Source organism: Salvelinus namaycush, chromosome 12 (genome assembly GCF_016432855.1).
Source record: "Salvelinus namaycush isolate Seneca chromosome 12, SaNama_1.0, whole genome shotgun sequence".
Lineage (NCBI taxonomy): Eukaryota > Metazoa > Chordata > Actinopteri > Salmoniformes > Salmonidae > Salvelinus > Salvelinus namaycush.
Window position 1 is genome coordinate 30,437,505 of NC_052318.1, and position 60,948 is coordinate 30,498,452.

A 60,948-nucleotide genomic window follows, 5' to 3' on the forward strand; every position below is an offset into this window, starting at 1 on the left:
CATAATGTCAAACATGGATTTTAAAAATGCATTATATAGATTTTTCTTTTTTACTATTAAAAAATGAAAAGTTGAAATGTCTTGAGTCACTAAGTATTCAACCCCTTTGTTATGGCAAGCCTAAGTAAGTTCAGAAGTAAACATTTACTTAAGTCACATAATACGATGCATGGCCTCATCCAGTGTTCAATAATAGTGGTTAACATGATTTCTGAACGACTACCAGGTTCAACCACAAAGACCAGGGAGGTTTTCCAATGCCCCCATTGGTTGATGGGTAAAACAAAAATGAAAAAGACATTGAATATACCTTTGAGCATGGTGAAGTTATTAATTACACTTTGGATGGTGTATCAATATACCCAGTCACTAAAGATAAAGGTGTCCTTCCTAAATCCGTTCCCGGGGAGGAAGGAAACCGCTCAGGGATTTCACTATGAAGCCAATGGTGACTTTAATACAGTTACAGAGTTCGTCTGTGATAGAAAACGGAGGATGGATCAACAACATTGTAGTTACCCCACAATACTAACCCAATTGACAAAGTGAAAAGAAGAATGCCTGAACAGAATACAAATATTCCAAAAACATGCATCCTGTTTGCAACAAGGCACTTGTAATGAAAAATGTGACAAATGAAATGAAAAATGTGGCAAAGAAATTAACTGTCCTGAATTCAAAGTGTTATAGTTGGGGTAAATCCAATTAAACACATTACTGAGTACCACTCTCCATATTTTGAAGCATAGTGGTGGCTGCATCATGTTATGCGTATACTTGTAATCGCTAAGGATTGGGGAGTATTTCAGAATAAAAACGAAACCGAATTATGCTAAACACAGGCAAAATCCTAGAGGAAAACCTGGTTCAGTGTGCTTTCCAACAGGCACTGGGAGATTAATTCACTTTTCAGCAGGACAATAACCTAAAACACAAGGTCAAATCTACACAAGTTGCTTACCAAGAATACAATGAATGTTCATGAGTGGCCGAGTTAGTTTTGACTTAAATCGGCTTGAAAATATATGTCAAGAACAGAAAATTGTTGTCTAGCAATGATCTTGCAGAATTTTGAAAAGAATAATGTGCAAATACTGTACAATCCAGGTGTGCAAAGCTCTTAGAGACTTACCCAGAAAGACTCAACTGTAATCGCTGCCAAAGGTGATTGTAACATGTATTGACTCAGGGCTGTGAATACATGTCTATTTCATTTTCAATACATTTGCATAAATTTATAAAAACATGTTTCCACTTTGTCATTATGGGGTATTGTGGGTAGATGGGTGAGAAAAAAATATATATTTAAATCAATTTTGAATTCTGGCTGTAACAAAATGTGGAATAAGTCAAGGGGTATGAATACTTTCTGAAGGCACTGTAATTTTGGTATAATGGAGGCTTTAGCGGTTTAATGCCTTAACATGTTCAACATCATAAAAAACTTGTTTCCCCAACTCCTAAAAAAAAAGAAAATACTATAGTAAGCACCTATTAAGTAACAGGTTTCATCTTAAAATCACCCATAAATCCCTTTTGAGATGGGGAATGGAAGCGTTTTGTGTGCAACAGTGAGTTGCAATTGAAAGCATGCTTCACAATTTTTTTTTTTTTTTTTTTTACATTTCTAGTCTGACTATCTATGGGTAAAACTAACAGGGTTAGTTATCCACCACAAAACCTCAAATTGCCAAAAAAGAGTAGAACTCACCTACTTTTATGCTATGATTTGACAATTAGATGTTCAATGTTTCTTTTGAAAAATATATTTTAAAAGGAATAGTTTCAACATATTAAAACGAGAGTTCCATTCACATAACAGGGTTGACCTTAAATTGAGGGACAGACGTAAATGCATCACTAATCACAATAGATAAATAATCATCTTGAGAAATGACTGTCAAATCAACAAAATAACTACGGCTTTACAATGATGGATAAATGCTGGGGTTAAGTGGGTTAAAATCGAAGTCATAGAGGGTGCACGGAGGGACAAAAAAAGAGAAGGTTTTACAGATAATTTCCTGCAATCCTACACATTTTGCCATAGGGTGGAGAGAAACGTTTGCAGTTTTCAATATTATATCTGAGTGAGACTAACAAAATCAAATGGGGGCACCCCGGCCGGTATGTCGACCATGATTACAAAGTCCCGGTAGCTGGCTGCTAGACTAATTTACCAATCTCAAAAATGTTAGCTGACATGGTCTAATTGAGTGACCATCAGTGAACGTAACAAGAATAAAACAGATGACGTACAACCAAATTTCAAAATTGCACCTTGTGTATACTAATATTCTAACTTCCTACTATTCTAAGTTGAGACCCCGACTGAATTGTTGAAAAACGAATAGAAAAAAATGACAACCTTGGCCCCACGAACTTCTGTAATATTCCATTTCTAATCACTATTTTCGGGGGACTTATATTCATGAACCTCACACTCATGGACTTCAAATGCATTGTCTCAACATCAGCATATTTGGACCATAATCAACATGGGGAGGTTGTTATTACCTGCTAGCTACATCAAAGCCAGATAGTCTGCTAGCCAATTGTGTTATTTACACAACTGCAAGAGGAAGTTGTCAGATTAAAGATAGTTTTCATAACTTTGTGGGCTCAGAGACTACCATCTCACTAAAACAGATTTTTCATGGATCCTTAGATAAATAATACTGCATCCGATTCCTCAACCAGAATGTAGCCTTTTAGCAAGCTAATTGGCTAGTACCATCTTTGACATTAACTATTACCATCAACGCTAGCACAAGCTAGGTTAGCTAGCTAGCTGACTCCGTACTGTTTCAATGCTAATGAGGAATACAAAGATAACTTTAAAAGTAGCTAGAGTAATAAGGGATTGAAATCTATTTAACATAACTTACCCCTCCGGGTCCAAAGGGAATCTGAAAAAGGGGACATCTGATTTATCTGTGTAGATATTACAATTTGGTGCGGCACAGCGCTTGGGCATTTTGGGATCCATGCACTCACTGGTCGTTCAGAAGTCGTGCATCGTGAAATTAATCAGAAATCCACCCGTTTTGAATCTTTAGCTCAATATAAGCACAAAGTCTTGAAATTAACTTTGTAGCTAAGTTCATTATTTAATTCCGGGAAAAGTTGATTTGTTGCGTGGTGTAGTAAGTTGCCTGTGTGTTCATAAATCAGGAAGAACATCAGTCTTGTCAGCCACACTAGAAAAGTACTTCCGGGTCACGGAATTTCGAAAACGTTCCAAATCAAAGTTCCCTACGTAGTAGCAGAACATTTTCATTAAAATGTATTTATTAAGTTGAATGAAAAATAATAATCTTAACATTAATGATTCTTATTTGTTCATATTTAAGTGACATTTGCATTAAATGTGTGTTTTAAAACATGTTCCAAGGTCAAATATAGCCCCCAAAGCAAATTGTGCATACATTACATATTGGCTATTAGAGAAGAAAAAAGATATTTGTGCCTATGTAAAAGTGGGTTGGGGAATACTCAGTGGGGACTGTAAAATCTATATATGGGGATCTGAATAATATGGAGTGTTGCTGGATATGTACCACACAGTGCCCAAGAATACGAAGGTAACCTGCCTAAATGACTACTGCCCCGTAGCACTCTCGTCAGTAGCCATGAAGTGCTTTGAAAGGCTGGTCATGGCTTACAACACACCATCATCCCGGAAACCCTAGACCCACTCCAATTCGCATACCGCCCAAACAGATCCACAGATGACACAATATCAATCGCACTCCACACTGCCCTTTCCCACCTGGACAAAACGAACACCTATGTGAGAATGCTGTTCATTGACTACAGCTCAGCGTTCAACACCATAGTACCCACAAAGCTCATCACTAAGCTAGGGACCCTGGGACTAAATACCTCCCTCTGCAACTGGATCCTGGACTTCCTGAAGGTCCACCCTCAGCTGGTAAGGGTAGGAAACTCGCTGATCCTCAACACCCTTAGTGGTGCATGCTTAGTCCCCTCCTGTAGTCCCTGTTCACCCACGACTGCGTAGCCAAGCACGACTCCAACACCATCATTAAGTTCGCTGACGAAAACGGTGGTAGGCCTGATCAACGATGAGACACCCTAAAGGGAGAAGGCCTGAGAACTGACAGTGTGGTGCCAGGACAACAACCTCTCCCTCAATGTGAGCAAGACAAAGGAGATGATCGTGGACTACAGTAAAAGGAGGGCCGAACAGGCCCCCATTAACATCGACGGAGCTGTAGTGGAGCAGGTCGAGAGTTTCAAGTTCCTTGGTGTCCACATCCCCAACAAACTATCATGATCCAAACACACCAAGACAATCGTGAAGAGGGCACGACAACACCTTTTCCCCCCTCAGGAGACTGAAAAGATTTGGCATGGGTCACCAGATCCTCAAAACGTTCTACAGCTGCACCATCGAGAGCACCCTGACCGGTTGCATCACCGACTGGTATGGCAACTGCTCGGCATCCGATCGTAAGGCGCTACAGTATAATCCAAGATGGCGCAGCAGTAAGACGTGTTTATTTTCATCCCATGTAAATATTGTATTTTTCGGGGTTTTTGTAAACTCTTTTTTCCATTTTCAAAATAAATATACATTCCTGCAACCCGCCTCACCCAATGTGATAGATCAGCTAATTTTTTTTAGACCTTATAACTGGAACCTCCATCAGGAAGCTGGCCAGCTAATTAGCTACTAGCTATTTAGTCATTGTGACCCTCTGCTAGCGGTCTTTACCTTTAGCTCGGACTCCTGCCGCTTTAGCCTGGATAGCCCGGATAATACCTGCCAGTCTGTACAGCGCGATACCAGCCATGAGTATATCGGACTGCTCTTTTCCACTACATCACCGGATTCCTGCTGCAAGCTCTGAACCATTACACCGGATCTTCATAGCTAGCTAGTTGCTACTGAGGAGCTGTTGTGGCTAACGCCCTTGTCCAGAAGCATGCACCAGTTAGCCCCGAGCTAGGCCCATCTCCCGGCTAGCAAACGAAGTACACCAACTACAACACTTCTCTTGCCTATTGGCCTGGACCCTTTGTCGACACGGAGCCCTGCCGATCCATCACGACTGGTCTGCTGACGTAACTCGGCCAATGTGCTCTCAACCGGCCTCTGCGTTGTGGATGTTTGGTGATGATCCATTTGCTAGCCCCGGCCTGCTAGCTCCCTGAAGGCCCTGTCTCCCGCTCGCTCAACGTAGTAAACGACTACCGAACTGATCCCCGTTTCATCTAGAGCTGCTAGTGATCATTGGACCCGATGATCACTCGACTACACAGCCGATGCCTGCTGGACTGTTAATTAACACGAACTGGAACCCCCAACAGAAGCTAGCCAACTAGCTAGAAGTCAGTTAGCCACTGCTAGCGGTCATCAGCTAACCTTAGCCCGGTCAACTCCTGCCAGTCTGCACAGCGCGATTCAACCCAGAGCATAGGGGACTGCTATTTCTTCCCTAAATATCCATATCTCCAGATTCCTACCTCAAGCTCTGAACCTTTTCACCTGGATCATCGCAGCTAGCCAGCTGCTATCCGAGTGGCTACTCCTGGCTAATGTCTCTGTCCCGAAGCAAGTACCAGTTAGCCTGGAACTAGCCTCGTGCTAGGCCCATCTCCCGGCTAGCTGAAGAGGTCCATCAGCCACCCCTTGGGCTACAATACCTATTTTGCCAATTGGCCTGGACCCCTTTTACTGCCGACACGGAGCCCCGCCGATCCATCACGACTGGTCTACCCCGAAGTAATCCACCGAGGGGGTTTCAACAGGCTCCTCCGTCGCAGCGTCCCCTGAAAGCCCATCCCCAAGCCTGCTAGCCGCAGTCCGCTAGCTGTCGATAGCATATCAGACTGTTAGCTGAAGAGGTCCATCAGCCAATTTCTTGGGCTACAATACCTATTTTGCCAATTGGCCTGGACCCTTTACTGCCTACACAGAGCCCTGCCGATCCATCACGACTGGTCTGCCGATGTAACTGTCCGAGGGGGCTACAACAGACTAACGTCGCGACGTCACCCTAAGGCCTTTCTGCTATCCCCGGCCTGCTAGCTGTCTGAATCGCCGTCTCTCCAGCTCGCCTAGCTATTCACTGGTCTCTATGATCACTTGGCTACGCAGGCCTCTCCCTAATGTCAATATGCCTTGTCTATTGCTGTTTTGGTTATTGATTAGTGTCTTATTTCACTGTAGAGCCTCCAGCCCTGCTCAATATGCCCTAGCTACCCCTTTTTTTCCCACCTCCCGCACATGCGGTGACCGCACCTGGCTTAAATGGTGCCTCTAGAGACAAAACCTCTCTCATCGTCACTCAATGCCTAGGTTTACCTCCACTGTATTCACATCCTACCATTCCCTTGTTTGTACATTATGCCTTGAATCCATTCTTCCGCGCCCAGAAACCTGCTCCTTTTACTCTCTGTTCCGAACGCACTAGACAGCCCGTTCTTATAGCCTTTAGCCGTACCCTTATCCTACTCCTCCTCTGCTCCTCTGGTGATGTAGAGGTTAATCCAGGCCCTGCAGCTCCACTCCCATTCACCAGGCGCTCTCATTTGCTGACTTCTGTAACCGTAAAAGCCTTGGTTTCATGCATGTTAACATTAGAAGCCTCCTCCCTAAGTTGGTTTTATTCACTGCTTTAGCACACTCTGCCAACACGGATGTCCTAGCCGTGTCTGAATCCTGGCTTAGGAAGGCCACCAAAAATCCTGAAATTTCCATCCCCAACTATAACATTTTCCGACAAGACAGAACTGCCAAAGGGGGCGGAGTTGCAATCTACTGCAGAGATAGCCTGCAGTGTTCTGTCATACTATCCAGGTCTGTGCCCAAACAATTCGAACTTCTACTTCTAAAAATCCAACTTTCCAGAAACAAGTCTCTCACCGTTGTCACTTGTTATAGCTACCCCTACACAAATGGCGCCGGAAGAACTGGCAGCAGTTTTACGTGCGCCAAACCAATTGTGCTATTATGTGGGTTTTTTTTGCGTTATTTGTAACTTATTTTATACATAATGTTTCTGCAACCGTATCTTATGGCAAAAACGAGTTTATGGATATCAGGACAGCGATCACTCACCTCGGATTAGACAAAGATGTTTTTCTACAGCAAGGAGGACATTCTCCAAACACCCGACAGGGCCGACATCCCCGTTATTTGCAAGAGGAAGCGACGCAGGTACAGAGGACAAAGAGCCGGATGCCTCGTCAGGACACAGAGAAGGCGAGTGAGAAAGCTGCCGTTACCGTCAATACTACTCGCCAACGTGCAATCGTTGGACAATAAATTAGACGAGGTACGATCACGAATATCCTACCAACAGGACATCCAAAAACTGTAATATCCTATGTTTCACGGAATCGTGGCTGAATGACGACATGGATAGTCAGCTAGCGGGATATACGCTGTACCGGCAAGATAGACAACAGCTGGTGCACAAAATCTAAGGAAATCTCTAGATTTGCTCGCCTGAAGTAAAGTATATTGTGATAAATTGCAGGCCACACTACTTGCCTAGAGAGTTTTCAGCTATACTTTTTGTAGCTGTTTATTTACCACCACAGACAGATGCTGGCACTAAGACCGCACTCAGTCAGCTGTATAAGGAAATAAGCAAACAAGCCTTTCTAATCGACCTGGCCCGGGTATCCTGGAAGGATATTGACCTCATTCCGTCAGTAGAGGATGCCTGGTTATTATTTAAAAGTGCTTTCTTCACCATCTTTAATAAGCATGCCCCATTCAAAAAATTAAGAACCAGGAACAGATATAGCCCTTGGTTCACTCCAGACCTGATTGCCCTTGACCAGCACAAAAACATCCTTTGGAGTACCGCATTAGCATCGAATAACCCCCGCGATATGCAACATTTCAGAGAAGTTAGGAACCAATATACACAGGCAGTTAGGTAAGCAAAGGCTAGCTTTTTCAAACAGAAATTTGCATCCTGTAGCACAAACTTCAAAAAGTTAATGGAGAAGTCCATGGAGAATAATAGCACCTCCTCCCTGCTGCCCACTGCACTGAGGCTAGGAAACACTGTCACCACCGATAAATCCACGATAACTGAGAATTTCAATAAGCATTTTTCTAGGGCTGGCCATGCTTTCCACCTGGCTACCCCTACCCCGGTCAACAGCCCTGCACCCCCGACAGCAACTTGCCCAAGCCTCCCCCATTTCTCTTTTACCCAAATCCAGACAGCTGATGTTTTGAAAGAGTTGCAAAATCTGGACCCCTACAAATCAGCTGGGCTAGACAATTTGGACCCTCTCTTTTTAAAATTATCCACCGCATGTTGCAACCCCTATTACTAGCCTGTTCAACCTCTCTATTGTATCGTCTGAGATCCCCAAAGACTGGCGCGGTCATCCCCCTCTTCAAAGGGGGAGACACTCTAGACCCAAACTGTTACAGACCTACATCTATCCTACCCTGCCTTTCTGGGATCTTCGAAAGCCAAGTTAAATAACTGACCATTTTGAATCCCACCGTACCTTCTCCGCTATGCAATCTGGTTTCCGAGTTGGTCATGGGTGCACCTCAGCCACGCACAAACTCCGAAACAATATTATAACCGCCATCAATAAAAGACAATACTGTGCAGCCGTCTTCATCGACCTGGCCAAGGCTTTCGACTCTGTCAATCACCGCATTCTTAAAATCGGCAGACTCAACAGCCTTGGCTTCTCAAATGACTGCCTCACCTGGTCCAACTACTTCTCAGAGTTTAGTGTGTCAAATATGAGGGCCTGTTGTCTGGACCTCTGGCAGTCTATGGGGGTGCCACAGGGTTCAATTCTCGGGCCGACTCTCTTCTCTGTATACATCAATGATGTCGCTCTTGCTGCTGGTGATTCTCTGATCCACCTCTACGCAGACGACACCATTCTGTATACTTCTGGCCCTTCTTTGGACACTGTTAACTAACCTCCAGAAAAGCTTCAATGCCATACAACTCTCCTGCCGTGGCCTCCAACTGCTCTTAAATGCAAGAAAAGCTAAATGCATGCTCTTCAACCGATTGCTGCCCGCACCTGCCCGCCCGTCCAGCATCACTACTCTGGATGGTTGTGACTTAGGTATTTGTAGTCGTCCACATATTCTAGGTGTCTGGTTAGACTGTAAACTCTCCTTCCAGACTCACATTAAGCATCTCCAATCCAAAATTAAATCTAGAATTGGCTTCCTATTTCGCAACAAAGCATCCTTCACTCATGCTGCCAAACATACCCTCGTAAAACTGACTATCCTACCGATCCTTGACTTCGGCGATGTCATTTACAAAATAGCTTCCAACACTCTACTCAGCAAATTGGATGCAGTCTATCACAGTGCCATCCGCTTTGTCACCAAAGCCTCATATACTACCCACCACTGCGACCTGTATGCTCTCGTTGGTTGGCTCTCGCTTCATATTCGTCGCCAAACCCACTGGCTCCAGGTCATCTATAACTCTTTGCTAGGTAAAGCCCCGCTTTATCTCAGCTCACTGGTCACCATAGCAGCACCCACCCGTAGCATGCGCTCCAGCAGGTATATTTCACTGGTCACCCCTAAAGCCAATTCCTACTTTGGCCACCTTTCCTTCCAGTTCTCTGCTGCCAATGACTGGAACGAGTTGCAAAATTCACTGAAGCTGGGGACTCATATTTCCCTCACTAACCTTAAACATCAGCTGTCAGAGCAGCTCACAGATCATTGCACCTCTCTAAATAGCCCATCCAACTACCTTATCCCCATATTATTATAATTTTTTTGTTGTTGCTCCTTTGCACCCCAGTATCTCTACTTGCACATTCATCTTCTGCACATCTATCACTCCAGTGTATAATTGCTCAATTGTAATTACTTTGCCACTACGGCCTATTTATTGCCTTACCTCCCTAATCTTACCTCATTTGCACACACTGTATATAGATTTTTTCTATTGTGTTATTGACTGTACGTTTGTTTATTCCGTGTGTAACTCTGTTGTTGTCCGTGTCGTACTGCTTTGCTATATCTTGGCCAGGTCGCAGTTGTAAATGAGAACTTGTTCTCAACTGGCCTACCTGGTTAAATAAAGGTTAAATAAAAAAATACAGAGGGTAGTGCGTATGGCCCAATACATCACTGGGGCCATGCTTCCTGCCATCCAGGAACCTATTTACTAGGCGGTGTCAGAGGAAGGCCCAGAAAATTGTCAAAGACTCCAGTCACCCAAGTCTAAGACTCTTCTCTCTGCTACCTTACGGCAAGCTGTACCGGAGCACGAAGTCTAGTTCCAAAAGGCTCCTTAACAGCTTCTACCCCCAAGCCATAAGACTGCTGAACAATTAATCAAAATGCCCACCCGGACTATTTACATTTACCTTTGTTTTTACACTGCTACTACTCGCTGTTTATTATCCATGCATAGTCACTTTATCCCTACCTACATGTACAAATTACCTCGACTAACCTGTACCCCCACACATTGACTCGGTACCGGTACTCCCTGTACATAGCCTCGTTATTGTTATGTAATTGTGTGTTAATTTATACATTTTTTAAAAATTGAATAGTTTATTTAGCAAATATTTTCTTAACTTTATTTCTTGAACTGCAATATTGGTTAAGGGCTTGTAAGTAAGCATTTCACGGTAAGGTCTACACCTGTTGTATTGGCGCATGTGACAATGAACAAGCATGAATGTTCATTCAAGAAAGCCCCTTTTTAATGGGGGGAGGGGTGCTGTGTGATTATTAAATATACTCTAAAGAGGTAGGGTTTTGGATGTTTTCAGAAAGATGGGTAGGGACTCTGCTGTCCTAACTTCAGGGGGAAGCTGGTTCCACCAATGGGGTGCCAAGACAGAGAAGAGCTTTGACCGAACTGAGCGAGAGCAGCCCTCCCGTAGGGGTGGGAGGGCCAAATAAGATGACATTTTATTGGTCCATACACATATTTAGCAGATGTTATTGCAGGTGTCGCGAAATGCTTGTGTAACGGATGTGAAATGGCTAGCTAGTTAGCGGGTACGCGCTAGTAGCGTTTCAATCAGTTACGTCACTTGCTCTGAAACCTATTAGTAGTGTTGCCCCTTGCTCTGCAAGGGCCGTGGCCTTTGTGGAGCGATGGGTAACGATGCTTTGTGGGCGACCGTTGCTGATGTGTGCAGAGGGTCCCTGGTTCGTGCCCGTGTCGGGGCGAGGGGACGGTTTAAAGTTATACTGTTACATTGATGCTGTTGACCCGGATCACTGGTTGCTGCGGAAAAGGAGGAGGTTGAAAGGGGGGTGAGTGTAACGGATGTGAAATGGCTAGCTAGTTAGCGGGTACGCGCTAGTAGCGTTTCAATCAGTTACATAACTTGCTCTGAAACCTATTAGTAGTGTTGCCCCTTGCTCTGCAAGGGCCGCGGCCTTTGTGGAGCGATGGGTAACGATGCTTTGTGGGCGACCGTTGTTGATGTGTGCAGAGGGTCCCTGGTTCGCGCCCGTGTCGGTGCGAGGGGACGGTTTAAAGTTATACTGTTACACTTGCTCCAACAGTGCAGTAGTATCTAACAATACACACAAATCTAAAAGTAAAATAATGGAATTAAGAATCTAAATATGACAATGTCAGAGTATATATATATATATATATATATTATATATATATATATATATACTGCTCAAAAAAATAAAGGGAACACTTAAACAACACAATGTAACTCCAAGTCAATCACACTTCTGTGAAATCAAACTGTCCACTTAGGAAGCAACACTGATTGACAATAAATTTCACATGCTGTTGTGCAAATGGAATAGACAAAAGGTGGAAATTATAGGCAATTAGCAAGACACCCCCAAAAAAGGAGTGATTCTGCAGGTGGTGATCAAAGACCACTTCTCAGTTCCTATGCTTCCTGGCTGATGTTTTGGTCACTTTTGAATGCTGGCGGTGCTCTCACTCTAGTGGTAGCATGAGACAGAGTCTACAACCCACACAAGTGGCTCAGGTAGTGCAGTTCATCCAGGATGGCACATCAATGCGAGCTGTGGCAAAAAGGTTTGCTGTGTCTGTCAGCGTAGTGTCCAGAGCATGGAGGCGCTACCAGGAGACAGGCCAGTACATCAGGAGACGTGGAGGAGGCCGTAGGAGGGCAACAACCCAGCAGCAGGACCGCTACCTCCGCCTTTGTGCAAGGAGGTGCACTGCCAGCGCCCTGCAAAATGACCTCCAGCAGGCCACAAATGTGCATGTGTCTGCTCAAACGGTCAGAAACAGACTCCATGAGGGTGGTATGAGGGCCCGACGTCCACAGGTGGGGGTTGTGCTTACAGCCCAACACCGTGCAGGACGTTTGGCATTTGCCAGAGAACGCCAAGATTGGCAAATTCGCCACTGGCGCCCTGTGCTCTTCACAGATGAAAGCAGGTTCACACTGAGCACATGAGCACATGTGACAGACGTGACAGAGTTTGGAGACGCCGTGGAGAACGTTCTGCTGCCTGCAACATCCTCCAGCATGACCGGTTTGGCGATGGGTCAGTCATGGTGTGGGGTGGCATGTCTTTGTGGGGCCGCACAGCCCTCCATGTGCTCGCCAGAGGTAGCCTGACTGCCAATAGGTACCGAGATGAGATCCTCAGACCCCTTGTGAGACCATATGCTGACACATGCACATTTGTGGCCTGCTGGAGGTCATTTTGCAGGGCGCTGGCAGTGCACCTCCTTGCACAAAGGCGGAGGTAGCGGTCCTGCTGCTGGGTTGTTGCCCTCCTACGGCCTCCTCCACGTCTCCTGATGTACTGGCCTGTCTCCTGGTAGCGCCTCCATGCTCTGGACACTACGCTGACAGACACAGCAAACCTTTTTGCCACAGCTCGCATTGATGTGCCATCCTGGATGAACTGCACTATCTGAGCCACTTGTGTGGGTTGTAGACTCCGTCTCATGCTACCACTAGAGTGAGAGCACCGCCAGCATTCAAAAGTGACCAAAACATCAGCCAGGAAGCATAGGAACTGAGAAGTGGTCTGTGGTCACCACCTGCAGAATCACTCCTTTATTGGGGGTGTCTTGCTAATTGCCTATAATTTCCACCTTTTGTCTATTCCATTTGCACAACAGCATGTGAAATTTATTGTCAATCAGTGTTGCTTCCTAAGTGGACAGTTTGATTTCACAGAAGTGTGATTGACTTGGAGTTACATTGTGTTGTTTAAGTGTTCCCTTTATTTTTTTGAGCAGTGTATCTATATATATATGATGGGATGCCAAGAGACCAGAGGCGTCAGAATTACTACTTTCTTATATAAACAGTAGTACTTTTTAGTTTTGATTTGTCCCCCCTAATTAGTTTACATCATTTTAACGTCATGTACTATGCAAAAAATGTAATATCATACGCATAGCATTTTACGTAGACTTTTATTTTGAAGGCAAATTCCGAAAACCGGAAGTCAAGCTACTCTAATTAGGATGAAGACATTTGCAAAGCGAAAATCAACACACCGCTAGGCTTGAATGGCGCATTGAGGGTTCTGACCGTTATTATACCTCAATGGTTCTGACTAATAGGAGTACAACTACGAGCGGAAGTGACTTTATCGTAGCGATTAGGATAATTCACGTGGCAGGTTAGAAGACTTAGGTTACGGTTAGCTAAAATGCTCTCCTAACCTGCTACGAAAAGTCACTTCCGGGCGTAGCCTTACTCTCTCTAGTCACAATCTTCATTGATCTCTGAATCTTGTAATACGTGGATATCTGCGTATTTTCTCTCTATGTATGCAGTAGAGTACTGTAATATCAGATGTATTTTGATATCCTGAATTTTCAAAAATACAGTTATGACAACCGAGTAGGTGATATCGGAATACCACAAGGCTCATGAAATGTACTGCGTACTTCTCACGTGACTACATGACTAGAGGAGTTAATGGTTGTACCAAAGAGCCTATGGAAAAGGTTTGAAAACTCTGTGGTTGAAAAAATACATCTGGTTCTAATTAGAAAGTGTTTATATTATATCCATTTATTTCAGAGATAATGCTATCACCCAAACTAACAGGTAACCCAAATAAAATAGTGTAATTAACAAATGAATGACAATAATTGCAATTCTCATTAGATTGAATCAAAAACTATTTTATCTTAATTTCGAACGATCATTTTTACAAAATGAATACAATTTACATCAACTGTATTTCATTCAAATTGGTCTTACAAGAGGGAGCACTTCAACCCAGATTGCACAAACTGTACATCTAAACATAAGCCTGATGCATACATGATACATCAAGATGTAGTATGGAGAGTTTGCTAATTGGCAAGACATCTTGCAGGTTTATTTATAAATGTCTACATTTTAAATTGTTTATGTCTGACAAGCATCAACATGCTATTCTGATGTCTTGCAATGTGTAAACACTCGCCAAACTACATATTCCCTACGCATTTTGATAAGTCGGTCAAAGGTGTTAGTGTTTACTGGGAACAAGACAAGTTTACATATTACATTTCCAGTTGCATAAACATAAATTACCTATACATAAATTCAGTGGCAAGGTCCTCTACTCCGCCAATTAATCCACACATAAAACGGTCAAATGAATCGTTTCTAGCCTTCTCCACCTTCCAGGCTTTTTCTTCTCTTGACTTTATATTGTGATTGGCAACTATCATAAATTAGGTGCAATACCGTCACTGACTTCGTTCGTCTTTCAGTCACCCACGTGGGTATAACCAATGAGGAGATGGCACGTGGGTACCTGCTTCTATAAACCAATGAGGAGATGGGAGAGGCAGGACTTGCAACGCGATCTGCGTCAGGAATAGAACCAACTTCTATTTTAGCCCTTACAAATGCAGACGCTCGTTGGCGCACGCGAGCAGTGTAGGTGCAATAATTGAATAACAGATTTCTAAATTTATTTTGCGACGCGAGCGGTGTAGTCAGCCTGTTAGTTGTCACTGTATTACACTGAGCAGAGGTGATTTGATGTTGAAATGGTGCTGAAATAGTGGAGGCAGCTACTGTTTTCTTTGCTACAACTCTGTGGCTCTAAATCAGTAGTTCAGTGGTCCGAAAATGTCGGAAACATGAACTTGCTTAACCATGCTGTAGATCACGTAACTGTGTTACATGCAATATGCGTCATCTACTTCACCTCCCACAAGCAGCCGATTTACCGCAAGTTGCACAGAAAACTGGATTTTACCCACACACCACTACTGCAGAAATTCAAGACAAAAAAAAAAACAGTCGAGTTTAAACTGTACATAGTGCCTTCAGAAAATAAATCACACCCCTTTTTCCAAATTGTGTTCCAGCCCGAATTTAAAATTGATTACATTTTTAAAAAATGTATTAATTCACTGGCCTACACACACACACACACACACAAATGTCAAAATGGAATTCTGTTTCTTTAATTGACATATTAATTCAAAATGAAAAGCTGAAATGTCTTGACACAGTAAGTATTCAACCCCTTTGTAATGGCAAGCCTAAATAAATTCAGGAGTAAAAATTTGCTTAACATGTCACAAAGGGCCTCCCGGGTGGCGCAGTGGTCTAGGGCACTGCATCGCAGTGCTAGCTGCGCCACCAGAGTCTCTGGGTTCGCGCCAGGCTCTGTCGCAGCCGGCCGCGACCTGGAGGTCCGTGGGGCGACGCACAATTGGCATAGCGTCGTCCGGGTTAGGGAGGGTTTGGCCGGTAAGGATATCCTTGTCTCATCGCGCTCCAGCGACTCCTGTGGCGGGCCGGGCGCAGTTCGTCTCTCCCGAGCCCGTACGGGAGTTGTAGCGATGAAACAAGATAGTAATTACTAGCGATTGGATACCACGAAAATTGGGGAGAAAATGGGATAAAAATTAAAAAATAAATAAAAAATAAACATGTTGCATGGACTGTGTGCAACAATAGTGTTCAACATGATTTTTGAATGACTACCTCATCTCAGTTCCCCACACATAGATAACTGTAAAGGTCCCTCAGTCAATGAGTGAATTTCAAACAGATTCAACCAAAGACCAGGGAGGTTTCCCAATGGCTCGATAAGAAGGGCACCTATTGGTAGATGGGTAAAAATAAAAAAAAGCAGAGATTGAATATCCCTTTCAGCATGGTGAAGTTATTAATTACATTGGATGGTGTATCAATACACCCAGTCACAACAAAGATACCTGCATCCTTCCTAAATCAGTTGCTGTAGAGGAAGGAAAGCTCTCAGGGATTTCACCATGAAGCCAATGGTGACTGTAATAAAGTTAAGAGTTTATTGGTTGTGATAGGAGAAAATTGAAGATGGATCAACATTGTAGTTCCTCCACAATACTAACCCAATTCAATGAGTGAAAAGTTAGACTGTACAGAAAAAAATATTCCAAAACATGCATCCTGCTTGCAACAAGGCACCAAGTAATTCTGAAAAAAAATGCAGCAAAGCAATGAACACTTTTCAGGACAAAAAGTTGTTTGGGGCAAATCCAATACAAAAAAAATACTGAGTATCACTCTCCATATTTTTAAGCATAGTGATGGCTGCATCATGTTATGGGTATGCTTGTAATCGTTAAGGACTGGGGAGTTTTGCAGGATAAAGAAAAGAACCGGAATGGAGCTTAGCACAGACAAAATCCCAGAGCAAAAACAGAATATCCCTTTTTTTTTTTTTTTTTACACCTTTATTTAACTAGGCAAGTCAGGTAAGAACAAATTCTTATTTTCAATGACGGCCTAGGAAGTAGGTTAGCTGCCTTGTTCAGCGGCAGAACGACAGATTTTTACCTTGTCAGCTCGGGGATTCGATCTTGCAACCTTTCGGTTACTAGTCCAACGCTCTAACCAATAGGCTCCCTAGTGGCGCAGCGGTCTAAGGCACTGCATCTCAGTGCAAGAGGCGTCCCTGGTTCGAATCCAGGCTGTATCACATCCGGCCGTGATTGGGAGTCCCATAGGGCAGCGCACAATTGGCCCAGCGTCATCCGGGTTTGGCCGTCATTGTAAATAAAAATGTGTTCTTTACGGACTTGCCTAGTTAAATAAATTTACACTGGAGTTGCTTACCAAGAAGACGGAGTTACAGTTGGTTGTCTAGCAATGATCAACAACCAATTTGAAGGTGCTTGAAGATGTTGCCAAATAATCAAAATGGGAAAATGTTGCACAGTCCAGGTGTGGAAAGCTCTTAAGTCATGTTCACATTGGCAGTTTAAAGTGACTTACATCCTATTTATTTGCATATCCGGCCAAAAAGCACATGGAATCTGATATTCCAAGCTACATTTCAAACCAACTTCATAGGTGGTTTGGAGTCAGATATAAATCTGATTCCTGGCCATGTGACTTGTGTCTGAACGCTCAAATCTGATTTTCCCTTAAGTGGTTTTTAGACTGTTATTCGGCATATCTCCTTGCTTGCTAGCTAGCTAACTTACTCTGTTGACAGTTTGACAAGGACTTGTGGTAGCCAACTAGCTTGTTAATTGTTTACAAACAAAATTATTGAATGAGCTACAAACCAAAACAGCTACCTAGCTAGGACTCGTTTTTAAAGTTGGATCATCTTATCCTTTGAGGCTTTAGAAAACTGTTCTTACACTATGATTTTGAACATTCAAGGCAACTGGGAAATGACCATGGCAGGCATTGTTGTGATAGGGAACACCACCAATCAGCCTACACCACTGCACACACCCGTCATATTATGACAACTAGCATAGCAGTGTCAGCAAATGACTGCTGTCTTAACACACACAAATAAATCAGATTTGGTCGCTTGTTACGTGCTGTCTGTAGTCCAGATTTGAAAAACAAAACTGATTTGAGCATTACGGCCTGCAGTGTGAACAAGGCTTTAGAGACTTACCCAGAAAGACGCACAGCTGTAATCGCTGCCAAAAGGTGCTTCTACAAAGTATTGACTCAGGGGTGTGAGTGAATTAGCGATGCACCGATATGACATTTTTGGCCGATTACAATATTTTCCTTGCCAAAAAACCCGATACCGATATTTACAATTTTAGCGGCCTTTTAAGCATTCTAGTAGTTATTTAACACACACACACAGCGGTCTAAAGCACTGCATCTCAGTGCAAGAGGCATCACTACAGTTCCTGTTTCGAATCCAGGCTGTATCACATCCGGCTGTGATTGAGAGTCCCATAGTGCGGCGCAGAATTTACCCGTCGTCGTCCGTACCGTCATTGTAAATAAGAATTTGTTCTTAACTGACTTAAATAAAAGGTTACACACACGCACACCAAAAAGTTATTTTGTTGGCATTTACGCATGTCCCCATTACCAGTAAAACATAATCAAAACCTATTTACTTCACTTACTTGCTGTGCTGTTTCGTTGTTCAAATCGTTCCATTCTCAAACAGGATTTCTATGGAACACCATTTGTCTTTGCGTGTCAAAAAAAGATGTCAATTAACACAACATCCGTTTCAGTAGCTATAGTTAGCTAGCTAACTATATAGTAGGTGTCATCTAAAATAACCCTAATTATAAGACAGTTTTTATTTGATTCATGGTGGTCAGACCCATCTATGCAAAGCTAGCCACAATAGTAGACTTTGTGGTTAGCGTTCAAAATAAAAAATATGGCATAATTCTATTTGTATTAATTTGCATTACTGTCAATGTCAAACTTTTATTTTGAAGGCAAACTGCAAATTCCACTAGTGTGCCTAATCCTTATTGTGGCTAGCTTCACAACACAACCCTTTACGGTCGAGCCTCACTAGCCAGATGAAGCTAGCTGGCTGCTTATAACGTTAGCTTTGGGCAACAGGGTTATGTTGCTGACTAGCTATTTATTTTTATGAACTGAAGTTCAATTTCAATAGCTGAACAAAAAGTGCCAACCTAGCTAATACTTACTCACAAGGATTCCTAAATCATTGCTAAGAATAATATAAATGATTGCAGGTTCTATTGGTCATTGTTTTCAGGCTGGTTGTATTGGTGTTAGCTAGGTGCCAAGCTAGCTACCCCAGAAGTTGCGGTTGAACAAATTATGCTTTATTACCAACGCGGTATTGTAAACACGTCGTTCGTGGCCTGTGTTTGCAGATTCTTTTGAACAGCTTTGACAGTGCTACTGTATCTTTTTTGACACGCAAAGACCCAAACGGCGTTCCATAGTATGCATGTCATGAAGCTAATAGCAGTGACGCCATTACTGTGCAACATCTGAAAAATAGCGCATTTGGTGGGGCTCGACCAGTCGCGAAAGCCAACATCACCCACGACAGAGAACGATTGATTGTCAAGGGCAAAGGATTCCATTAAATTGGCTTTAATGGATTTCGCCTTTGAGTTGTCTCGCTGACATTTTTTTTACTCTTTCAAATGACTGCTCGATCCACAGCAGACATTGTGAGATAGTTTAGGAATGCTGTGTTGCACGTATAGCACAAAATTTTACGTGGCATCATGTACCTACATTATATAGGTATGCACGTCAGCTTTAACATCGGGGCGTTAAACTAGACATTTTTAGCTAATATCAGCCGATTCCAATATGTTCACCGATATATCGTGCATCCCTAGTGTGAATACTTATGCAAATTAGATATTAATGCATTTCATTTTCAATAAATGTGCTAACATATCTAAAAACATGTTTACACTGTCATTATGGGGTATTGTAGAAGGAATAAATGTGTATTTTTCACCAATTTTTTTATTCAAAATGTGGAACAAGTCAAAGGGTATGAATACTTTCTGAAGGTGCTGTACACACAAGTATGTGGACACCCCTTCAAATGAGTGGATTGTCTATTGTCTATTTATGCAACACCCGTTGCTGACAGGTGTATAAAATCCGAGCACACGGCCATGCAACCTCAATAGACAAACATTGGCAGTAGAATTGCCTTACTGAAGAACTCAGTGACTTTCAATGTGGCAAAGTCATAGGATGCCACCTTTTCAACAAGCCAGTTTGTCAAATTTCTGCCCTGCTAGAGTTGCCCCGGTCAACTGTTAGTGCTGTTATTGTGAAGTGGAAACATCTAGGAGCAACAACAGCTCAGCCACGAAGTGGTAGTCCACACAAGCTCACAGAACGGAACCGCCGAGTGCTGAAGCGTGTAAAGATCGTCTGTTCTCAGTTGCAACACTCACTACCGAGTTCCAAACTGCCTCAAGAAGCAATGTCAGCACAATAACTTTTCGTAATGAGCTTAATGAAATGGGTTTCCATGGCCGAGCAGCCTAACAAGTCTAAGATCACCATGCGCAATGCTAAGCGTCGGCTGGAGAGGTAAAGCTCACCGCCATTGGACTCTGGGGCAGTGGAAGCGCGTTCTCTGGAGTGATGAATTACGCTTCACCATCCATATTAATGCCCATGATTTTGGAATGAGATGTTCGACAAGCAGGTGTCCACATACTTTTTGCAGTTTAAAACTAACGATTGATTTTCCCCAACAACAAAAAATGCATATATTTGCATTGGTCATTGGTAAACATATAGAGCCAAAATAAGTGGTTTCAACATATCAAACATCCAATAGGTGATAGATAAGCTCAGGTCACAAATGCTAAGGACAGACTACTACTAACATAAAAGAACAAGTAATTTAGTCAACAGGCTGGCATACTTGCTCATGACTTTCATTTTCAGGGTACATCTTAATGTAACTATCAACCATGACATCCAGGTCATGTCTGGCATTATAATGTATGTTCAGAAACGCCAGACTCTTGGACCTGTGTTTGTCAGGTGTGTTCTCCAAGTACATCTGAAAGCGTTTACGTGAAGCATCGCCATCGACATCAAGGCTCAGGACTGGCAGGTTGCAGAGCACCCTCAAGAAGGCAAGTACGTTGGGGAAGAACTTCACTTCAGCCAGCTGCAGCGTCTCATGGACGGTGGAGGGCAGTGTCACCTTGCCCCTGTGCTTCCACTTCACCCTCCAGCAGTGCAGCTCAGTGGGGAGAGTGTCTGCATTGGGAAGGTCGTTCCTGTACATCTCCACGTTGTTCTCCTCAGAAGTGTTGAACTTCAGCTGCCCCATGACAGCAGGGACGAGCGTCAGACATCTCAGGGCGTTGAGGTGGTTTTCAGAGAAGAGGTCGTTCAGTTCATTGATGACGTGGCTCACCACCGGGGCGGTCAGGTGTTCTTTAAAGTAGCTCTCAGGCTGGATCTCTGTTCCAGATTCTGCGTGGTGCTTTCTCAAGTAGAGCCTGGGAACCTTGACCGGGATCTCCAGTGCAGCGGCTAGGTTAACAGCCTCTTCAAACCAGAACTCATGGTATACATCAATGTTATCCGAGACCTCGTTCAGCGAGTGCAACACAGCGGTCAAGCTGTTGGCAGCAAAGTAGACATCCATCGTTGGCCCTTGCAAGTTCTTGCCAAAGGCTCTTGTGAATGACAGGGTGTTTTTCAGCACAACCAACGTTGCAACAAACTCAAAATCAGCCAGAGCCTCTGATATCTCCAAGGCATCATTTGTGACTTGGTCACTCCACCTCAGATCTTCATTGTCGTGAACACTATCCATGCAGAGCAGAAGAGATTCCAGGACATCGACTGCCACCTCGAATGCATCATGTCTCACTGTCCAGTTGGTACGGCAGGCCTCTTTCAGATCATTGGCCTTCTCTTCATTACCCTGGTAGAAAATGGAGATGGCATTCTCCAACTCCAATTGCAGTGAAGAAGCCTCATTGAAAAAAGACTCAATCTTCTTGAAAGTAGACATGACAATCTGAACGCCTGTCAAGGCCACTCCACTTGCCAGTGAGGCATTTAAGGCACAGGTGGATCTTGGTGTGTATACTGCTGTGGGGTACATCTCTGTGAGTTTGGTTGCAATGGCTTTCATTTTGCTAGAATGCACACCGGAGCTGAAGTGGGCCTGCCCTCTACAGTAGTCCATATTTAAACCCCACTTCTTTGTCACCTCAGTCAGCAGCCTCTCCATCAGGGTCTCATCTTCTCCCTCAAATGGAAGGAATCCCACAAACTCCTCCCGCAAGCAGTTGGCCTGGTCCAAAAAACGCAAGAACATGGGGAGGTGGCTCTCGCCAGAGATCTCAACCACATCGTCGGTGACCAATGAGAAGAAGCGAACCTCTCTGACTTCCTGTAAGAGCTCCTCACGGATGCAACTCTCACAGACCTCCATCATCTGCATCTGCTGGGTGAAGGTACAGCACTCTTTGTTCATAGCACTCATCTCAAACCTTTTCCTAAGAGCTTCGTCACCACCAGCATTCATTCGGTACTCCAACAACGCCTTGAAGTTGCTCGGAGTAAGGCACTTGCTCTCCGGCACCTCCTTGGTATGTCTATTCAGAGGTATGTTTTGTTTGCCCAACACTACAATAACTTCAAATAGTGATTTGAGGTATTCTCTATGCTCCTTCTCCTTAGAGGTCAGCTGGGTGGTGTCGTTTGTCTCAGGGTCAACTTGACCTTCCGCATAATTTTTGTTCGTCTTTGACTGGTCCACCGAGTCCTCTATAGACAAACAAATCAATATTGGGAAAAGAGGATTAACGTAACTTTTTGCTTGTGGGTCCTGTGATCGTGCATTGTCTTATGATGAAGAGAGAAAGACGTCCCTCATTACTGGTCATTAAATTTAAACCTTGATTATTATCATATTACATTGTAAAACAGCCTCAACAAAAACTGTTGTTCAACGTAAATCGGATGCACAACTTACTTTTCCTCTCTTTCATTTGTCTTGCTTCTGCATTACTCTACAATAGAAAGAGATAAACAGTCAATACCAAACTGTTAGAAGAAGCCTTTAAAAATTTTAAAAAATACACTGAGTATTTGACTTGTGATTTGGTAAATGCAGAAGAAACCCATACCAGCTCTTTAATCCTCTTGCGTTGCCTACATTGTGGATTATTGAGGTGGCTTGTTAAGTCAAAGATGGTTGGTGTGGCATTATCCTTCAGCTTTGTCCTGTAAGGACTCTGAAAATATGAAAGATGATAAGAGATTAACCTAACCTATTTGATGGGTATGTAGCACTGAGGTGCACATCTCTGTTCAACTACATCCATTTCAAATGTTAAAGCTACATATTTAACTTTTCGGGTGACGACCAAATTCACATAGAAATGTTAGTCATCATTCTCATTGAACACAAGTCTAAGAAGTAGGTCAGTTCTATGTGATATATTTATATGCTTCCTGTTCTTAAGTTTCATTTTTGCATCTTATTTTCGGTTTTGTACACCAGCTTCAAACTGAAAATACAATATTTTGGTTATTGAAAATATATTTCACAGCGGTTTAGATGGTACAATGATCCTCTACACTTTCATTGCTTGTTTTGTCACAAACTGAAATTATACTATTAGAATTTTAGCCACCAGAAAATGGCAGAGCAATTTCTCCATGTTGTACCTTTATATGCTTCAGTTAGGCCAAAAAAACATTAAGCTCGAGCATCAACATCACTTACTGCTTTACATATCATGGATGGTTCAAAGTGGTTAACACAAAGTCTGTAGTGTCTGTTTAGCTGGTCAGGTGTTTTATCTTCAAGATCCTTGCAATGGCAGTTGTCCACCCACTGCTTGCATCTGTGCAAGACAGACAAAACAAAATTCAAATGTATACAATTAACTATCACTGAACATAGTGTAACGACCCTGGGTTTATAAGCGCGGAAATCGACTTTGCTGCTTGAGCATGCTTTTGCTGCACAGTCGATAGCGCGCCGGACCTCGGGCTCGAGACCTGCTCCCTACTGTTTCATTACAATAGATATGATTCAGTGGAGACTAGTGAGGGGAGGACGGCTCATAATAAAGGCTGGAACGAAGCAAATGGAATGGCATCAAATGTATGTATTTGATACCATTACACCCATTCCGCTCCAGTCATTACCACGAGCCCGTGCTCCCCAATTAAGGTGCCACCAACCTCCTGTGATGACTACCATAGACGACAATGGTATAATCACGTGTGCCACGTTGACAAGAACATGCAAACTAAAACATTGTGTCATTCCGAAAGCCATCTCTAGTAAGCTAGCTTTCTGGTATTAAAAATAAGACCTACTGATTTACAAAACCCAAAAGGCTAGCTATGCAATTATCTCTGCAAGCATGCAGCAAAACTAACTAGTAGGCTAGATACTACTCGAAGCACATCTATGGCTGACAGCTAACAGCTAACGTTAGGCTACCTTACCGTGCTATTAAGTCAGTAACGTACGTAATGTCAAGCAAAGAACAACAACTTAGTCAGATTGGTACTATACCTTTCAGTGTCCCTTGGAAACCTGAAGAATGGCGATGCTGACTCATTGCTTCTTATGGTGCAATTCGGAGCAGCGCAAAAGTTGGACATTGTTAGTTTTGCTAATATGCTACTTTTCAAAAGTAATTTTGAATATTCACTTTACCCTGAAATTACTAAAGAATAGACGAGCGCGCTGCGGTGCTAAATGTGGCCTTGAATCCTGGTGGAAACAACGGGACGCGCGAATAAACCATCTTCCCACAATGCTTTGCTAACGTCACATCCCAGTGCGCATGTCTGTCACAATAATCAATGCTATTTGGGATCGTTGGGATGCCTTAACCGTTTAAAATGTCAACTTCAATTGGGTAGGGAGTCCACTCAACAACAGAGAAAAACGACCCTTGTTTCAACTATACCTTATGTCATGCCTTATTGGAATGGTTTTATTGATAATGTCTTTTGGAAAAAAGTTTGGATGTTGCCACACACATAGGTACTTATTAACAAAATGAAGGAACTTTCTTTAAAAATTATTCATAAATATTATCCTGCCAACCAAAATATGAAGAAGTTAAAAAAAACACACATTAAAATTTTACCTTTTGTAATGACCACCCAGAAACAGTGTTGCATCTTTTTTAGCATTGTATTAATGTAAGGAATCTGTGGCAAGACATCAGGAGATTTATAATTTAACACATTTATGAAGATTTTACACTATTACAGGGAAATGTGCTGCTTGGATTCTTTACTTATGGTAGAAATAAGTTGAAACAATTTTATGTAATTCATTTCATTATTATTTTGGCCAAATTGTATATTCACAAATGTAAATTGACAAGCAAAACACCACATTTTATTACCTTGCAAAAATAAATGGAACTATATTTTAAGACAATAAAAAACTCTGGCAACAAAAAAGATGTTAGAATTATAAATGTGTTCCCCCATGTACTTTTTGTATTGATTAGTTATGAATAAAATAAAAAAGACAGCCAGTGTCAGCCAAAAAACGAAAATGTAAAACCTTTCAGAATTAAACGTGTTAGCGCCATCTACTGCATGGAGGAAGCATGTTAGACTACATAACATTTCTAGATGTGCGTGGTGGCATTTTTTTTATTTCACCTTTATTTAACCAGGTAGGCCAGCTGAGAAAAAGTTCTCATTTACGACTGCGACCTGGCCAAGATAAAGCAAAGCAGTGCGACAAAAACAACACAGAGTTACACATAAACAAACGTACAGTCAATAACACAAAAGAAAAATTGAAAAATCTATGTACAGTGTGTGCAAATGTAGAAGAGTAGGGAAGTAGCCAATAAATAGGCCATAGAGGCGAAAATAATTACAATTTAGCATTAATACTGGAGTGATACATGTGCAGATGATGATGTGCAATTTACAGATTGGCTGTGTACAGGTACAGTGATCAGTAAGCTGTTCTGACAGCTGATGCTTAACGTTAGAGAGGGAGATATTAGACTCCAGCTTCAGAGATTTTTGCAATTCGTTCCAGTCATTGGCAGCAGAGAACTGGAAGGAAAGGCGGCCAAAGTAAGTGTTGCCTTTGGGGATGACCAGTGCAATATACCTGCTGGAGTGTGTGCTACGGGTGGGTGTTGCTATGGTGACCAGTGAGCTGAGATAAGGCGGGGCTTTACCTAGCAAAGACTTATAGATGACCTGGAGCCAGTGGGTTTGGCGACGGATAAGTAGTGAAGGCCAGCCAGAGCATACAGGTCGCAGTGGTGGGTAGTATATGGGGCTTTGGTGACAAAACAGATGGCACTGCGATAGACTGCATCCAATTTGCTGAGTAGAGTGTTGGGGGCTATTTTGTAAATGACATCACCGAAGTCCAGGATCGGTAGGATAGTCAGTTTTACGAGGGTATGTTTGACGGCATGAGTGAAGGCTTTGTTGTGAAATAGGAAGTCGATTCTATATTTAATTTTGGATTGGAGATGCTTAATGTGAGTCTGGAAGGAGAGTTTACAGTCTAACCAGACAACTAGGTATTTGTAGTAGTCCACATATTGTAGGTCAGTACCGTCCAGAGTAGTGATGCTAGTCGGACAGGAGGGTGTGGGCAGATATTGGTTGAAGAGCATGCATTTAGTTTTACTAGCACTTAAGAGCAGTTGGAGGCCACGGAAGGAGTGTTGTATGGCGTTGAAACTCGTTTGGAGGTTTGTTAGCAGAGTGTCCAAAGAAGGACCAGATGTATACAGAATGGTGTCATCTGCGTAGAGGTGGATCAGAGAATCACCAGCAGGAAGAGTGACATCATTGATATATACAGAGAAAAGAGTCGGCCAGAGAATTGCTGCAGGGGGTGAAGTTGCTGCAGGGGGCAAGTTGCTGCAGGGGGTGCTGAGATGTTGGCCGGGGTAGGGGTAGCCAGGTGGAAAGCATGGTGAGCCGTGGAAAAATGCTTATTGAAATGATCGATTATCGTAGATTTATTGGTGGTGACAGTGTTTCCTATCCTCAGTGCAGTGGGCAGCTGTGAGGAGGTGCTCTTATTCTCCATGGACTTTACAGTGTCCCAAAACTTTTTGGAATTAGTGCTACAGGAAGCAAATTTCTGTTTGAAAAAGCTAGCCTTAGCTTTCATAACTGACTGAGTATATTGGTTCCTGACTTCCCTGAAAATATGCATATCGCAGGGGCTATTCGATGCTAATGCAGAACGCCACAGGATGTTTTTGTGCTGGTCAAGGGCAGTCAAGTCTGGGGTGAACCAAGGGCTATATCTGTTCTTAGTTCAATTTTTTTTTAATGGGGCATGCTTATTTAAGATGGAGAGGAAAGCACTTTTTAAGAGCAACCAGGCATCCTCTACTAACAGGATGAGGTCAATATCTTTCCAGGATACCCGGGCCAGGTCGATTAGAAAGGCCTGCTTGCTGAAGTTTTTTAGGGAGCGTTTGACAGTGATGAGGGGTGGTCGTTTGACCATGGACCCATTACGCACGCAGGCAATGAGGCAGTGATCGCTGAGATCCTGGTTGAAGACAGCAGAGGTGTATTTAGAGGGCAAGTTAGTCAGGATGATATCTAAGAGGGTGCCCATGGTTACGGATTTAGGCTTGTACCTGGTAGGTTCCTTGATAATTTGTGTGAGATTGAGGGCATCTAGTTTAGATTGTAGGATGGCCGGGGTGTTAAGCATGTCCCAGTTTAGGTCACCTAACAGTACGAGCTCTGAAGAAAGGTGCGGTCAGCGCATGTGTGGGGGGTGGGACAAAAGGGCTAGCTAAGGCATATTGAGCAGGGCTGGAGGCTCTACAGTGAAATAAGACAAAAATTACTAACCAAAACAGCAATATACAAGGCATATTGACATTGGGGAGAGGATTGTGTAGCCAAGTGATTATAGGGTCCAGTAAGTAGCTAAGCCAGCTGGAGACACGGCGATTCAGACAGCTAGCAGGCCGGGGCTAGTAAGCTAGCAGATGGGCCACAGGGGGACGTCGCAACGAGAGTGCCTGTTGAAACTGCCTCGGACGGTTATGTCGGCAGACCAGTCGTGATGGACCGGCGGGGCTCTGTGTCGGCAGCAAAGGGTCCAGGCCAATGTGCAAAAGTGATATTGAAGCCCAGGAATTATCTGATGGATCTCTTTGGCTAGCCGGGAGATGGGCATAGCTCAAGGCTAGCTCCAGGCTAACTGGAGCTTGCTTCGGGACAGAGACGTTAGCCAGAAGTCGCCACTCATATAGCAGCTAGCTAGCTGCGATGATCCAGAGTAAAGGTTCAGCACTTGCGGTAGGAATCCGGAGATGTGGTAGATTAAAGCAGTCCGATATGCTCTGGGTTGATATGCTATGGTCAAAACAAATTGTATTTGTTACATGCTTCATAAACTACAGGTGTGGACTAACAGTGAAATGCTTACTTACGTGCCGTTCCCAACAATGCAGAGAGAAAGAAAAAATGATAATAATAGAAAAGTAAAACACGTAATAATAAAAGCAATAATAGATATACAATGAGTACAGAGTCTATGTCCAGGGGTACGAAGTAATTGAGGCACCTAGATATAAGTGGAATAAAGTACTTAAGTAAAACAACTTTAAAGTACTACATAAGTAGTTTTGAGGTATCTGTACATTACTTTACTACTTATATTTTTGCCAACTTTTACTTTGACTTCACCACATTCCTAAAGAAAACAATGTACTTTTTACTCCATACATTTTCCCTGACACCCAACATTTTGACAGGAAAATGGTACAATTCACACACTTATCAAGAGAACATCCCTGGTCATCCCCTACTGCCTCTGATCTGGCAGACTCGTTAAACACAATGCTTTGTTTGTAAATTATGTCTGAGTGTTGGAGTGTGCCCCTTTCTATCTGTCCATTCACTCCTTGAAGGAGAGCACTACTTGACCCAAAATCGCCCAGAATGCACGCGCAGCCCATTGCCGTGGGCATAGGCAACGTACCAGAAATGAGTTACCTCTGGTTCATTCAGACAAATAATTGTATAACTAAACCAATATAGACCACAGCATAGACCACAGCCTGTCGTTTCCAATGGGAACAAATTAGCCATAGTGGCATATTTCCGTTAGGGAACGCCTACTCTGCGAAGTGTGCATTTGCACTCTTTCTAAACAATACAATTTTTTAAAACTTATGCAAAGGTTAAAGTTTACAAACCGTAGTCCACTCTGTTCATAACATATTATAGTTTTGGGAACAGAAAACTCTATTGAGATCAAATGTTTCTTCGATGAGAAAATTTGCAGAATGTCGGCCAAATTCTATCTCGTTCGAACTTCTCTCACTAGTGAGAGGAGAAAATATGGTGGTGAGAGGTGGGCTTCCTCTCACTACCATACTTGGTAGTGAGTGGAATCGCCAAGCGGATGCTTCACATTTAAACATCCAGTGAAATATGTCTCATTGTTCTACCTTATTGTTTTGTATTATGTTTCGTTTATTTTATTAAAACACTCACTCCCTGAGCTTGCTTCCCGACTCTCAGTGCACATCGTTACATAGTCCCACTAAGCCCAAACCAGATGAAATGGCGTATCGCTGCAGAATGCTGTGGTAGCCATGCTGGTTAAGTATGCCTTGACTTCTAAATAAATCAGACAGTGTAACCAGCAAAGCACCCCACACAATCACACCTTGTCCTCCATGCTTCACGGTGGGAACCACACATGTGGAGATCATCCGTTCACCTACTCTGCATCTCACAAAGACACAGCGTTTGGAACCAAAAATCTCCAATTTGGACTCATCCGACCAAAGGACAGATTTCCACCGGTCTAATGTCCATTTGCTCCTGTCTCTTGGCCCAAGCAAGTCTCTTCTTCTTATTGGTGTCCTTTAGTGGTGGTTCCTTTCCAGCAATTCGACTATGAAGGCTTGATTCACGCAGTCTCTTCTGAACAGTTTATGTTGAGATGTGTCTGTTACTTGAACTCTATGAAGCATTTATTTGGATTGCAATTTCTTTCTTTTTTAAGTTCTTGAAATTTTCCGGATTGACTGACCTTCACATCTTAAATGAATGATGGAATGTTGTCTCTTTGTGTATTTGAGCTGTTCTTGCCATAATATGGACTTTGTATTTTACCAAATAGGGCTATCTTCTGTATACCCCCCCCCCCCCTGCCTTGTCACAACTGATTGGCTCAAACGCATTAAGGAAAGAAATTGTACAAATTAACTTTTAACAAGGCACACCTGTTAATTGAAATGCATTCCAGGTGACTGCCTCATGAAGCTGGTTGAGAGAATGCCAAGAGTGTGAAAAGATGTCATCAAGGCAAAGGGTGGCAACTTTGATAAATCTGAAATAAAAATATATTTTGATTTGTTTAACACTTTTTTGGTTACTACATAATTCCATATGTATAATTTCATAGTTCTGATGTCTTCACTACTATTCTACAATGTAGAAAATAGTAAAAAGAGAGAAAAACCCTGGAATGAGTAGGTGTGTCCAAACTTTTGACAGGTACTGTATATCAGTACACTCTTAATTTAAGAATTACGAAACGTGTATTCGATCAAATAAACCTTACTTAGCAAGTAAGCCCGTCGTTTTTTTCTTGACCAAATTCGACTCATTGACCTCCATACAAAAACTCCTTGCTTGGTGGGCGAAACAACGTAAACATGCCGGCTGCGGGAGGGAGACAGATGGGCCTCTCCTTTCTGGAGGTTCAAAACCGTATTATAAACTTGGGTGGTTCAAGCCTTGAATGCTGATTGGCTGAAAGCCATGGTATATCAGACTGTATACCAAGGATATGACAACATTTATTTTTACTGCTGCAATTACGTTGGTAACCAGATCATTATAGCAGTAAGGCTACCTCTGGGGTTTGTGGTATATTGCCAATATACCACGGCTAAGGGCTGTATCTAGGCACTCCGCGTTGCATCATGCATAAGAAAAGCCCTTAGCCGTGGTATATTGGCCACGGCTAAGGGCTTTAATGACTAGCTATTTATGACGCAAGCTTTCACTGTTGGCTGCAATGTTGAACAAGCCCAGTGGCACTAAGAGAGGAGGACGTGGAGGTGTCCTGTGTGTAAGTATGTATTTGGTATTTTATTAGGATCCCCATTAGCTGTTGCAAAAGCAGCAGGTACTCTTCCTGGGGTCCACACCAAACACGAAACATAATACAGAAACAATAGACAAGAACAGCTAAAGGACAGAACTGCATACATTTAAAAAAAGGCACACATAGCCTACATATCAATACATACACACAAACTATCTAGGTCAAATAGGGGAGATGTGCTGCAAGGTGTTGCTTTATCTGTTTTTTGAAACCAGGTTTGCTGTTTATTTTAGCAATATGAGATGGAAGGAAGTTCCATGCATGTGATGACCATTTCCTAACTGTTATGTCAATAAAGTTATGTCTCCTCTTTGAATGAGTTAAAATAATGCCTCTCTCTGCCCCTCTCCCAGTTTTTTGAAGAAATTGAAAACGTATCAGTTTTCCCTTTTACGAGGTTGGAGTAAAACCAAGTTCAACTACAACAGCGCCGGAGGAGATGGCAAACGTTTTACGGGCTTCTAACCAATTGTGCTATTGTGAGTGTTTTTTCACGTTCTAACTTATTTTGTACATAATGTTTCTGCCACCGTCTCATATGACTGTAAAGAGCTTCTGGATATTAGAACAATTACTCACCTCGTACTGGACAAAGTTTTTTTCTTTAACGAGTGGACGCAAAGGATTTACTTCAGACACCGGACAAGGCCTAATCCCCGTCATTCGCATGAAGAAGAGAAAGAGATATAGGGGTCGTAGGTCAGGGTGCATTGTAAGAATCCAACGGCGAGCTGTTAACCCGCCTCTACTGTCAGTCCTATTAGCCAACGTGCAATCATTGGATAATAAACTGGATGAGCTCCGATCAAGACTATCCTACCAACGGGACATTAAAAACTGTAATATCTTATGTTTCACCGAGTTGTGGCTGAACGACGACATGGATAACATACAGCTGGCTGGGTTTTCCTTGCATCGGCAAGATAGAACAGCTGCCTCCAAACAAGAAAATGCTCATCCAGAGACGGCGCTCCTAGTGGCCGGGGACTTAAATGCAGGGAAACTTAAATCCGTTTTCTACCAGCCTGTTACGTGTGTAACCAGAAAAAAAAAAAACTCTAGACCACCTTTACTCCACACACAGAGACGCGTACAAAGCTCTCCCTCCATGATTCCTGCTTACAAGCAAAAACTAAAGCAGGAAGTACCAGTGACTCGCTAAATATGGAAGTGGTCAGATGATGCAGATCCTAAACTACAGGACTGTTTTGCAAGCAGACTGGAATATGTTCCGTGATTCTTCCGATGGGATTGAGTACACCACACCACCTCAGTCACTGCCTTCATCAATACGTGCATTGATGACGTCGCCCCAACAGTGACCGTACGTACATAACCCAACCAGAAGCAATGGATTACAAGCTAAATCCACACTGAGCTAAAGGGTAGAGCTGCCAGATTCAAGGAGCAGGAATCTAATCAAGCTATGCCCTCTGACGAAACATCAAACAGGCATTACAGGACTAGGATTGAATCTAACTAAACCGGTTCTGACACTAATCGGATGTGGCAGGGCTTGCAAACTATTATGGACTACAAAGGGAAAAACACAGCCGTGAGCTGCCCAGTGACACGAGGCTACCAGACAAGCTAAATTACTTCTATGCACGCTTCGAGGCAAGCAACACTGAAGCATGCATGAGAGCACCAGCTGTTCCAGACGACTGTGTGATCACGCTCTCCGGGGCCAGACGGATTACCAGGACGCGTACTCCGAGCATGCGCTGACCAACTGGCAAGTGCCTTCACTGACATTTTCAACCTGTCCCTGACCGAGTCTGTAATACCAACATGTTTCAAGCAGACCACCATAGTCCCTGTGCCCAAGAAGACCAAGGTAACCTGCCTAAATAACTACTGACCCGTAGCACTCACGTCTGTAGTCATGAAGTGCTTTGAAAGGCTGATCATGGCTCACATCAACACCATTACCCCCAGAAACCCTAGACCCACACCAATTTGCATGCCGCAACTGGACTTCCTGACGGGCCACCCCCAGGTGGTAAGGTTTGGTAACATCTGCCACGGTGATCCTCAACACAGTAGCCCCTCAGGGGTGCGTGCTCAGCCCCCTCTTGTACTCCCTGTTCACCCATGACTGTATGGCCAAGCACGACTCCAACACCATCAAGTTTGCCGACGACACAACAGTGGTAGGCCTGATCACTGACAACAATGAAACAGCCTATAGGGAGATCAAAGACCTGGCAGTGTGGTGCCAGGATAATAACCTCTCCCTCAATGTGATCAGGGAGGAGATGATCGTGGACTTCAGGAAAAGAAGGGCCGAGCAAACACCCATATTCTCATTGACGGGGCTGCAGTGGAGCAGGTTGAGAGCTTCAAGTTCCTTAGTGTCCACATCACCAACGAACTGTCATGGTCCAAACACATCAAGACAATTTTAAAGAGGGCACAACAACGCCTATTCCCCGTCAGGAGACTGAAAAGATTTGGCATGGGTCCCCAGATCCTCAAAAAGGTCTACAGCTGCACCATCGAGAGCATCCTGACTGGCTGCATCACCGCCTGGTATGGCAACTGCTCGACCTATGGCCGCAAGGTACTACAGAGAGTAGTACGTACGGCCCAATACATCACTGGAGCCAAGATTCCTGCCATCCAGGACCTCTATACCAGTGTCAGAGGAAGGCCCTAATATTTGCCAAACACTCCAGGCACCCTAGTCATAGACTGTTCTCATAGACTGCTTCTGCACAGCAAGCGGTACCGGAGGGCCAAGTCTAGGTCCAAAACGTTTCTTAACAGCTTCTATCCCCAAGCCATAAGACTCCTGAAAAGCTAACCAAATGGCTACTTGGACTATTTGCATTGATCCCCCCTCACTATGTATTATCTATGCAGTCAATTTACCTATACATTATGTCAAATACCCCGACTAACCTGTGCCCCCACACTTTGACACTGTACCCCTTTTATATGGCCTCTTTACTGTTATTTTGTTGCTCTTTTTCATTTACTTCAGTTAATATAGTAAATACTTTAACACTTATTTTTCTAAAAACTGCAGTGTTGGTTAAGGGCTTGTAAAGTAAGCATTTCACTGAAGGTCAACACCTGTTGTATTCGGAAACATTTGTCAAATACAGTTTTATTTAAGACAGCGTTAATCATGACAATTATCTAAGGAATAATTTTTCACTTCTCATTGACTTGGTGTAGAAACTCTGCTTACACCTGTTGTGTGGTTAAAGATATTCCTGCTCAATCTACACATAACATTTTTAAAGAGTTCTGACATCGCTCATGTTTGGCCCTCTAAAACTTGTTAGGTAGCATTACTGTCTATCAAGAGGCAAGTTGCAGCCAGTGAGTTGTCAATTTATTGGAATTTCCCATTTAAAATTGCAACGGCAATAATTCTACCAAACACCTATTTTGCTAAAAAAATAGGTTGTCACTTTTCCTTGATGTGCAACACAGATTTGCCGATAAAAGCTGTGTTGTACATTATTAAATATATGGTAAAACTGTGTGGTAGATATTAACGTATCAACTCTGCCATTAAAAGAACAAACAATACATTCATAAAAACAGATAATATATACAATAACAAATAAAATAGGTATAGCAGATCAAGGTATAGCAAACCAGTCTTCCTTATGAGAAGTGACAACACAAAGAAATAAGAAACAGAAGAACAAAAAGGCATGCCTAATTGAGGCACCCAGTCTTAGTGGATCAGTAATATTAGTCTGCCACACAGTCCATATTATCACAATTTGGATTAACATTATGTAAAATAGCAAATCATCCATTTTCATTATTTTAATACCCCTTCTGTAAAGTGCCGATCAACTACACATTTTTTATCTTCCTTTTCAGGCCTCTTCACAATCATCCAAAGACTCAGAACCTCTCCAGGTCTTTGGGATGGTCAGGCAGGTCCTCCAGAAGGGCAGGGTTCCTCCTGTAGATGTAGGCGTTGGCATCGTCGTCCAGCTTCACCAGCTCAGCCAGCGAGGACACACAGGTGTCATGGTCTGTCAGCATCCCAGGCAGGCGGGATGCTGTTCGCTGGATGCGACAGGAACGACGGACTGGTGTCAGGAACTTCAGATCCTTGATGGTGCTCTTTCGCCTGGAACCACTTGCACATGCCTCACAGTCGATTTTTCTCTTAACACTAGAGGGGGGAAAGAGATGGACAGCATTTTGTGATTAGTTGAAAGCCATGTCGGTTTAATATACATTTCAATATAGAGATGTAAATTAGTGCTGTTCTCCATGACCTCCAGAAGTTGCTATAAATGGAAGTGATGTTATAACAGGATTACAGCAGGTATTTTTAAAGACAAGAAATCTCACCTTTGCAGGTATGGAGTTGTCTTCACACTGTATTTCACCACTGATGTGCCGTCTGCCTCTGGTGTCGTCTCCATCAAACAGTCACCGTCGTCATGAACTTCATCAATATAACCCTTCCTTACTTTCTGCTCTGAAGCTCCCTCTCCTACGTCACATTTCACTTCAACATCCTTATTCACAGGAGACTCATTCCTTTCTTCAAATTCCTTATTTGTATGTCTCTCCACCATTTTCTCTTCAGATTCATCCCTTTTCTCATTCGGGTCTTCTAAAACAGAAACACCAATGAATATAACACGTTACTACAGTTAACAAGTTCATCTCTTACACGATTTGAGCCTTTGTGTTGCATAATTTGAATTAGGCAGACATTGTCAAATGAGCAAGTAAATTCGTCTGTATTTCTGTTCGCTGTGAATGTAAATGCATTAACCACAAAATGTACCATCCACACATGCTGAGGGCTTCTCCAATGCATCACGAAGGTTGACCACAATCTGTGATAAGACATACGACAGAGGCAATGAGGTTATATTTAAGAGTTTTGATGAATAAAACAGTATATAGGTTTCTTACATCATTCATTCTGACCTCTGGATCAACAGGAAGAAAATCTGTATCAGAGTTGTCAAGCAGGTCCAATGTCGTGTTCATTGTCAGTGGAGTTGAGGCACAGGCTGCCTCCTGTTCAATGACCACCTGGTCGTTTTTAAGCCGAACAGTCGGTTCAGGCTCATCAACAGGTTGTTGTGGCTCCTGGTCAACGGGCTGAGGCGCAACATTGGTCTTTAGTTGAGAGACAGCTGTGGATTCTGGGTGCACTTCAGGCTCTGGCTGCACAAATGGTTTAGACTTTGGGGGTGCCACTGCTGATATGGGAGGCCTTTTCAGAGTCTTTCCCTTGGATGCCAGCCACTCTGCCAGCTTTGTCCTGGGAATCAAAAACATCAGTTAAAACAATTTTGAGCACTTGACCTAATTACCAACAGTTAATTGACAATTTTCAAGAATGTAATTTTAAAAAATTATAAAATCGCAAACCTTCTCTCTTCAGCCGTCTCTGTGATAGCCCTGTACTGGCTTCGGGTGCTGGCAACTGGAATCTTGTGAACCTTCTTGTCAGTTGCCACTGTCATCTTAGGCTTGGTGCCCTGCGGTAGCTCTTTCCCCTTAGATGTCATGGCAGACCTAGTGGAGCTTGGGCGAGCTGTGGTAAATGGAGCAGTTCTGAAAGGAGGGACTGCAGAGAGAACGCCCGTGGGACGGCGTATAGCTGGGACTGGACACTTGGAGACTGGAGGAGGCCCATTGGACACAGACTTGGATCTTGAGGGTTGACACGATTGGGGGGGCTTAAACATGTCACGCCCAGGCAAATCAGCAACAGATTTGGACTTTGTCAAATATCCAGGCTTTTGGCCCTTAGCTTTGGACACAGCGGTCTTCGCAGCTGCTTTGCTTTCTAGCCCTCCTTCCAGGCCACTAGGCTTCCTGAAGGAGCTTATTTTGGATTGGACAACCTTGCCCTTGTATGCGCCAGGGACAGGTTTGACTGGGACGGTAGCTGGAGGCTTTGGGGCATCTGCAACCAGCTTTCTCTGTCTGACAGCCTGTTTGGTGAGGAAGGCTTGGCTGAAGGTGTTGCGTCTCTTCGTATTGCCAGTGGTTGTTGCCATCACATCTTTCTGCTCCGTCTTGACCTTCTTTAGAGCATCCTCTCCCTTTCCCAAGTCTTCCTTTTTATTGCTCTTGGAAAGCAGAGGGGCAAATTGAGCAGCCACTGTTTTAGTAGGAGCAACTCTAGTAATTAAACACTTAGTGGATCCACTTGTTGGTTTGGCATTCTCTTTGTTGCCCTAATAATAGCAGACAGGACAAAGAAACAAGACAGATAAATTAGACGTAATACATAGATAGGCCAACCCCTAAGCACTTGGTGGGGGGGGGGGGTTGTAAATTCAATCTGGAGTGCCAGAGTGTGTTCTGGGCGGTAGTAAATTCAGAGTATTTAGCCCTCGGAACGATCAGAGCGCACACTGAACGCTATGGCAAGTTGATCCAAGCGTTCTGACCTCAACGGCAGGCAAGCACCCAAGCTAACGTTAACTGGCTAACGTTAGCTAGCTACTTCAAGACACAAAATGAGAGAACATCACACTGACCATTTTACTCGCCCTAGCAGAGCTGGTTAGGCTGTTTACATGTTATCCAGACCGTCGGTGATTGTGCTGTGCTGCTGGAAACAATTTAATTACGTTTTTTCCCCGACGTTTATTGACACCCGCCATATGCAACGGGTGTTGAGCGTTCGTAAATTCATCAGTAATTCTGCTCTGAAATCGGATTAGATAGCCAGAGAGAATTTACGAACGCACCCATATTTGCCTTACCTTTTTAAAATTGGTGTTCTTTCTTGTAACTGTGGCCATTTTCTTCGGGCACAAAAGGCAGATCCCCTATTGCCCTAAAAAAATACAAATATAGGTGATCAGTAACAGAGCTAGAATATTTGTGGGAAAAGTTTTTACAAGGAATTCTGCTTCTAAAACGTACGTTTTTACGGCTAGCTGCCTACCTAACTAGCAGTTTACTAACTAGTAATACTATGTTATATATTATGAACGTTTTTCGACCGCGTTGGCCTGCAACCCGTAGGTAGTTAACTGGAAACAGAGCGTAAGAGGTTGCTGGAAAACGATCAAGTCGGGTGTAAATTTCAATCCAGAAGGTTTAACTTGCGAACCTAGATAAAAATAAATAATCGCGCGTACCTTGTTATTGAATGTATTGTAGACAAAGAGGAAACCCGACGGCCAGAGACAAAAGCTAAAACGTCTCTCACAAAACAAACCCATTCAACTTTCGCGCTGTATAATGGAAAATAAGATTGGTCCGGATGTTGTCAGGGAAAACTCATTTTAGCCAATCGAATGTCTCGAGATGAGGTCATGGGACATTTTGGAGGAGGGTCTGGGCGGGTTCATCTGAGAAGGCATCCATCTGCACTTTTGAATGTTTGAACCATAATAGAATTCCTAAACTACTGGCTGCCTGCAACACCCCAGATGGGATAGGGAGGCATTTTATATAACTTATAAAATCACTTTCATGCTACTGTATTGACCTAGGTCATTTGTGTAAGCAAATCACCAAATTCACTATTCTAAATAAGTTCCTCCATTTTTGAGAGAGAGAATTCGAAAACAAACCCGATTTTGACAAACTCCAATATCTAACGTTACTGGGTGAAATACCAGTGTGCCATCACAGCAGCAAGATTTGTGACCTGTTGCCACAGGAAAAGGTCAACCAGTGAAGCACAACCACCATTGTAAATATAACCCATATTTATTTTCTCTTTTGTACATCGTTACAACACTATATATACATTACATTTGTAATGGCTTTACTATTTTGGAACTTGTGAGTGTAATTTTGACTGTTCACTTTTGTTTATTTCACTTTTGTATATTATCTACCTCACTTGCTTTGGCAATGTTAACATATGTTTCCCATGCCAATAAAGCCCCTTGAATGAGAGAGCGAGAGAGAGCTCTATTTGTATGTCATCTGATCATAGCACCACCTTGAGTTTGCTAAATGGCATTAGCACTTGGATTGGAACCGGTGCTTTGGTCAGATAACATTAAAATAGAGCTCTTTGGCCATGCACACCAGTGGTGGGTTTGGCTTTGAAAAACTTTAGGTTACGACCGTAACCCCAGTTCTCTGATAGTATGGGTCAGGTATTTCACTTATGGGATACGCCCCCAGCGTATTCGTCAGAAGCCTTTATTACACTACGCCAGCCATGATTGGCTGGACGTCGAGACGTGTGTGTCGGGGAAGGGTGTCCCTCCTACCCTATAAAAACGTCCAACGCAGCGTCTCTGAGTCTTTCAAAAATAATACAGGAGTCAGTATACCCAATAAGTGAAATACCTCACTCATACTATCAGAGAACCTGGGTTACAGTCATAACCTAAAGTCCTCTTACAAGCCCTGTGTTGCCAGACAAGCTTATCCTGACGACCGACTGCCCTGTGCGATGTATCACACAAATGGGCTTTGCCCTTCAGAAGATCCTACACGTATAACAGTATGCGCCAGGGTCAGTGCAGTGACATCGAGCCTATAAAACTTCGCAAATGTATGAGGCGAAGCCCAACGCGCTGCTGAGAGAAATATCTTGGATAAATATGCCCTTAAATAAATACCAGGACGTAGCCATTCCTCTAGTGGAATGAGCCCGTAGGCCAGCAGGAGAATGAAGACCCTTACTTGTGTAGGCCAAAGCGATAGCCTCAACAATACCTCTCTCACTGGATAGTGAAGTGAGCTCTTTACCTGTGTGAGGTTTCACCCAGGAAACAAACTGATCACATTTTCTAAATCCCTTAGTCCTGCACAACATATAAAACCGTTGATGTTCCGGAGAGAAAAACAGTGGGGGATAAAAAGCTACCAGCTCAAGGGGAAGACATATCAAAGATGGGTTAATAATCTTCGGGATAAAGGCGGAGTTAGGCCGCAATGATACCTAATCACGTGTATGTGACCAATAAAATTTGATTTGATTTCTTACCGGGTGCAAATTGTGCGTGAATGTCACCTACACGCTTGGCAGAGGCCAATGCTAGTAATAGAGCAGTCTTAAATGAAAGCATCTTTAGCTCCACCTGATTCAGGGGCTCAAAAGGCTGTTGGCATAGAGCATCCAAAACAATTGATAAATCCCATGACGGGGCAAGCTGTTTAGACACCGGACTCAAACGACATGCACCCTTCATAAAACAGGCGACAAGGGGGTGTTGCCCCACTGTCGTGCTCCCAAAACCCACATGACAAGCCAAAATAGCTGCTAGATATACCTTAATAGTAGAAAAAGCATTTCCTTTTTCTAATAATTCCTGTAGAAACGACAGGATTACCGGGACAGAGCACTGGAATTGCACTGTCTGTGATTTAGTGCACCATTCCTCAAACACTGAGACCTAGAGAAGAGACCCATTGTTGAAACCCTCATATTCAAACATCCAAATAACTACTAAAGCCGATGACATCAAACCTAGTAGCCTTAGGCATGTTTTCAAAGAGACCAGGTTCCTTCTGCTACGCAATCTTGTAAAGTTATTATATGTTCCACTGAAAGGAAAGCTTTGAATGATACAGGATCTAGGATTAAACCTAGGAAAGAGATTGTCGGCGTGGGAATCAGAACACTTTTTACTGTGTTTATTCTGAAACCTATAAATGTCAGGTGTTCCAAGAGAAGCTGACTGTGTTGTAAGACCTCTTATCTCGATTGCGCGTACAGCAACAAACATCTATGTACGTCATCGGCCGAATGCCCCTCTCTAAGTGGGGCTATGGCTGCCTCGGTACACTTCATAAAAACATGGTGACAGTGAGGCCGAAAGGGAGCACCAGAAATTCGTAGATTACGCCTTGAAAAGCAAATCTAAGAAATTTCCTGTGAGGAGGGTATATTGAGATGCTAAAGTAAGCGTCCTTCAGGTTGACGGATTGGAACCAATCACCTGGGCACACAGAACGTAGCAGAGCAGTGTCAACATTTCTCATGCCCCTGTTCAGAGCACGTAGGTCTAGGATCAGGTGTATGCCACCCCCCTTTTTTGGAACCAGGAAATATTGAGTAAAAGCCGCAGTGGCTTTGCCTGCCAGTTCTCTGGGTGGGAAGGGAGGCTTCTTAGACCAGGGTCCCTTAATGTCCAAGGTTCTCTGCTGCCCTGGGCTCGCAGCCTGGGGGGCTGGGCATCTGGGGATCTTAAAGGTCGAGGAGGGTCGACCTGCTGCAGCCTGGGCGAAGGTGTGGCGAGGCACAGGGCTGTATCTTCGTGGGCTTCACCCTCCCTCTTTTTCTCCTCGCACCGTTTCTGTATCATCTTGACGGTGGGACCGAAAAGGCCTTTAGGGTCTACTGGAGCTTCCAGGATCTACAGCTTCTCACTATCATACACCGTGGATAGGTTGAGTCATTGAGCCCTCTCCTGGGATATCATGAGCCCTATCGCTCTTCCTGACGCCTGGACAGCGGCTTTAAGCAGACGCAGGTTGAGGTCTGTTGCAATACAGATCTCATCCCATAGACCTGGCTCCAGTGTGACCGCTAGCTTTTCCTGTAGCTCAGCTTAGTATGCCGAGAGCATGGAGGCGGTGCTGAGAGCCCTCACCGCTGTGGCGACCGACCTGTAGACCACCTCTGTCACAGAGGACTGGAAGCGCTCATACTTGGTTGGTAAGGTGGGGACAGTCAAGGTCATGGAGGACTTCTGGCTGGGGTGTAGATAGGAAGCCACCAGGGGTTCGATGGGGGGGGCATGTGGGCAAACCTAATCCCCACCATGTCAACACAGTCCAACACCGACCCACCTTGGACAGGGTTCATGGAGGAGAAAGATGTACTCCAGGTACGAGTAATCCTCCAGGCAATTCTGGGAAGACTGGTAGAAATTGCCTGGCTGCCCGTTTGGCTTTGGGTAACCTCTTACCCTAGTAGCGGGACGTGGTGGTCTCTGCTACTGCATTGGGCCAGGGAATCACCAGTTTATTCACAGCGTGTTTGCACACGTCCTGCAGGTCCACACTGAGAACTGTTGGGGATGACGCCCACACTAGCCGTCACTCCACGATTCCCGGCGGTGATATCCATCGGCTCTGGTGAGCCATCGGGGACGCCGGCTCCCATGTTAGGGTTCTGTCGACTAAGGCTAGTTTGGCGTGTGCTAGCCTGCGATGGAGGCTCTTCACAGTGAAGAGGGCACAGTGTGGACAGGAGCCAGGGAGATGCTAAGGCTACCTGGGCATGTTGCAGCCCAAGGCGAGCGGAGCACACCAATATCTTGTTTCCACAGGAACAGATTTGTGCCCGAGTATTGAAAAAAGGGGTGGCAATAATTGTTTTTGTTACTTGTTAAATATTTCCCCCTTTAAAAAAAATATATTAAAAATGTATTTAGCGAATTATCATCAAGGCTGACAATCATTTTGGATCTGACAGTATATCCAAATTCCCAGCCAAAACATTGAAAAACAAATTACTGTAAGATGCCCCCCTTGCCCCTTCTACATCTCCTTCAGCCAATTTCTTCACCTGAAATTACAACGCAATTAAGGTGTATCATACATAATGAAAGCTCATACATTCTAAAGGCTATTTAAAAAGAAAAACCATTAAGGATTTGATGAGACAAACCTTGAAGTGATTGAACACTCCTACTCCAAAACAGCAAGCAGCAAAAGATCTTTCAGGATGGACCAGCAGTAAAAGTCCAGCACCTATTGCTCTTCAGTTGACATATTGGAAGCCCCTTTTTGCCTTTGGGACACAACATTATTTATTTTGGGATGGCATGTCAGTTACATGGGTGTTTGACACACCTCAGGCTCTAAAAAGATGAATGCTTAATACAGCCAACCTTTAAACCAAGGCATCCTACCCACCACATTTGATTGACAGAGCACTAGCCATAACTAGGCCAGGCTTCACTTTGTTTCAGAGAAATTATCGCAAACAAAAGAACCGTACACTGTTTTGGGTAGAGAAAAAAAAAGAGTTATATTCCACATCAAGGGTCATTATTGGAAGATCATGTCAAACTTTCAGTTATACTTGCTAATTTATTTAATATATCCATTTTTTTTTTTACCAGACATTTCTTCGACATCCTCATGATGGAATTCTAACAAATAATTTCCAGAAATTGTGTTTAGTGAAAAGTTCTGACAAGTCTTGGATCTTGAGGAACCTGGTGACCCATTTAGAAAAACTTGTTCCTTTTCTGTGAAACGTGACCACAAGTACCACTACCTACCTACCGTTGAAATCAGAAGTTTACATACACTTAGGTTGGCGTCATTAAAACTTGTTTTTCAACCACTCCACAAATTTCTTGTTAACAAACTATAGTTTTGGCAAGTCGGTTAGGACATCTTTGTGCCTGACAAGTACTTTTTCCAACAATTGTTTACAGAGATTATTTCACAATTCCAGTGGGTCAGATGTTTACATACACTAAGTTGACTGTGCCTTGAAACAGCTTGGAAAATTCCAGAAAATTATGTCATGGCTTTAGAAGCTTCTGATAGGCTAATTGACAATTTGAGTCAAATTGAGGTGTACCTATGGATGTATTTCAAGGCCTACCTTCAAACTCAGTGCCTCTTTGCTTGACATCATGGGAAAATCAAAAGAAATCAGCCAAAACCTCCCCAAAAAATTGTGGACCTCCACAAGTCTGGTTCATCCTTGGGAGCAATTTCCAAACGCCTGAAGGTACCACATTCATCTGTACAAACAATAGTATGTAAGTATAAACACCATGGGACCACGCAGCCGTCATACCGCTCAGGAAGGAGACGCGTTCTGTCGCCTAGAGATGAACATACTTTGGTGCGAAAAGTGCAAATCAATCCCAGAAGAGCAGCAAAGGACCTTGTGAAGATGCTGGAAAAAAACAGTAAAAAAATATCTATATACACAGTAAAACAAGTCCTATAAATCGACAACCTGAAAGGCCGCTCAGCAAGGAAGCCACTGCTCCAAAACCGCCATAAAAAGCCAGACTATGGTTTGCAACTGCACATGGGGACAAAGACCGTACTTTTTGGAGAAATATCCTCTGGTCCGATGAAACAAAAATAGAACTGTTTGGCCACAATGACCATCATTAAGGTTGGTAGGAAAAAGGGGGCGGCTTGCAAGCCGAAGAATACCATCCCAACCGTGAAGCACGGGGGTGGCAGCATCATGTTGTGGGGGTGCTTTGCTGCAGGAGGGACTGGTGCACTTCAAACTAGATGGCCTCATGAGGAACAAAAATGATGTGGATACATTGAAGCAACATCAAGACATCAGTCAGGAAGTTAAATCTTGGTCGCAAATGGGTCTTCTAAAAATGGACAATGACCCCAAGCATATTTCCAAAGTTGTGGCAAAATGGCTTAAGGACAACAAAGTCAAGGTATTGGAGTTGCCATCACAAAGCCCTGACCTCAATCCCACAGGAAATTTGTGGGCAGAACTGAAAAAGCGTGTGCGAGCAAGGAGGCCTATAAACATGACTCAGTTACACCAGCCCAGGAATGGGCCAAAATTCACCCAACTTATTGTGGGAAGCTTGTGGAAGGCTACCCAAAACATTTGACCCAAGTTAAACAATTTAAAGGCAATGCTACCAAATACTGAGTGTATGTAAACTTCTGAACCACTGGGAATGTGACGAAATAAATAAAATCATTCTACTATTATGACATTTCACATTCTTAAAATAAAAGGTGTGATCCTAACTGACCTAAAACAGTGAATTGTTACTAGGATTAAGTGTCAGGAATTGTGAAAAACTTGGCTAAGGTGTATGTACATTTCTGACTTCAACTGTATATACACACACAGTAGTACCCACCCTCTTTTCCCCCCAGTTCAAATCATACCATCTCCCAGTATTGCTTATTGTATGCATTTGGTATTCAGCAAGCAAAATCATAAAAAAAAAGCATTCTGAGTTGCATGGTTGCCAAATCTTGACTCAGAGCTCTTGGGAAAAAGAAATCTGCCAAAGATGGCATGGTATTGTAAATACAACGCAAATTCAAAACCAGACAGACATTGTCACATTTATCCCGCTTTTATTGACCACATTGTAAAAGCTCACCGACTGACAATATTGTTATTTTGGCCATTGATTGCAGAAATAATTTGACATTTGATTGGACATTATGAAACACCACCTCCTGCCATTCCCAGACGAGAGAAACGCCACATTGGTAAAATAAAAAATCTTTCTGCAAATCCCAACAAAAGTATATATAAAAACAATTTTTTTTAAAGTTGAATTTCACACTCATCTGCAGACCACAGGGGAAGGCTTTCTCAGTGCTAAAAGGGGTTTATGAACGCTGATGGGTCAGAGGGCTTTACGTCCGTGATAGCCCTCGGTTATCCAGGTCTTTCACCTGAAGAAGGTAAAAAAGACCGTTAATAAATCGTAATAAATATTTTGACTCCTTGGCATCAAATAAGGAAATAGAATTTATACTCTCACATCGCAACTTTTTCATGTAATGATTTTTTTTTTTTTTTTAAAGCCTCTGGAATTATTTTTTATTTAACTAGGCAAGCCAGTTAAGAACATTCTTATTTACAATGACGGCCTACACCTGCCAAACCCGGATGACGCTGGGCTAATTGTGTGCCGCCCTATAGGACTCCCAATCACGTCCGGTAGCGATACAGTCTGGATTTGCCTGGTACTCTACGGGTGACTGAATAAATACAGAGGAGAGTAGAAGACCATAGCAAGGAGGAGATATACCTTGTATATCCTGACCAGCCAGTGCTCTGTAGTGTAGGCCTCCTCCAGCACATCCAGCTCAAAGTCCTTGTTGCCGATCTCAGCATTTCTCACTCGATCATAGCCAGGGGGGCGCTCTGGAACAAGGGTTAGAACATCAGGACTAGGGCCAATATGAATAGAAGCTTGACACCCACAGTGTCATAATAAGGCAGGGTTACTCACTGGCCTCTGTGTAGACCTGTCCAAAGCGGTAGTAGCACATCTTGTACATAAGGCAGTTGAGCAGGACAGGGGAGCCCTCACGGTCCACACGGAACTCTCCAGTGGGGGTGTAGTAGTCGTGCTCCTTGATGTGCTTCCCTGTGTCTGTGCTGCCCCCAATGCGCACCATCCACAGGAACTTGTTAATGTCTGCACAGAGAGAGACGTGTTGGCAGACCAAAAGCACGAGTTATATTTTTTAATTAAAGATTATCTAACGCAGAGTTATTCAAACTTTAACCACCAGAATTTCTGGGGACCCCATGTTTTCCTCAAGAATTTTTTGCGACCCCACCCCAAATCAAATGACAACCTTAAAAATAAGATGCATTTAAATTTTGATATCAACAAAACCTTCAATTCAATGCATTTTCATCTTATCAAAAATGAAACCAATAAATGCATTTACCACTGATCTGATTCATGAATGTGGCAATGACAACTTAATCTGAAACAGATATGTTAAGAAGCTGTAATAATATGCATCATGTAATAATAAGAAGCTGTAATAATCCAAGAGTGATTGCATAGAGTGATGGGCATTGATAGTTTCCACTGGCTTTGTAGACTTACCGTCTGAGGAGTATCCCGTCAGTCCACCAAAAATGACCAGGACGTAGCTGACATCCAACTCCCGCATGATCTCATAGGCCTTCTCCTCGGTGGACGCCATGGCCTACCGTTCAACAGAAACACAGTTCATATATAGTTCAGAGGTATCAACCACACATTAAGAGATGATAGGATTGCCACATGTCAGTCCCATGTAAAGGAATCAATACAGAGAAAAGAAAAAATAAACACTTCACCTGGCCAACTCTGGAGATGTGCGTGTTGTTCCATGTGTTGTTGTCCACTAGAATTGTCCGATTGGCCATGGCTGTTATCTGATAGCCGTAATCCCACCATGACATCACTTTAGCATCCTCTGGGGTGTTGTGGCGGAGCCAGTAGTAGGCCTCTCTGAAGTCATCAAAGATGATGCGGCTGCCGTCTCCGCCGCGGGCTGACAGGACGATGGAGGGGGAGGAGTAGGCCTCGCTGGTCACCCAGGTGGAGTGGAAGGTGTAGGTGATGAGGAAGAAGGTCATGACCAGAATCATCCCGCTGGCCACCTGGTAGACAAAATGGTACAGGATATCAGGGACCTAATACTACTTTCAGATCTACAGTGCCTACAGGGTTGTAACTGGACCAGGCCATGATGACCCTTATCAAATGCATGCCCTGACTTCATCAGTTTGAATGACATCCAGTATCAAATGGCTACATGCCAAAGCTGCATTTAGGTGACATTAACAACCATTTATTGAACAGTGCCATCTGGGGGCCAATATTGCATCATGATGCCTTGATGTATCCTTCCTCTCTTACCTCGTTCTTGATGGGGTAGGTGGAGTCCTGCTGCTTCTTGCTCTTCTTGTCTGGCCGACTGATATCCAGGTTCTTCATGTAGGTGGTGAGGACCTGGGACACACCAATGCCTGACAGGATGCACATGACTGGGGCCAGGACCAGCATCAGACGCACCTGAGGAGAGAAGCTGCCAAATCAGTTGAACATAACTTGCTACGTAGTCTCTTTCTGGGAGCTCATCTGCTTGCACAACATATAATAGGGGAAAACTAATCAAGCGTTGCCAGACTGCATGAATATAATGGATGGATCGAGCCTAGGGGAGCACTGACAGGTACCATGTGCAATTCCTACTACAAAAGTAAATATTGGTATATTAGACACTACACATTTAAATTATTCCTCTCATTCAAGAGCTAATCTGCAGGCCGACTTACCATGACAGCTGAGAAGTACATGCTGGTGACTCCGTACATAATGATGAAGATCCTGGCATCAGACAAGTTGTTGAAGCAGTAATACAGACCCACTGTCAGTATGAAGAAAAGCAGGTTCATTAAATCACCAATGTTTTCCTTTACATGTTATTTGTACCTTTGTCCCAACAGTATTCTGATCAATCCATTTACCTAAACATCACTCTGCTGTGTCATTTCACCAGCAAGACTACCATTTCAGACTGATTGAGTGTGTTTACCTGGGAACATGAAGACAAGCAGCTGCAGGTCAAAGTAGTAGGAGGACCAGGTGGTGGGCTGGTGCTCAGACACAGAGGCGATGATGGGAATGTTGTTCTTGGCATAGGACGGGTCCAGCAGCGAGTAGAAACGACCCGTCCAGGGGGAGATCTTCCCTGAGAAACGCAACAATCACAACACAGTCAAGTCGAGACAAATGAACAAGGCACTACCAAATCACTTGGTTCTGATATTTATTGGGTATAGGGTTATGAGTTTTATCTTTAAGCATATCTGTATGTTCCTAAAATACTTTTTAATCTGCAGGACCTCAAATTTAGAGAATGTGTTGATCTAGGAATAACAAATGTAAAGTCTTGGTCCCATGTTTCATGAGCTGAAATAAATGATCCCAGACATTTTCCATAAGCACAAAATGTATTTCTCAAATGTATTTACATCTCTGTTAGTGAGCATTTCTCCTTTGCCAAGATAATCCATCCACCTGACAGGTGTGGCATATCAAGAAGCTGACTAAACAGCATGATCATTACACAGGTGCACCTTGTGTTGGGGACAATAAAAGGCCACTAAAAAGGTGGTTGTGTCACAATTCAATGCCACAGATGTCTCAAGTTGAGGGAGCATGCAACTGGCATGCTGACTGCAGGAATGTCCACCAGAGCTGTTGCCAGATAATTAAATTTTGATTTCTCTACCATAAGCCACTGCCGCATTTTAGAGAAATTGGCAGTAGGCCTCACAACCACGTGTAACCACACCAAGACCTCCACAGCCAGCTGCTTCAACTGCGGGATAGTTTGCGACCAGCTACCCGGACAGCTGATGAATTTGTGGGTTTGCACAACCAAAGAATTTCTGCAAACTATCAGAAACAGTCTCAGGGAAGCTCATCTGTTTGCTCGCCGTCCTCACCAGGGTCTTGACTTGATTACGACGCCAAACCGCAGTCGACTTCAGTGGGCAAATGCTCACCTTCAATGGCATGCTGGAGAAGTGTGCTCTTCACAGATGAATCCCGATTTCAACTGTACTGGGCAGATCGCAGACAGCTTGTATGGCGTTGTGTGGGTGAGCAGTTTGCTGATGTCAACGTTGTAAACAGAGTGCTCCATGGTGGCGGTGGGGTTATGGTAGGGGCAGGCATAAGCGACAGACAATGAACACAATTGCATTTTATCTATGTCATTTTGAATGCACAGAGATACTGTGACAAGATCCTGAGGCCCATTGTGCCATTCATCCACCGCCATCACCTCATGTTTCAGCATGGCCCCATGTCGCAAGGATCTGTACACAATTCCTGGAAGCTGAAAATGTCCCTGCATACTCAGATATTCCACCCATTGAGCATGTTATGGATGCTCTGGATCAACATTTCCAGCCAATATCCAGCAACTTCGCACAGGCATTGAAGAGAAGTGGACAACATTTCACAGGCCACAATCAACAGCCTGATCTACTCTATGCAAACGAAACGTGTCTCGCTGCATGAGGTAAATGGAGGTCACACCAGATACAGACTCGTTTTTTGATCCACGCCCCTACATTTCTTATTAAGGTGTCTGTGACCAACAGATGCATATTCTGTATTCCCAGTCATGTGAAATCCATGTCAAGCCCTAATTTATTTATTTCAATTGACTGATTTCCTTATATGAACTGTAACTCAATAAAATCTTTTCAATTGTTGCATTTATATTTTTGTTCAGTGTATATGTTAATCATCAAGAACAAACAGGCTTTGAACAACTATACAGGTCTGTAAATAGAAGCCTACATTACCAAGTAGAGACATTGCTCTGGCCCGGAGTTCAAATACTTAAGCTGTACTTGATTGAGAGTATTTTCCTGAGCGGATCCTTGGCGAGTTTCTTACCTGTCAGCATGAGCACGGTGCCCACAGAAAGCAGGACGAAGCCCACCAGGGAGATTACGCTCTTGAAGAGGACCTCAAACTGTTGAGTGTTCAGCTTGCTGCGCAGGTAGTCCACAAAGGCATGGATCTGACACAGGCCAAACACCCCGAATGCTGCCATGTGCTCAGACGACTGCACAGGCTTCAATGGAGACAAGGAGGTGAACGGAGTGAGTGTAATATCCTAAAATCCCTCCAATGGCAAACATTTGTGATAATAGGATATATAATCATATTTTTTTTTTAAAATCATACTGGGCCATCATATTTATGGACTCATGTTGTAGTCACAAGATAACATGCAGTCTAACTGCATGTCCAGAGCAACATCTGGACAGCTGCTGTGTATGCGTTGGAAGGGAGAGAATACAGGTAATTGTTTACCTGAAAGCCGACGAAAGAGATCTGCATGGAGAGGATGGTTCCCAGGCAGTAGACAGTGCAGTAGGCCACGTAAATACGGTGGGAGAAGCGGCCGGTGAGCATGAGGACCAGCACGTGGAGGGGGATGAGGTTGATCAGGAACACATAGCCACCCCAGGAGGACACCTGCAGACAAAGACATAAGGGTTGTGTTCATTTGGTTTAACATTTTTGCTATATAGTGTAACAATGTAATTTGCTATTTTTCCTTTATCTTAAACGCAGACATGGTAAGCCTCCTTCAGATAAGCCTCATAAGAGTAGTGTCAACCTTTAGCAGGGATTGAGTTACTGTAATTTTCAGTTTCTAAGTTCCTTATTGTCAATGATCCTTATATTTTCCTTTATTTTAGAGGCATTAGTCTCACCATATAAAAGTAGGCCAGGGCACACATGGAGGACCAGTAGATGGAGCCTGTATTGACTGCCTTGATCCACATGTAGTATGTCAGCAGCATGCAAAATATAGCAATACCTGGAAAGAAAAACAAGAAAATATATTAAAGATCACAACAAGGGCCAAGTCTTTTAGAGGGGCATGTCTGGGGGAAGAGGCATGTTCTGTACCTTCATTGTCATAGGAGCCGGCAACAGAACGGGAAATGTAGCCAGGTACCACTGCTATCATGGCAGCAGCCAAGAGCCCAGCACCTGCATCCTACAAGAATTAGACAGTAGATATGAAAACACGTACATCTCAGAGCGCTTGAGCATTTTCAGTTTGTAGGTTACCTTTGTTTCTTTACGCTTTCTACCTGATGTGCTGCAACCTACCTTGAGCTCCTTGGTAAAGTGGTAGGTGACAATGGCAGTGAAGGAGGAGAAAAGGGGAGCCAGGAAAACACAGACGTTACGGATGTCGATTGTGATGTGGAAGAAGTTCAGGACGTGATACAGGGCAGCAGATGTGATCATCAGGCCTGGGGGACAGGGCACAGAGTTAACACAGGACAAGTCCATACCTACGAAGCTGCCTACCTCAGTGAAGTACACAAAATAGCCTGGGGGAACCCGGACAGAATAGAAAGAGTTAACAAAGGGCAAGTAGCTTCTATCAGTGTTAGCTTGCCGTTGCCGAATAATGTGTGGACAAGGCCAACACAACCACAGAAAGGATCTTTATGACAGGGGGGAAAAAGGTGACACTAGAGTTGATGACCGAAAGCCACCTTAACACAGGACCGTCTCTTTTAGTGGAACATACTAATGTTTAGATAGTCACCCAATAACTTCAAGGACAGTCTTGTGTTGAACAGGTAATCCCACCTACCTGGGTAAATGGTGCCACCGATGATCCTCCCCAGAGGGTACCATGCCCGGTCATCAAACCAGTTATGAAAGTTGTAGAATCCCTCCTCTACCAAGAAACGGGTTGTCCGGTAGTTGAAGTACCTGACGATGAAGAAACGAAGCATGCAAGGGATTTGAACACCATTTGAATTATAAATAGTAAACTGGCATCAATCTGAACGATTGGGGGGGGGGGGACTATCATAAAATAAGATAGTGGACTTACGGATCAAACTCATGGATGACACTCTCAAACCTCAACACAGAGAAAAGCCTGGTGGAAAAGGCTGAGGATAAGGGGGAAATAAAGAACATGTCTAAATCATCTCTACTCATGTCACAGATCAGGGGACAATGGCCCTCATTATTATTAAGGAATACTATAAGTGTAGAGTAACAGAAAAGGATGTAAAGTGTGTGTTCTTACAGAGGATTGCAGCCATAGACAGGATGAGCAGCTTCAGCAGCGTGTCCTGTTTTTCATAGGAAAGCCGCAGGAAGCCCAACTTCGTCATCTTCAAGCAGGGAGGGATAACTTAGCTTATCCCTTTGTACCTGTTGGGAAGAAAATCTAAATGAACCATGTAGGTGTGAGGCAGCAAGCACCATTCCACATTTGCATTGCTTGTGCATGAGTCAGAGCAGCAGTCATTCAGTTTTTTAGTAGCTTGATCAGTAGCTCGGTCATGAGGCAAATCTATTCAATAAAAAATATTTTTGGTTGTATTTCTGGGTTTAAAAACATGGAGCTTCAGTCTACAAACTCAGGGCGAGTAAGTTCTAATACTAACCCCAAGTGTGTTTGTTGAAAAACTCACTTGACGGATGTTAAATACATCACACGATCTATTAACCAACTTCTATAATACTAACACTATTTGCCAAATGAAATCACTGACGTGATTTAAAGACGTGCCCAACTCTGTTCCAACCAGATAAGGACACGCGCACCGCCAGGTTGGATGTGGCGAGAGGAATCAAACCAGGAAATGGATGCAACTCCGTCTAGGCTGCAAACTTTCCTTCTATTGACATTCATAGTTATTTTTCTGCCTTGACCAACCAAATTAATTAACCCAGGCTATTATTGTTTAAGACATGGCAACACCGGTAATTGAGAAATGCTGCTAAATAGCTGACATTAAGGAATTGTCAAGTTCAATGCAAGTAGCTAGCGAATGTCGTTAATGTAGCTAATTCTCTAGCAAATAATCTGCATGCATGCATGTATTGTCCTAAACGCAATAAATAGTTAACCATCTGGTGGGTTTTACGTTCCTGTAAAAAAGACGGCTCGAGTTGAATGGAATCTGGGCTGAGCCTTATTTTTTACATGCTAGCTAACTTTAGCTGTATGAATGAACATAAGCTCTTCTTCCACTTACTCTCAAAGTTACACAATTTCAGAATATGCATACAAACAGAACCAAATAGCATTTCAATTATCTATCTCGTTGAATATGTTGATTTGCCAGCTATTTTGAGCGGCACTTACCCACTCCGTTCCTGTTACATACACTTTTCTCACACACAACCTTGTGTGCCGCTGAATCCCGCCCAACCAAGCTATGCAACGTGTTTATTGGTCTTGCGTCGGCCCTCAGGAAACTATCTCATTCCTGATTCGTTAATGAGCTATCATTCAAACAGGCCGGATAAATCGCTGTTCCTTCCAGTGACGTGTCCTTAATGCTGAGAAAATAGCTTGAGGGAGTTCGATTAAGCTGAACTGGCTCTGGCCAGTGACGTGAACGGGAAAACGCGGTGAGGGAGGAGCGCTTTCTCAAAATCGAACAGTAATCTGCGAATCCCCTTCTTGATAAAATTGGTCTGGCAGTATAAAAAGCGACATCCATATTTGGTTTTTTAACATTGTTAAATATCTCTAATAGTTTCCAACCAGTTATGCAGTAAAGTATCACCTACATTGGGACATTAATATAACACCAACATTTTGTGAATTATTTTACAAATGTTGAGATGTTTTAAATAAAATATCCATGTTGGAAACATTTAGCAGTTTACAATAGAATATTTTAGACTAAAATAATTGTGTTAATCAAGATGACTTCCGATTAGATGTAGTGTACACTGACCAATTTTATTGAAATTAGGCATAATACTTTTACAAAATCTCACACATATAGCAATCTGGATACATAAATACTATGCACTTACAATTATTACATACTGCCCCCCCCCCCCAACATATTAGATAAGATTAGGTAAAAGATTGATGGTAACCCCCATGGTGAGGTTTTGGTTGAACATTCAGAGCCAAGTGGCATTATGTCAAACAAAAATCCCTCACAGCCCGTTTGGATTTGCCACTGCTCAAAGGGGAACATAAACACAGAGGGCTTCTCCTGTCTGTTAAGGTATGCACTATACACCTTCCTTTCTTCCTTCAAGAGAAAATCAGTCAGAATGGAGTGACATCTTCCTAGTACCTACACTACAGCGTTCTGTGTACAATTGATCGAAGCAGAAGTGAGTCGAACAAAGTAGTAGATAAAGCAGTTTGGCAGTGTCATCTGATCTGACCAAGCAGCAGAGTCATACAGCTTCACCTGTCTGTCTAATACACAACTATAGAAAACAGCTAGCCTTACTTCACACACAACAACCAGTGATATATTTGGATGAATTAAGGATGCTCTTTTTTGTGGGATGTTTAGACCAATTCCCATGCTGAAAGTGTACAAATTACAATAGTCTAAAGAAAGCACTTATGTAACGGATGTGAAATGGCTAGCTAGTTAGCGGGTACGCGCTAGTAGCATTTCAATCAGTTACGTCACTTGCTCGGAAACCTAGAAGTAGGGTTGCACCTTGCTCTGCAAGGGCCGCGGCTTTTGTGGAGCGATGGGTAACGACGCTTCGTGGGTGTCAGTTGTTGACGTGTGCAGAGGGTCCCTGGTTCGCGCCCGGGTCGGGGCGAGGGGACGACGTAAAGTTATACTGTTACACTTACAGAAAAAAAATATAAAAGTATCCCTTTGTTTTCACCACACAAGATTATTCCTGGGTTTCCGGCCAGAGTATCAGTGACGCCCTGGCTTTACAGAGAAACAGCTATTTATTAACAAGACAACATCCCATCAGTGTGAAAGGAATGTCACTTGCAACACAGAAAAATGTACATGTCACAACTCTTGTGCTCCACTTTTGAACATCGCAAACATGTCACTCCCTTCAATGGAGAAGGGGCTAATTTTAGTCACACACGCTTTGATGTACATCTAGTCACTGGCTGCATCCCCTGTGCTGATTCCTCAAACAAAGGAATACCAAGGATCGTGTGACCAGTGTCTAAAGCTCTGTCTGTCATTCAAAACATAGAGTAACATGAGTCCTGGCAAATTTAACCCTTTTCCTTTTTCTCTTCCACATCAAGAGTTTTATACAAAGCAGTCTGGGATCAGCCACGGGGTGATAAACAGATTAAACAAGCAAAACATGGAAAACATTTGAGTAGCAATCAAACAGAGCAGATTTTTTGTTTTTGTTGATGAAAAACAATGTATATGACTGCTTGTGCTGAATTGAAAGCACTAAAATGGCACATCATACATAAAAAAACAATTAAAACAAAACATTTGAATGAGAATAAGATAAGAATCCTGTGTGTTTGAGTGTGAGGCACACAGCAGTTAAATCTCCTTACACGTCATTCACATTAAAAACACACCTGACCTGTGCTCAAAAATAATATGAAAATGGCCGTAGTAAAATCGTTAAAATCACAATAAAACCTAGCTTTAAACCAAACATCCTCCTCCTGTCCTGATAAGAGAGATCCTTCCACAGACAGAATCAACTGCTCCATTGGTTTACTGCGCAGCAGAGCTGCTCCCTTGTCGTTGTCGTCCCCCCCGGTGGCCATCACTTGGAGAGCAGGTGTCTATGGCGGGCAGGAGAGGCGTGGGGAGAGGTAGGCAGCTTCTCGGCGGAGATGGACGAGTTCAGGGAGGACTGCAGGTGGACCGTCTTGTGGAACAACTTGTTGCTAATCAGCACAACCAGAGAGAAGAGGCGCAGCTGGAAGTGGCTATGTGTGGAAGACACGGGGGGAAGAAAAGATTGAGTGAGCAGGGAAGATTTTACTGGCTCTTTTCACACAAGCGAATCAGTTTGATCACAGGTCATTATCAGGGCGTGCAGTGCACTATACTCACTATAGCTTTGTTGGGGTTTTGGCCTCGTTAGCGCTGATAATGAACAGAGGGAAGAGGATGGAGAACAGACAGCCACTATAGCAGAAAAAAATAGTATGATTTTAATCGATCACTAGAATGATTTGGGATATCAGTAGGACTAAAAGTCTGCATATTGGAAGTGTCTCGTGCATGGCTTGAAAGAGAGAAGATGTTAGTGGCATTACCTGATTATATATGAAGAGGGGAGGGCAGTCAACAGAGCCATGGGGAGACCAAAGCCAAAGTAGTAGGGCCAGTTCCTCTCAATGTTGGACAGCCGTTGGTGCATCTCAATGCCTTGTATGAAACGGTTACAAATGGGTTGAGATTTTAATCAGTTCCTATTACCTAAAATTAGTATAATACTTTGACAAGAAATACATCTTTGAGTAGAAAGGAGGCTCACCATGGTTGAACCAGCGATACTCAAAGCAGTAGAGGGAGTAGAGCAGAGACATGTGGAGAAGGCTGACCATCTGTCCAATAGCGTCGATGGGGAAGAGACTCACAACCATACCCTAGAGGACCACAACAAAGACAAGATGAGGTAATATGTTGATTACTAACTCGAACCATTGAAGGTAATGGATCACAGCTCTCAGTGTTGAAACCGAAGACCCCTGTAGGTTTTAATTACAACATAACCTTAGAGAACCCTCTTGACAGATAGTGAGATCATGATTGATAGTGAGCCTTCATGAACTTGAAGACACATGGGAATGTCAACTGCTGTACTACCTGAATGAGGAAGAGAGCCTGGAGGAGGAGGTTGAAGATCATGTCAGCGATGATCTTACTGACGCTGGGGAAGGGCTGGGCTTTCCGACCAGACACCTCGAACGCCAGGTCAGCTATGTCCTACAGCAGACAACCAGAGGGCGCGTTAACATGTGTTACACAGTAAAACGGGAGGTTAACGTCTCACAAGATCCTCAGGCAATAATATTCAAGACTGGAAGAGAATATAGATAGCAATAACACAAGGGAAATTCTTAACTACTGTGAGACATTCAACTGTATCAAAGCCACTACTCTATCCCGAGCATTGCTGGAAACTATATCGTCAACATGGACCGTAATTCGGTTGAATGCATTCAGTTCTGCAACTGACTAGGTATCCCCCTTTCCCATTATTCATTAAATTGGCTTATGATAAAAGGTATGGTTAGTGCTATCCTGTAGGGATGCACAATTAATCAAATTGCAATATCGACATGTACAATATCCATATCGCAAGAGTCTCCAATCTTCCTTTAAAACACCATCAATTCAAATGTAATAAAGGTACCCTGGGAAACTCTGTCCAACACTTAGGTTTCTACCCCGTCACAACAACTTCGACTGTACCAGGCCTTTTCATTAGTTGTCATTCCAAACAACACCAACCATAGAATCCAAATAATAGTTTGATTTCTATGATTCCAACAGTTCACCAGTGTTCTGTAAAATCGCAATCATTGGTAAAAAAAAAACGATTTGCCCATATCGTGCAGCCCTACTATCCGGGATCCTTGGGATGTCCCTACCCTAAAACTAAACCTAACCCATACCCTAACTCTTACCTAAACCTAACCTAACCCTTACCTAACAGTATTCAATTTCAAATCTGGCGACATCAGAGTTGGAACATCCCAAGGATTCCGTTTAGACTAAAAGTATACACAACTAGTGCTCTCCAGTGCCAACCGTGCATCAGTTCTCCTTGACCAGCTATATCCCACCCTTGTTACAACAACCACAAAACATGTCTATCATCATCTGTGTCCTAACTAACAGAGGCCTCACCTGGAACCAGATGGCGTTGACTATCTTGCTGAGCACAAACAGAGGGAGCACCCAGAGAGCACTGAACACGGAGGTCAATATGAACTCCAGCCAGGACCACACGTTGCCATGGAGAGAGGGGTCACCTGGCAGGAAATGGCTCTTTGAGTGACAGGTTTTACCACTGTTCTTAACAAATCACTATGAAGCATGTGATAATGGAGTAAACCCGCCCCACTGTTCCTGGCAGGCACACATACCGATGATTATTGCTGTCAGAGTCTGTAGCAGTGGAATAAACACACGGTAGAAGAGAAACAGACTGAGCTGCAAAGGGAATCGGAGGGGGGATTACTAACACAAACAATGTCTACGTAGTATTACATACAGTATTTGCCCATCATAAAAATACATGATATACATTTATCAAATGGTTTTAAAATATAGAAAAGTGTTATTTTTTACCCAGAACACTCCCCCATTCCAGGCACAGCACTGAAAAATCCTACTGGCTAATTTGGGTTCACTGAAAGAAAGAATATGACACATTGTCACCCACCATTGTCATTAATAGGCACAAAAAGGTATAGGCCTTGGCCTATCGTGGACACTGGACAGCATATAAGGATCCATATTAAAGGGCTTTACTCATAACTCGTAGGGCGCAACTCAATCTGTATCGCGAAAGTTCAGTGCTATAGAGCAATTTAAATTTAAAGGCCATGTTCACACATTAGCGGAGACTGCATTCACAGAAAACACTGCATATGTCGGCTCAATTGGATATCAATCGCGCAATAGAGCTAAACTTCTGCGTTAAGGATTTAATTGAGCCCCTAATATGAACCGTTCACAACTAGAAATAGCATATCCGGTTAGAGAGGGAGAAATGTAAATAAAATTGCAAAATATCAGTGTCTATTAAGCAGTAGACTTTTATGATATGTAACATATATACCCTTTCTTATACCCACAATATTGTACCAACCTGAACAGAAGTGTGCTGGCTCTGACATTCTTTTTTCCCATCACCCTTTCACAGTTACAGAAACAGTGGTGGATACATGACCAGGACAGCCCAGCTTGGCAGTGTGAATAGGGTATTGCAGCCCTACGTGCCAGTGCCTACCTCTCCTGTTTGCGTTCCTCACTCTGGGCCCGTCTCTGAGCCAGGGCCCCGCTGGCTCTCCTCCTCCGCTGCTCCTCCCTTTTCTGCTGGATGCGGGCATCCAGCTTGGAGATAGTTCCAATCCCCAAAATGGAGTCCTTAATCCCCTGTAGGACACACAGAAAATATGCACAGACTGGGGTAAATTACTTAAAGGAAATTAACACAGCACATTCTTCTAATGTTATACGCAACACTATGTTAGACTTGGTGGGTTGAAAAGTTCAATAGTAGTGTTTTAAATACAAAATGCATTCTTATATCATTCAAGTCATGTAGCATGTGCTTTAGTGCACTTGGTTACATAGTAGCACAGTTGAAATAAAACATAAATTAATTTTAAAAAACAAGGCTAATCTTTGTTCTGCTTTTGTGGAGGGGATCACTAGCCATCTGAAAGCAAGATGATAAGGTTCAAGGTAAACAACACAAAGGTAAACATTTGGTTAAGCCTCTAAATGTAGGCAACTATGATTTTGCCCCAAAGCAACGTTTGCTCTACTTCCTTTAGACTAGAGAAAACAAGACAAAAATAAAAAGCTTACATTTTCTCAAAACATTTCACTTGTCTTGTGTAAAAACAAACTAATTAACCAGGAAAAATGCTAAATGGGCCACGCGGATGGCTTCAATTGAACTAAAAACATAGTTCCCAATGGATCTAAACAGAGCTTGGTAGTTGGTACACATTCTCATGATTCAGTGTCATAGCTGTACAGTCCTTTAACCCTATGTGTTGGCCTATCACTTGTGTGTGGACAGACAGGGTGTGTTGTGTTGCTGTCTGACCGTCGCAACATTGCGGAGGAAGGCCCTGATGCTGTCTGTCATCTCCAGACCAGCTGCAGATCCATCAACTGCAGAAGGAGGGGTGGCTGTGGACCTGGTCAGCTCTCATGGCAGGGAGGGTCACACCCAGCAACACCACACAGGAAAGCTGTTAGAGAGTAGCAGGGTCACTTTGCTCCAAGTCTCATTATATTAAAAGGCGCATGTCATGTTATACAGCCTATATTTATTCACATCAGACATCAGGGAGGCAAACCAAGCGGGATGGGTATAATTTGTGGAACGTTCCAACAGGAATCTGTTCCAAAAACGTGAAGTACAAGGATGCCAAAAAACAACGCATACACAGTAGCATGATCAATTCACCTAACTAATTAGCTGCCGAATAAGCATCAACTCACTACGTAGCTTATTCTTAATGTTTGTCCATAGGCTACCAGAGTGAGACATTTTTCGGAATAAACGTGGACGGTGAGTGAAAAACTTAAATAAATAGCCCAATTCTACCCGGTATCTTATTCTGCCGCTATACAACTTTGTATGTGTTTGTTGGCAACCTTGTTATTTACGAAGTTTTTGGAATAGATTCCTGTTGGAACGTTCCACAAATTATATCCACCCAACCAAGCGACCTGGCTGTGTCGACATCAGTCACAACACGATTCACACAGGAAAATATTTAGAGCAACAGGTTCACTTTACTCAGCGGGTCTGTACACTGATTGTTCACTGGCTTTATTGGTGACATTATTATTATTGAATAGCCAGTTAGCTACCTTATCAGGTAATGTTATCAAATAAACATTTCTGAATTCAATTTCTCGCTAGCTAGCCAGCCATCTGTTGTTAGCCAGTCATGGTTGAAACATCGCTTTGCCTCAGACTTGTGACCTTCTTGTGCAGACAATACTGAAACGGTAACGCTAGCTAACACGTACAAAACCAAACATGGTATAGTAACCACATCGTTAACGTTATTTAGCTAGTATATAGTACATACGTTCAGTTTTAAGAATAGTCCATATTTTAGGTGTCAAACAAACTTTACTAACTTATTTTTTTAGCTAGCTAACATTACATCGTCCAAATTCAAACGGTGCAAGCTGACTTAGCCAACGTTAAATCTATCAAATTCAAACAGTGCAAGCTAGTTAGCACGCAAGCTAACTTGCCTCACTGGCTCGTTAGCTAAGCTAACAACGAAAATGATTTACTTGAATCAAGCGGACATTAAAGACAGGTCAGATAATCGAGCATTTAGTCCCCATGGCCTACCTCATGCGACACTTTCACTGAAATATTATCTTCACTTTTTTTTATTACTGTTTCTTTAGCTCTTTCTTCTGCAACAACAAACCAACCTCTGGCCCGTAATTTGTGTATTGGGCAACCTCCAACCAAGGGGATTGTGGGAGGTGTAGTGTGGTGTGGAATGATGGCTAAAAGTTGTGTCCACTGAAGTTGAACTTCATCAGAGTGACTTCCCTTCACTCACACGATATGAAGGCAAAGACCCCCTTAGGTCTCTTTCTTGCCCTGCCACAGTGCTTCTGCTTCAATAAGGTATATAAACCCTGGATTGCTGATGTATTGGTCATTGAGAGGCTTTGCCTCCTGCTGGCC

At 43.2% G+C, this 60,948-nt stretch overlaps 4 protein-coding genes across 7 annotated transcripts; all 4 read right to left on the minus strand.

Annotated features, from left to right (window-relative positions):
* Positions 1-20,290: 20,290 nt before the first annotated feature.
* Positions 20,291-24,461, minus strand: LOC120057080 (52 kDa repressor of the inhibitor of the protein kinase-like). The gene is made up of 5 exons (XM_039005475.1): positions 24,227-24,461; positions 23,423-23,543; positions 22,821-22,928; positions 22,667-22,703; positions 20,291-22,458 (listed from the first exon to the last, which is right to left on the minus strand). The coding sequence occupies exons 1-5, from the start codon at positions 24,313-24,315 to the stop codon at positions 20,567-20,569; spliced, it is 2,247 nt and encodes a 748-aa protein (XP_038861403.1). The 5' UTR covers positions 24,316-24,461; the 3' UTR covers positions 20,291-20,566.
* A 9,679-nt stretch (positions 24,462-34,140) lies between these two features.
* On the minus strand, positions 34,141-38,028 carry LOC120057081 (cytoskeleton-associated protein 2-like). Of its 4 annotated transcripts, none has more exons than XM_039005480.1 (7): positions 37,915-38,028; positions 37,534-37,607; positions 36,185-36,999; positions 35,735-36,074; positions 35,589-35,640; positions 35,144-35,408; positions 34,141-34,961 (listed from the first exon to the last, which is right to left on the minus strand). In XM_039005480.1, the coding sequence occupies exons 2-7, from the start codon at positions 37,570-37,572 to the stop codon at positions 34,685-34,687; spliced, it is 1,788 nt and encodes a 595-aa protein (XP_038861408.1). In that variant the 5' UTR covers positions 37,573-37,607; positions 37,915-38,028; the 3' UTR covers positions 34,141-34,684. The 4 variants fall into 4 exon arrangements, with proteins under 4 accessions (XP_038861408.1, XP_038861407.1, XP_038861405.1 ...); XM_039005479.1 differs by having other exon boundaries at positions 35,144-35,411; XM_039005477.1 differs by having other exon boundaries at positions 35,720-36,074.
* Positions 38,029-44,771: 6,743 nt separating this feature from the next.
* Positions 44,772-53,029, minus strand: LOC120057082 (dolichyl-diphosphooligosaccharide--protein glycosyltransferase subunit STT3A). Its single transcript, XM_039005481.1, has 17 exons — positions 52,901-53,029; positions 51,833-51,960; positions 51,632-51,692; positions 51,386-51,507; positions 50,890-51,035; positions 50,683-50,773; positions 50,484-50,590; positions 50,077-50,241; positions 49,654-49,834; positions 47,774-47,929; positions 47,514-47,605; positions 47,095-47,250; positions 46,530-46,835; positions 46,294-46,396; positions 45,682-45,870; positions 45,478-45,593; positions 44,772-45,118 (listed from the first exon to the last, which is right to left on the minus strand). Exons 2-17 carry the CDS (start codon positions 51,918-51,920, stop codon positions 45,080-45,082), a joined length of 2,118 nt encoding a protein of 705 aa, XP_038861409.1. The 5' UTR covers positions 51,921-51,960; positions 52,901-53,029; the 3' UTR covers positions 44,772-45,079.
* A 1,436-nt stretch (positions 53,030-54,465) lies between these two features.
* LOC120057083 (etoposide-induced protein 2.4 homolog) lies at positions 54,466-60,721 on the minus strand. Its single transcript, XM_039005482.1, has 11 exons — positions 60,601-60,721; positions 59,326-59,473; positions 58,498-58,643; positions 57,834-57,894; positions 57,629-57,695; positions 57,390-57,514; positions 56,343-56,462; positions 56,011-56,122; positions 55,790-55,901; positions 55,584-55,658; positions 54,466-55,456 (listed from the first exon to the last, which is right to left on the minus strand). The coding sequence occupies exons 2-11, from the start codon at positions 59,365-59,367 to the stop codon at positions 55,291-55,293; spliced, it is 1,026 nt and encodes a 341-aa protein (XP_038861410.1). The 5' UTR covers positions 59,368-59,473; positions 60,601-60,721; the 3' UTR covers positions 54,466-55,290.
* Positions 60,722-60,948: the final 227 nt, after the last annotated feature.

Excerpts from the sequence above, each read along its gene's own strand:
- LOC120057082 (XM_039005481.1), bottom strand. The coding sequence starts at position 51,920 with ATGACGAAGTTGGGCTTCCTGCGGCTTTCCTATGAAAAACAGGACACG. Across the intron at positions 47,930-49,653 it reads CACCGTGCTCATGCTGACAG|GGAAGATCTCCCCCTGGACG; the intron begins GTAAGAAACTCG and ends TGCGTTTCTCAG. Across the intron at positions 46,836-47,094 it reads CCTACCCCATCAAGAACGAG|GTGGCCAGCGGGATGATTCT; the intron begins GTAAGAGAGGAA and ends TTTGTCTACCAG.
- LOC120057083 (XM_039005482.1), bottom strand. The coding sequence starts at position 59,367 with ATGACAGACAGCATCAGGGCCTTCCTCCGCAATGTTGCGACG. Across the intron at positions 55,902-56,010 it reads GTATCGCTGGTTCAACCATG|GCATTGAGATGCACCAACGG; the intron begins GTGAGCCTCCTT and ends GTTTCATACAAG. Across the intron at positions 55,457-55,583 it reads AAAACCCCAACAAAGCTATA|CCACTTCCAGCTGCGCCTCT; the intron begins GTGAGTATAGTG and ends TTCCACACATAG.
- LOC120057081 (XM_039005476.1), bottom strand. The coding sequence starts at position 37,572 with ATGGCCACAGTTACAAGAAAGAACACCAATTTTAAAAAG. Across the intron at positions 35,641-35,719 it reads CAGAGGTCAGAATGAATGAT|ATTGTGGTCAACCTTCGTGA; the intron begins GTAAGAAACCTA and ends GTCTTATCACAG. Across the intron at positions 35,412-35,588 it reads GCCCTCAGCATGTGTGGATG|AAGACCCGAATGAGAAAAGG; the intron begins GTACATTTTGTG and ends TTTCTGTTTTAG.
- LOC120057080 (XM_039005475.1), bottom strand. The coding sequence starts at position 24,315 with ATGTCCAACTTTTGCGCTGCTCCGAATTGCACCATAAGAAGCAATGAG. Across the intron at positions 22,704-22,820 it reads GCAAGAGGATTAAAGAGCTG|AGTAATGCAGAAGCAAGACA; the intron begins GTATGGGTTTCT and ends TTTCTATTGTAG. Across the intron at positions 22,459-22,666 it reads ACAAATGAAAGAGAGGAAAA|AGGACTCGGTGGACCAGTCA; the intron begins GTAAGTTGTGCA and ends GTTTGTCTATAG.